Consider the following 72,089-nt stretch of genomic DNA (forward strand, 5'->3'; position numbering starts at 1 on the left):
GCTTTGGCGAAAGTGCTTGAAACATCCCAATAAAATAAAACAATTCAAAATTCAAATATTCAAGATGCTAACAACAAGATGTAGCTGCTTTTGCATTTTGAGGATAACGGTGTTGAATCACATCAATCAGGAATTCAAGACTGTGGATAGAATAATGCAATGATATCCCAGGTTGCCTGATGGCAATTGTCGGTAATGGTCAGACAGCAAAGGGAGACAAAAAGCAGGTTATTGAAGACAATGTTGAGATGAAATAAGTACAGTGAATGCATTGGTGCTTGTACACATGGTTTCATTTGTGTTTGTGTCCTCTGTAAAACATTGGAGCTCGATGGATGACATCAGCTTCATGCAAAGTCTCTGTTGATTTGTAGTTTGCATGCCAGTCATTTGAACTATGTCAAAGTCCCCAAAGCTACATGAAAAGTACAGACATTTTACAACAGATTTTCAGTTTTCCAGTTTAAAACGTAAGATTATCTCAAATCTTTTCTCATCAGATATTCTTTTGTGTTCCTCTCAGACTTTACCAGGATGATGTAACACTTTGGGAGAAATAGGCAAGACACCATTGCAGAACTAGAAATCAAAATGGCAAAACTCTCCATTGCAACGGAGTACCTGCCATGTGCACTGAGATAGGCTGGAATAAATGAGAGCCAGACGCTGAGGAAGGCGAGCATGCTGAAGGTGATGAACTTGGCCTCATTGAAGCTGTCTGGTAGTTTTCTGGCTAGGAAGGCCACTATGAAACAGATGGTGGACAGAAGTCCGAGATATCCCAGCATGCACCAGAAACCAATGGGAGACCCCTCGTTACATTCAACAATTATCTTTCCGGGCTCAGTGTGGATGTTATGTTCTGAGAAAGGTGGAGAGATGATCAGCCAAGATGTGCAAATAAGACACTGAATAAGCGTACACACTCCAATCACTTTATACGATATTTGAGGTCTGGTCCATCGCCTTAATTCACTGTTGGGTTTGGTGGCATTGAATGCAATAACCACCATTATGGTTTTGCCCAAGATGCAAGAGACACAAAGAGAAAAGTTTATGCCAAAGGCAGCCTGACGGAGAAGGCATTTCTCAGACGTTGGATAACCAATAAAAGCCAATGAGGAGAGGAAGCAGAGGGTGAGAGACAGAAGAAGGATGTAGCTGAGTGACCTGTTATTGGCCTTTACGATAGGGGTGTTCCTGTAATGGAAGAAGAGTCCCAGTATTACAACAGGGATTAGTGATAGACAAATAGTGGTTGCTGCCAAGGTAGCTCCCAGAGTGTCTTCATAGGCTAGGAACTCTTCAGTCTTTAGAATGCATTGGTCCTGTATAACATTGGACCAGTGATCTATAGGGCACTTGGAACATTCAATTGATCCTGAAAAATAAATAGCAAAATAAGTCAGACTAAAGCTTTGTTGAACAACACTAATTCTGTTAATTTAGCAAGAAATTAAGGCAGCTCATCCATTTACCAGTCTCGTTAGAAATCTCCCCTGGAGGGCAGGATATACACTGAAAGCAGCAGAGTGGCGCACCCTGCTTGGAAGCCTTCCTAAATCCATGTGAACAGCTGGGACTACACACAGATCTAGGAACCTAGGACCAAAAGTATACACATTCAGTTAGCATACCAACCATTGCTATGAATAAGGGCATGGCCATTTACATGTCAATATTGTATTTCTCACAATTAATCTCTTGAAGCAACTAGGAACTGCACGCAAAGGTCATGGGAAATACAGCCACCACTGATCAGTAATATGACTGCAGGAAACGGGGATAGGCTCAATACTACATTAAGCCAAACATTAGCTTCACAGAATTCAGACATTGGCAATGAAAGGGAAGAGAAGAGCAGCCATGTAAATCATAAGGAGTAAGCAGACAACACAATAGAACTGTGACTTCCAGAATGAAAACTTGCTGTCGCTATTCAAGGAGAAATTAAGGGGCAGCATGGGATTCATGCTCGTGCTGTCATACCTGTCCCGTATGAACCCACTGCAGGGCACTGGTGTTGATTTGGAGGCTCTTTCCAGAGGGTGTACTGAAATCATAGCGGCCCACCATCCTGTGCTGAATTTTGCCATCTGCTGCCAGCTGCCATTGCACAATGTCATACTGTGCCACGGGGTTGCCAGAACCATCAAAAAAAGCCGCTACTCCATCTTTACTCTGGAGCTGCACATTCTTCATGTAGTGGAGAAGCTGGAGAAGAGAAAGGTAGGGAATGGCTATACTGGTTATACTGGTGTATTTCTGAAATAGGAATAGAACATCTGGAATTAATGTAAGATTGATGAAGAACCAGTTTGTACTGGTGCTGAATACAATTTCCAGGCTCTCCAAACAGGGATGTAATTTGGAAGTAGCCACATTAAGATGTGAAGGCTGATATTACTCATTAGCACCCAGGAGAGTGGTATCAGACAGTTACAAGGCCAGGTATGTGCACTTGCACTGACAGTATAAGCATATGTTGTATTCCTCCTTTGATGTCACTCACACCACTCCCCTTGTCTACTTCCTCATGAGTCACAATTCCTTATTTTCATCATCACTACCCCTGGGGGCCTCCACCTCAATCTGTACCCCTACATCATTTCCCTTCTTACCTACACTGCTCTCTCTAATTAGGGCCGGACTGGGAACCAAAGGTGGCCCTGGAATGTTTTTCAAAGTGGCCCCATATTTTTCTGAATGAGCGTGCACAGCGCGTTAGCCCAACCCTTCTATGAGGGGATGTGAGTATCCCCCAAGAAAATTTTGACTAAAACTAGTCAGAATAAGTGCACTTGAAGCATGTTTTAAACATATATGTATTGAAAAGTAATGTTTTAAATAGGTTCATGATCTCTCAAAGTACATGATAGAGGGACCTGTGACGTTACACATTTTGCAGATGTAAAACACACATTCATCTGGCATTAAAGGTGCCCAGACAACATGCATCCCTAATCCATTTCATCCTATTCCCGTGCTGGAAAGGGCACATAGATAAAAGGCATTCTTAAATGAGCATTGGCAATGCCAACAGTGTTGGCTTTTGTGCAGGCATGGAAAAGGAATTTGTCAGGCACTGCTGTAGTTGTATTAACTGGAGTGCAGATTTTGTCTGTGCACCCATAATAAGTTGCAGTGTGGTGGACTGATTTTAAGGGATCCATGTGAGCAGCTGGCAGCCTTGTGAGGAGGGCATGTCCACCAACGATGTGCGAGACCACAAGAGCCTGTATTATGGACCAGATGTCCTGCAGCAGGAAGAAGGGATTGATATATGGAAAGGCTTAAGTCCAAATGATTGAAGGCAAAGGATTACCTGTTCTGCAAACAATTTACTCTGATGCTTCGCAGTTGCGGAGAAATCTGACAGCAATTCAAGTTAGAGAATGGATTTTGGGGAATGCACTCCTTTGCCTCCAATCATTTGGACTTAAGCCTTTCCATATATAAGCGTCAGAAGAAGAGCTAGGAAACACGTGTCAGGCTGCTCACCGTTTCGGAATAAATACAAAATTGGTATATAATTATTGCACAAATGTGGTGCAGTGTTACTGGGACCTTTACCTGCTAAATGTCAATTTCTGTGGTAGTATATAGGCAGTATACCCACATCCAGTTCACAACTTATTCACTCGTGCAAGCACTGTGGAAAACATTGACTTACTCTGCCTCCTGCTTTCTTCTAGAAATGAATGCACTCAAGGGCAGTAATAATCGTTTAGTGCACTGAGCTTCCCCAGCACTTGTTCAGACTAGTGCAGGAAAATACTATGCTTTTACATCCATTTCAATGACCCTTCTATTTGTGCACATTTGTGCCCTTCTCCCTTCCACACGTACACTCCCATCAAACTTAGGCCCCAATGCCCCCGTCATTTCACCCTTCCTCTCTCCCTTTCTCCAATTGTGTTCCCTCGCAGATTAGCCCCATCCCTCCCCGTCTCTGCACCTTGTTTGTGACTCACAACCTGGCCCAACTCCCGCAGTTCTTCACACCATGTGTACCCCCTTGCAACTTCGCCCCAGCTCTCTCCCCCATTCATCTCACCACATGTGCTCCCTCAAAACTTGGGCCCATGCCACCTTCTTCACGCCATGTGCGTACCTACACTACCTGTCCCTCTCCCCCGACCTAGCGCATCCCTTATTTGCGTTGCTCCCCACGCAACTGCCCCCCCTCCACTAGCAAATCCCTCTCTGCATTTCACCCCACACAACTTGTCCATGCTCCCTCGACCATGTGCATCCTTCTCAGCATTGTGCCCATGCAAGCAAGACCCTCTTCCCTCTTCTCCTTCTATTCAGGCTCTCTTGAGCCATGGCCAGTGTATTGTGCCCTGTTTGTGCACTGCATTCCACACTCATTCATAGGGTGAACATTGTATTATCATTCCACTGCATAGCTTGTGTTTTTTCTCTTACTTCCAGGTCTCCTTGAATTACCAGTGTTTGCGTATTTTGTTTGTAGTGTTACCATTGTATAGTTTACGTGCTGCATCATGTGCATTCTCTTTTTCCGCTCTAGGTCCCCTAGCACTAGCAGCTGTATATTCTGTATTGTACTTGCATTCTCACGCCCTTGAAATGCCATTGTAGTGTACATTTGTTGCTTGAACTGTTTATGCACTCATGCTAGGGCCCCACAAGGTTCCAGTGTTTTTGTTCTGTGGTGTACTTACTGTTGTGCCCTCTATTGTGTGTGACCCCATGTGCCTCCCTCCTGTGCGTCCCTAGTGTGTGTTCCCCTCCCCCTATTGCTTGGGCTGTCTCCATCTTCCCCTTAATCTCTGCTAGCACCCTCTGTGATGTTCTCTGTCTCCCCTATCTTCTCTACCTGCCATTCTATCGACTATCCTATCCCTCTGGTAGGAAGAAGCTCAAAAGAGACATCCTGGTCTCCAACCCAGGCCTCGCTATCGATTATATCTACACCAGTGCTTCCTCCAGACAGACCCTCAGCAACATTCTCTTTGTTGGTCCCTCTCCAGGCCAATGGACTCCACATATGGTTTCTGTTCACTCTCCTTTTTCCTCCTCTACCATTACTGGTGGTGCCCGGTGGGAGGACCTCGTAACCAACTTCCATTCCTCCAAGACCATCATTAATCTCTACTTAAATGGCACCGTCTAGTTCTAGGGCCCTCAGGCCAATCTCCACCTTTTCGTTAGACGCTTCCCATGTCTTATCAACTTCCTTCGTTCTCCTGCTACACATACCTACTCCTCTCTGGCTCCTCTGCCTCCTCCTTCCTCCGCCACCTCTCAGGCACCCTCCGCTGCTTATCTGGCTGTTCTGCCTTCTCTTTCCTCCGCCACCTATCAGGCACCCTCGTCTTCCTCTCTGCCATCCCCTCCTTCCTCCTCTGCCTATTCTTGGGCCCCTCTAACACTTCTGCAGGATGTATCTCATGCCTGTACCCCTCCACGAAAGTCTTACACAGGTGGCAATCTGCTCCATGTCGCTACTCTTCACTCTGCTGTCAAACACTCCTCGGACATCTGCTGTCTTGTGGAAGAGCTTGATTTGTATGTACTCTGTCTAACTGACACTTGGTTCACAGCCAGCTCTGAAACTAGTTTTGACACTCTACTCCCTGATGGCTACAAGATCCTCTCTGAACCCAGAACCAATGGTCCTGATCTTCCTGGAGTTGATCCCTGCTTCTGTCTAGACAGGCCTACTCCTCCTTTGAATGTCTGGTCTGCAGGCTCTCTATCTCTCCTGGCCTCTCTGTCACTGTGGTCACAATCTACAGGCCACCTGGCCAGGTTGCCCTCTTCCTTTCTGAGTGAGCTGATCTCTCCTCCTCCCTCCTAACCTTTACCTCTCAATGTCTTCTCCTCTGTGACCTCAACATCCACTTGGATGCTTCTAGCCCCTCCTCCAGGCTCTTTTGCACCTCTGTGACTATCTCTCTGTCTCTATTCTTCCCTCTGGTCCAACTCACTCTGCAAGGCATACCCTGGATGTTCTGATCTTATCAGACCTCACCCTCTCCAACCCTCTCACCACTCGTCTCTCCTGGACTGACCACGTTCTCCTCTCCTCTCAGCTATCACTCTCTTACCCTCACACTAAGCCAACCTCTGCACTGCCACCCACTTTCTCAGTTATCTGGTCCATGAAGGTTGTGTCAGTGGAGGCTTTTGCCACTACTTTCTCTCCTGTTCCTACACCTTTGGCTGACTCACACTCTGATACAGCCATTTCCATATTTCATCTCTCAATCTCTAACACTCTGGATGCCCTTGCCCCTGTCATGAGGATCCGTTTGGAGCCCACATCGAAGTTCAACTCTTGGTATGATTCCAGCCTAGCCACACTTAAGCACAAGTGTATGGAATCTGAGAGGAAGTGGAAGGCATCAGGCTCATCCTCTGACAAACTGGCCTGGCAGTGCAGACTCTCTGTCCAAACTAAGAAGAGAGCATACACCCAAGCCTGTTTCTCGGCAGACTCTAGCAACTCGGCCAAACTTTTCAAAGTCTGCAAGGAAAGGGCCAATGCTGCTGCAGTCTCCACCTCTCCTGTTCTTTCCCAGGTCCTTTTTACTGGTCTGACATCTCATTTCACCCACAAAACACAGGACATCATGCCCACTCTCTCCTCTTCCACTACCTTTTCTCCCTCTCCCTCTACCATTCGAGCCCTCCTCCAGCCGTATCTCCTCTTCCTTTCTCCTCCTTCTCCCTGTTCACTCCAGACAAGTTTTCTAGACAAGTCCGATCTTTGAAAGTCCCACCATAGCATGTGATCCCTGCTCCTCCAGAACCATCAAGGACCACCTTGACACCCTTGCTCCAACCTTTGCCGATTTCTGCAATCACTCTTTTGCCACTGGTACCTTCCCTTCCCCACTTAGCACTCCCTTGTGCAACCCCTCCTTAAGAAGCCCTCTACCGATCCATCCTTTCTGCAAACTACTGCCTGATCTCGATCACTCCTTTCCTAGGCAAACTCCAGGAAAAGCTGACCATCTCCTAGCTTAAACAACATACTGAATGTGTTGGATGTCTCCATGACCACTAGTCTGGATTCAGAGCAGCCAGAAGCATGAAAACTGCTCTCCTGAACACCCGTGAAGACTTACTCTCTAATCTAGACTCTAACCTTGATTCTGCCTGTGACAAGCTGGCCATCTCTGGTCAAGCGTATCCCGGTTGACCTCCTTTCTATCAGATCGACCCTCCCAGGTCAAACTTGGGTCTTTCCTCTCTTCTATCTCTCTCTCTACATGTGGTGTCCCCTGTAGGGATATATTCATGCATGACATATTTGTGCAAACAAAAGCACATGTGTACAGTTTCAAATGGAAGCAAAAGTAGGGGTTTCATTGGTTGGTATGTAAATACAGTTAGTTTGAAATGGGTGCTTGGGGCAGCTTTTTAGCAACAAGCCAGTAGCATTAATTTTTTAAAAACATTATTTTTAAAAGGATTTAGTAAAACGTTTTTCTTTTTAGCAACAAGCCAGCAAGCATTCATTTATGGAAAAGCATTTAGCCGAACCAGCAAAATGGGTTTAGTTTTAGAAACATTTAGCACAATGTGATGTCGTTTTAAAATGCAGAAAATGTGCATATGTACAGATGGGGTGATTTTCTCTGTGTGGAGCTGCATTGGAAATATACAATTAACTAATCCTATACTAATTTGTCCCACTAACCCATTAACTGTTCGTCTAACATATAATGCAGTTTGTTAAACACAGTGAGATTCATTCCATTTTAGTGTTTTTCCATTGCGAGGAGAAATATGTGCAACAGGAAGGTAAATGGAAACAATTGCCTTGCTTGACTGAAGTCTCCTTGGTCCTGCCAGGAAGGGAGATGTTGCAGGACATTCTTGTAATATGATTGGTAGGAATCAAGAGGTGGTAGTGTGAGGTCAGATAAGGTTCATATGAGTTTTACAGACAGCCAGAGTTTTTTTTAATCAGCTGAGCTGGGGAGTGAAGGCAGTTCTTCCAGAGACTCGAGTGCTGTCGGTGTCTTCTTTGACGGGGCTCTGGGAATGCAGTTTGGAAGATAGCTGGCAGGCAGTGCTGAGATGTGTTGGGCTATGGGCATGAGAGACTGGAATCCCAAAGGCAGTGTCCGTGGGGTGTGAGGTCGCGAAGATAAACCCTGTCAACAAGAGAAGCAGACAGAACATAGAGGCAGACTTCAAATACGTTTGTAAGTTATGTAATTGAGGAGTACGTGGGTGGCTGACATGTGATCAGATTAGCTAAGGGTGCTGAATTATAACACAAAATGCTTTATTTTTTATTCCTTTCCATGTGCAATTGTTTAAAAGAAATTAAAAAGAAATGAATCAGGATGTTTCATGTTGCCATGTACTTGTTCTCTGTTCTGTGTTTATTTTCTAGAAGAGGAGGTTATGCTTGCTTTTGGTAAGCATATGTGTAATTGTAATATTCTGGATTGTGTATAACAAAGACCAATATTATAACAAAAAGCAAAGTTGGTGCAATTGTATCAGTTTTATTTTATGTCTCCCATGATTACTATAGTAGGGGAAAAAGTCAGTGGGTAATCCTAGTGTCATATAACTGTGGTAAGAAATGTTGATACCTCATTTACCACATGGGAAAAGGTTAGTATATGAGTAAATGTATAAAAATAAGCAAGACAGAGGGTTATGTGTGTGTGGATGCACTTTTCTCTGCATGCTGTGAAGAGAAGGCGGTGCCCCAGAGCACATAGGTTGCTGAATGTAAATAAGTCAGTAACATGAGTTACATGCAATAAGTTGCATTCTGAATAAACTCACTGGGATCCCTAAAGGTGCTATGTCCACGGTGTACCTGCAGTCAGCCAAAAGTGGGTCACAATTGTAATGAGGGAAAGTTTGTTCAATGATGGGGCGATGGTATAAAAGACATGCTTAAAAATATAGCACAATAATAAGGTAATTCTAAAAATACCACCGAAAATAAGATATGACTAAAAATACTGCCAATATAAGCTAACACTATACTATCACCAAAATAGGGTAATACTGAGCTATCTCTAATCTTAAGGCCAGTTTACTGCCAATCTACCACCAAATTACTATGGTAAGAAAATACTGCCAAATCCAGAATTTGCCCCAAAAGACAAAACCTCCCACAGATATGATGTGTTGCCCTGTGGGAACAGACTGTAGAGCGACTACTGGGCGTGGCAAGTGTGTCCCACAACACCATACGTGGATTAAAAGGAACTCATTTTGTGAGATCAGTGTGACTATGAAAGTGGAATCTCAGGATGTCTCAAATTGATGCCACATTCCCAGAATTGGTGAAATACCTAGAGGCAAAATTATATGCATATGGAACATGGTCATCAAATGATGCCACAGAATGGCATGACCACATCTATGGGAAGTTCAGAAAGAACCACTGGACAGCATTTTTGAAGAGGGCAGCATAATTCAGGTCTGTCTTCTGGGGTTATTTAATGCTGCTGACATACATTCAGAGAGAGGCTGTTTGATACGTCTCTGTGCCAAAAAGTGGTTCATTTTAAATAGATCTCTGCGAGTGCAAGAAAATTATGCTAAGCTAATTAGCAGACTAAAAGTTGAATTAGATGGAGCTGGTGAACAGGACAAAAAGTTAAAAGCAGAACTGGAGGTATGTCAAAAAGACATTCAATCAAAATGCAATGAATTTTACAACCAATTGTCTCAAATAAGAAAACAGTTGGAGGACAGTGAACAAGAATTAAACACCTGAAATAGTTGGTAAACCACATTAGACAAGACAAAGAGGAAACTATTTTAGAGATGCAAGATTTACAAAGAGAGCATCTAGAGAACGAAGGTGAGCTCCAAGCTGTTGAACAAGAGATAGCTAAAATGTTTCAAGAAAGGGACAAGCGGGACAAAGAGTTTAATGAATTCCAAATACAGATGAGCGATATGCAGAATGTGATTAACAAAATGGGCAATGAAAACACTTACCTGTGTAAGGAGGCAGACCGAGTCCTTAAAAAGTGTAAAGATTTGGAACAGCAGATATGCGATTTCAGGTCTCAGAACAAGCGACAGGGCACCACATTCAATGGGATTGATGTTAATTCCATTTCTACACAGGGAAATAGTGCCTTTGGGGGGGTTTGACTCACCAATTGGGGGTTGCCACCAATCCCATACACCTGAGTCAAGGGTTGAACCACAAAGCAATGTAACTCCAAACATAGCGCTGAGTAGCCCTATCAAGATAATGAAGTCAATCAAGGCCTTAATTAAACCGTTAAAAAAAGGAGGGGAGTGCTGTATAGACCATCTAGAAGCAGTACATGATATATTTAAAGCCTTAAAAATACCTAAGGAACAATACAGACAATACTTTCACTTAACTCTGGATGGATTCTCCCACAGTGAGCATCATCAGAGGATTGAATGAACAGGAGAACATGTCACGGGCTGAATTTGAAAAAGAGGTTAAGCACCATTTCTTCTCGATTTCGGTCATTGCAAGATGCAAGAAAAGCTGCCTATACAATGATGGCTAGGCCAAATATGTCACCTTGCCAATTTCTCCAAGAACTAAAAAGAGCCTTCTCTCGCTTTGATGTGTCTTTTAATCCCAATTCCAATGAGTTTTAAAGTGCCTATTTCTATGGATTGCAGAAAGATATTATATCACAGTTAATTCGCAAGTTTGATCGTGAAAGTCCCTTGAATGGATTGTACACCAAAGTACTAAACTTTATGAGGTGCTCTAATGCCAGAGTGGAGAGGGAGATAAAATAAAAGAAACAAGATCAAAACCTAAGGAATCCTCAGCAACAGCAATGGAAATCAGATCTGCTAAAATGTCACTTGAGTCTGCTCAAACTTCAGGCAAAAATAATATGACACCCGAAAAGAGGGGTACTCCACAGAGGCTGCCAACCCCAGGCACCGATGTTTCAGTCATATGATCCAGGTAATAGAGAGAGTTACATTAGTCCTTGGAACCTGGGAGACAGACCCCAGGTAGGATACCGGCCCGATATGTCAGGCATGAACAACAATCAGAGAGAAAATCAAGAACAAAGAAGTAATAGTCCCTACCAGACATTGGGGACAGAGAGCAGATTTGACCCCAACACCATGGTATCTGGTAACCAGGACAGACCATGGCATGTGGATCGATTTATTGAAAATGGGAATCAGCATAGGGAACAGTACTCACAAAATGAGAGGCAGAATATGAACTATACTCCACGTCAATACAATCAATCACCACCACCAGGGGATCACAACCAAAGAATAAACAAACCCCGTTCCTCACCTCACATGAATCAAGAGTTCAGAAACAATTCAAATAGAAACCAATCTCCTGAGAGATATCAGAACAGATTTAACAAGGGGGAGAACAACCAATACCAGCCTCGGCCACAAAAGGAAGATTCTAGAGAAATGGACAGATTTCAATGTCTTGAAGCCCAAGTAAAAATGTTCTCTGAACAGATAGGGAAACTCTTTGCAGTTCAAAAACAGTCATAAAATGAGGGAGCGGAAGGTTGCAGAAGCAATCTGGAGACCCCTTATAATAAGTGACTAAATGCGAATGGCACTTGCAATAAACTAATTTTGTGTAACAGTCCTGAGCTGCTTGATGATTTAAACATGAAAATGCCTGGAAATGAACATGAGGCCAGAATTGCAACCACATCTAAAAAAGAAGTTTGGTTTAACCTAGCATTGAATCAAACTTTGGAAGTCTGTACAAATGAAAAAGGAAATGGAGAAAAACATGAAGTTCCACAGGAGCAAAGAGACAGCTTCAATAAAGACAACTTATGCATTGATAAAATAACAAATGGGGGAGTAGATGTTAATGTTAGAACACCCTCCCTAGACAATGAAGATGCCAATAACATGCAGACAGGAAAAATAAGTACTAAAAAAGAGGGTACGGTTCAGTCACCTGAAGAGTTTATTGAGCCACATATTTTTGAAGAAATCAAAAAGGCTGATATCATGCCAAATACCAATAAATGTTTAGAATTAGAAAACAACAACCTATCATGTGATGTTTATAAGTATGTTCCGTTGGAGAATGAAGATTGCCAAAGCGCACAGCACAGCAAGTCTTGATTCTATTAAAAACACTGAGGCAAGCATTATGCTTTCTTCTTTATTACTGCCAAACACAGCAATTCAAATATAAACTTTTTCCTTTTAATAAACTTTTCATTTTCTTTTCTTTTTTTTTTTTAAATGAACTTCTCTGAAAACATCTGAGTGTAAACAGTCCCAAACCGGTTCAACACTACAACTCACATGAGGCTTCCTGCTATCTGTAGTCCCTGCCTCAGTCTCGCCCTCCAATGAGAGCCCTCCAATTAGTATAAACCCCTCTTGACAACAGGTGCCTTCCTCTTCTTTTTTGATGATTTAAACTTCATGTGTCTTGATGTAGGTCCTAGTTTGTTGTGTACTTCGCTGCCTGTCTTTTTCTTCTCTGCTATACAGCCCTCCCTTGCCTTCATATTAGTCTCGAGAGTTTTTCTGCTCTTCCCCTTAAATAAAAGAGAGATGCTACATTAGGGAGGGGAATCTGTTTATCTCATCATATCCGCGCCTGGAAGAAATATGTTAGATATTCACATCTTTCATTATTTCTTGTAACATAATTCCCTCAGGGAGGGATAATGCTCACCTCTGTGTCTTTAATAGAATCAAGACTTCATGCGCTGTGCGCTTTGGCAATCTTCATTCTATGACAAGACCGGAGGCGAGCATTTTGATTGTTCAAAGCTCTGTACCACTGCCATGGCAATATTTTCCACGTGCTTAAAGTAGAAAGTTCTGAAAACTGAGTCACTAGACTAATCCGCTGCTTTTAGAATATCCTGCAGTGGAACTCCGGTTGCAAAAGCTCCTGAAGCCATAGATCCTCTTGCCGAGTGAGCTCCGAAAACAGAAATGTCTATGCCTGCTTCCAACATGACTTCCTTCACCCATCTAGCTATGGTTGCCGGGGCTACCGCTTTATAAGGTTTTCTGCACGCTATGAGCAACTGCTTTATGCTGTGTGGCCTCTCCGCTGCTGTCGTTGCTTTGTAAGATTTTCATGCATTTGGCCACGCAAAGCTTACTGTTGTTAGGAAAGTATGTATAAGATATGATCTTGGAATAAGTTTCGGTTCGCTGTGCAATGCTAAACGCTACGCCTTCAGGATAGAAAATCTTTCTATCGAACTCCAGCGCTTTTACGTCTGAAACCCTTCTACATGAAACTAAACAGAGGAGAGTATCAAGCTTCCCAGATAACTGCCTTTTTGACAACAGATAATTCCTTGGCCATTCTTGGAATAGGTGTAACACTCTGTTGACATCCCACAGTACTGAGTACCTAAGCTCTGGTGGTTTTGTCATCTTGACGCATTTGACCAGTCTAACAACCGCTGGATGTTCTCCTACTGGTTGCCCGTCCACTAACTTGTGCCCCGCTGAAATAGCTGATCTATATCCGCCAATTGTCCTGAAAGCTTTCCCGCTCGTAGATAGGTATGCGAGGAAATTCAATATGTGCTCTATAGGGGCTGAAAAGGGGGAAACACTCCTCCCCCTGCACCATCCTTCCCAGGTTTGCCAAGCGGAACTATAGCTCCGGATTGTAGATGGTGCCCACGATACTTTGATAAGCTCTGTAGCTTCCTCTGAAAGGCCCGACAAGCACCATCTGTGCCTGAAACTCTGCACGCTATCAGGCTGAGGTTGTTGTCCTGAATCAGAGGATGCGGGGTGCCCTTGGGATCCACTAGGAGATCTGCTCTGTGGGCAATCCTCTGAGGGAAATCCGTGGCAAGTTCCATCAAAACTGGAAACCACGCTTGCGACCTCCATTCCGGCGTCACTATGACTAGTTCCGCCTTGTCCCTGCGGACCTTTGCTAGAGCCCTCGCCACCATCACGAAGGGGGGAAAGGCGTAATGAATGCGGTCCTTACAATCTTGAAGGAAGGCATCCGTCCCGACAGCTCCCGGGTCCAGCCTCCAGCTGAAATATTTGGGGAGATGGGCGTTTAGTCTTGACGCAAATAGATCTGTATTGAACGGACCCCACTTCAGCTGTAACTTCTCGAAGACCGAAGTGTGTAACATCCAGTCGCTTGAGTCTGTCAGGTACCGAGAATTCCAATCCGCAACTGCATTCTTGGTCCCCGGAAGATATTCCGCCTTGACTGCTATCTCCTTCTGCAGACAATAGTGCCAAAAATCCATGGCTAGCTCTGCTAACATCTTGGACTTTGTGCCTCCTAACTTGTTGATATATCTCACCAATGATATATTGTCCATTCTGAGAAGGATAGAACATCTCGGTCTTTCTCTGGAAAAGCTTGAATCGCGAAGGAGCCCGCTAGGAGTGCCAGGCAATTTATATGTAAGGCTAGATCTTCTTGTGACCATTTTCCTCCTGTCTCTACCAGGCCGCACCTCGCTCCCCAGCCTGATCTGGTGGCGTCTGATTCTATAATCATCTCCGGTCTTTCCCCGAATATGGAGCCACCGTTCCAGGCCTCCATTTTGCTGAGCCACCATTGAATCTCTGATCTGCTCTCCTGGTCTAGATTGATTGACTGAATGATGATATCACCAACCTTTGCGTAGATACTTTATCTTGAGTCTTCGAAGAGCTCGATAATGAAGGGGACCTGTGAATATTGCCTGGATAGAGGCCGCAAGCACGCCAACTATCCTGGCTAGATTCCGAAGCGATATAACCGTCTTCTTCAGAGTCGACCTTAGATCTTTCTTTATCGCTCTGATCTTTGCCATAGGTAATTTTAAAGTGGCTTTCCTTGTGTCTATGTCATGATGCCTGCCCCCAGGCAGCTGGACAAAGCCAATCCGCCCCGGAAGCAGGCATCCAGACATTTCTTTAAACCTCAGAAGCCCCGGCTAGGGGCTATCTGGGTTCAGTCCTGGTGCCTTAGGCGCCAGGCTCATAGTTGGAATCAGTCCTGGCGCCTAAGGCGCCTGGCTCATAGTCATCACTTACCTCAGGCAGACCATGCTGCACATGCATCCAGGCCAACGTGAGACCTGGAAGGGACTATTTTTCCACAAGGATTACTTTTCACTCGGGTGTGGTTCTAGGGACTTCTTACCTCTGACTACTTTTGAAGCTATTTAAACCACGCCCGATCTACAACACACGCTTTGCGTTATTCTGCATTTAGCAGCGTAACGCTCACCGTGCCTGCAAACCTGCATCCAGTCCTCTGCCACACCCTTCTCGAACCCAGAGCTCCTAGGATAGAAAGGAAAATAGGAGAAGAGGTTAGATTACGGATTTAATCTATTCCTTACCTGATTTCGGATCTTGCATCACTCCGAGCCTGAAGGAACATTCTTTCGGCACGCATCGTATTCCAGCTGCAGTGCCGCTCCATTTTCACCAGCCCACAGCATCTCCGACTCGGCGCTGCCTCCGTCATTTTCTTCGGTGATTTTCAACATCTGGGGAAAAGACAAGAAAATAGCAAGGTGAGCCTAAAGAGACTAAAAAGACAATGGGGGTCATTCCGAGGTTGGAGGTAAGGGATTACCGGCGCCTGTAAGGGCACCGATGGCGGTAATCCCTTACCTCCGTATTCCGAGTTCCCTTTGCGGGTCCCTCTTTACCTCCTGCTTTTAGCAGGAGTAAATTACAGGACCCGCAAAGTGACCTTGGAGTAAATTACGGCACCGTAATTTACGGTGCCGTAATTACCTCCTTCCCCATTCCCATTGAGCCCTATGGGGGCAGAAATGGGGATGGGGAAGGGCTATGGTGAATGGGGAATTACCGGTCCATCCAACCTTGGAATGGACCGGAAATTACTCCATTCACCATGCCGGTATTCCATGGAGTAAATAGCTCCATGGTTGCCAACCATGGAGCTATTTACTCCATGGTGTAGTCCTAACTCGGAATGAGGGCCAATCACTTTTATTACGGGACTCACCTGATTATCACCGGAGGCTTTATCCTTCAATAAGCCGCATCTTCTAATGCCGCATCTAGGAAAGAAGGAAAAGACAATGAGCTAAACTCACGCAACTTTACAGGATACTTTGGGTGATACAGACTCTTACCTGAACGCCGCCAGCAACCTCCAGACAGGATTTGTCACTGCAAATCAACAGGGGAGTGCAAGAGTGAACATAGGACATTTTGAACTCTTTAATCTTGGCAAACTCCGGAGTCAATAATCGTCCAGAACTCCAGCACCTAAAACCAGTGAAGCAACTGGTATCTACGCGCCCCTGCATGCCACGCAGGATGGAGAGCTCACCAATCAAAAACATAAGGTGAGGACACTGATTCGGAATATCGGAGGTGGCAAGTGGGGAGAGCGGGAGCAGTGGAGGGGGTCTGCATTCATACCCACGGGGCTAAATCCCTTTCTCCATCTACAGGAGAATACTTCTATGAGTCAAGCTTACAAGACTAAGGGGGGCCATCCAGACGGTCATCTTTGCCCTACGTTTCATGTTGGTGGAGGCCGCAGCTGTCCGGGTTCGATCTACGCCCCTGTGGGAACCAGGTGAGCGTAACAGAATGCGAAGCCTACCTACAAATCCCCACCCGGGCATTATGGAAACCTCAACTAGCCCAACTGTTAGGGGAACTTAGGGCAGAGGTGCACTCTGCACGCCAAGAGACTAATGCCCTCAGGAGAGAACTTATTTTGTCAAAGGAACGCACTGATGATCTTGCTAGAAAACTGCTGCAAAGCCAAGCCGGCCAAACACCACTACCTGAACTCGGAGGGAATCCAGCTCCTGTCTCTTCGAGCAATCCTGTGCAAGTGGTTCTACCAGGGAGCATTCCTTTACCTCCACCTGAACGTTTTGCTGGGGACCCAAAAAGATTTGCCGTGTTCATGAATCAATGTCGCTTGCACTTTCTATGCAGACCAGGAGCTTTCCCAAATGACCAAGCCAAAGTAGCCTTTGTACTATCGTACCTTAGTGGCAGCACAGCAGATTGGTCAATCCCGCTGGTCAACCAGGATGACCCTCTTCTTCGGGATTTTCAAGGGTTTCAATTGAGCATGGAAAAACTATTTGCCAGACATCTGCAGGGTCAGGCCCTGGATAACGAACTTTTATCCCTATGACAAGTCACTCAGGATCTGCTAACCTATATTGCAACCTTCAACAGGTTAGTGGTGGAAACCGGCTGGCCAGAGGAGAAAAGAATTACTTTATTTCATCGTGGGCTTCGGGGTGAACTCAAAGATGTTTTAGCCCAAGTGGTGAACCCACTTCAGGATTGCACAGAATATATAAATTTAGTAGTCCAGTTAGACCACTGACTTCAGAATCGAAAGGCTGATCGAGCTAAATTCGAGAATCGAGTACTGGTCGAACCACATGTTACCTCCAAAGGAACTGAAACATCAGAACCCATGCAGATCTGGGGAGGTTAAGGGACACCTAACGCAAAAAGAGAGAGAAAGAAGACGACAGATGCAATTGTGCCTTTATTGTGGGGTTTCAGGACATTTTCTAAGGGATTGACCTATTAAACCATCCAAGAAAGTAGCCGGAGTAGCTGTTAGAAATCAAACAGAGCCTGAATCGGGAAACGACCACGCCCGACAAGTGTAGAGGTCTGCTTGCCGAGCTTGAAGAAGGTGATAGGTCGCCTACCCCTACCTCAGGACCCTGAGTCGAACAAGATTATGTCCAAGGAAACCTCATATAGTTTTGAGATTATAAAAACCAACCCTCATTCACATATGTAAGTTATTTTACAGTTTTCAATTTATTATTCTCAGAATTAATATAAAAAACATTAGTCTAAAAAACAACACCTAAAGCAATATAAAAACAAACTGTGCTAATCACTTACAATCTGGCTAATGAAAGTGCACCAGACCTTTCAAAAAGGTCAAAACCATAGTGGAAGATAACGGGAAACACAGTATATCCTACTGTTGAAGTGTGTATGTGTACTTGCAAGGGAGAGTCAACATATATTGTGGTCTCCCAACTGCTGATGTATACCTCAAAGGTATATAACCGTCAGCTTTTGTCTTTGTACTGAAAAAGGAAGGTGACCTTAGAACATGTATAGACTACCGTGCATTAAATCAGATTACTGTGAAGAACCGATACCCATTGCCTTTGATCCCCGAGTTACTAGACCAGGTAAAGGATGCTTGCATTTACACTAAATTAGATCTCAGAGGGGCGTATCATTTGGTACGTGTAAAGAAGGGCGACGAATTGAAGACTGCCTTTTGCACCAAATACGGATTGTTCGAATATAAGGTGATGCCCTTCGGGTTGTGCAATGCACCAGCAGCCTTCCAGTATTTTATGAACGATGTCCTTACTGAACTCATCGATGTTTGCGTAGTCGTTTACATTGACAATATTCTAGTGTACTCTTCCTCAGAATTAGATCATGTTGAGCACGTTTGAGCAGTCCTTCAGAAACTACATCAGCACAAGCTATTTGCAAAATTGGAAAAATGCATTTTTCATACCACAGAAGTCGAATTCCTAGGATTTATCTTGACTCCAAAAGGAGTCCGAATGGACTCTCGAAAAGTGGATGCAATCCTCAAATGGCCATCACCCAATTCAGTTAAAGGAGTACAAAGCATGCTCGGATTTGCTAATTTCTACCGCAGATTTATTCCAGATTTCTCACAGGTCGTACACCCCATCACAGCACTTTTGCGAAAAAACAAACGCTTCTTGTGGACCGAAGAGGCTGAAAGAGCCTTCCGAGAGTTGAAGTCGAAATTCACATCAGCACCTGTCTTGAAGCATCCACGTCCTGAACTCCCATACATAGTCAAAACAGATGCGTCCAGTTTAGCCATGGGAGCTGTCCTGTCCCAGCAGGATCCCGAAACCGGTCAACTTCATCCTGTAGCCTTTTGGTCCAGAAAGTTTTCGCCCCCGAATTAAACTATGCGGTTACCGATAAAGAATTGTTAGCCATCAAATCCGCCTTCAAAGCTTGGAGACATTACCTTCTCTGTGCTAGGCACAACCATCACAGTAATCACTGATCACAGGAACCTGCAGTATTTAAAAACAGCCAAGGCCCAATCATCCCGTCAACTCCGATGGGCGCTATTCTTCGCCAAATTTGATTTTATGATTACTTATCAACCTGGTTGCAAGAATGGTAAGGCAGATGCCTTATCCCGAATAGGAATGGGAGAAGCATTTTCGAACCCAGAACCAGTACCCATAATTCCAGGACAAAGAATCCTCGGTCGTGACTACTTTACAGACTTTGGAAGATATTAATTTAAAGATCCAACAACTTTTCGATCCAACAGCCCTGCAGGACTGGGTAAAAAAGGGCCCAGATTATTCAGTCATTAATGAGTTACCTCACTATCAAGGGAGTCTGTTTTTATCACACAAGGAACTGCAAGAACTGGTAATCTCCAATTACCATGATGCTTTGATGGAAGGACACCCAGGTATTGCCAAGACTGAAGCTAAAATTAAAAGACAATTCTGGTGGCCCACCTAGCGAAAGGACGTAAAGTCTTTTGTGTCGTCTTGTGGGATCTGCGCCCAAAACAAAAGTCAGAAGAAGAAACCAGCCGGTCTTTTACAGCCTTTGGATGTTCCGTCCACACCCCGCCCACACCTTGGCACACTTTGTCCCTAGACTTTATTACAGATCTACCTCCATGTAATGGGTTTAACACCATTCTAGTAGTTGTTGACCTTTTTTCCAAGATGTCTCACTTTATTTCTTTAAAGGGATTACCTTCTGCTTCAATTTTGGCCAAGGAATTCCTCGAAAACATCGTTCGAATACATGTATTTCCTTCTGTATTGGTTACAGATCGAGGTAGTCAATTCATTTCGCAATTCTGGAAAAAATTTTGTCAACTAGCGCAAATCGATGTGAGATTATCTACTAGTCACCATCCCCAAACCGATGGTCAGACGGAAAGGACCAACCAGACTCTGAAACAATACCTACGTTGCATGATACATCAGACCGAGGGCAATTGGAAGAATATATTATGGATTGCCGAATACGCTTACAATAACTCAGTACATTCAGGAACCGGACAGAGCCCCTTTTATACCATTTGTGGTCATCATCCTCGAACCTCAGAACTTGATTCACCCCAGCACTTGGAAATGCCAGCAGTGACCCATCTGCACTCTACTATTACTCAAGCATTTAAGGAAGCAACTGAACATTTGAAAAAAGCAAAGGAGAAATACAAGAAGAATGCCGATCAGCATAGGAGTGACGCTCCCCATTACCAGATTGGAGATCAAGTTTGGCTGGCTACCAGACACATACCTCTAAAAGGGACTCAAACTTTTAATCCTAGATATTTGGGGCCTTATACCATTAAAAACATTATCAACCCGGTAGCAGTTAAATTAGAATTGCCCTCTAGTATGCGGATCCATCCCGTCTTCCATGTTTCACTTCTAAAACCAGTTCAACCCGGAACAAGATTAGCCAAACCACCTGACCGCATCCTAATAGATGGAGAACCTGAATTCGAGGTAAAAGATATCCTGGACTCTAAGATAGTTAAATCTAAACTTTTCTATTTAATCGATTGGAAAGGTTACGGACCACAGGAAAGGTCATGGGAGCCCAGTGACCACGTCCATGCATGTCGGAACTTCCCAGACAAACCAGGGCCCAGAGGAAGAACAACATTTGTGGGGACTTGGGGGAGAGTGCTGTCATGATGCCTGCCCCCGGGCAGCTGGACCAAGCCCATCCTGGCTAGGGGCTATCTGGGTTCAATCCTGGTGCCTTAGGCGGCAGGCTCATAGTTGGAATCAGTCCTGGCGCCTAAGGCGCAAGGCTCATAGTCATCACTTACCTCAGGCAGACCATGCTGCACATGCATCCAGGCCAACGTGAGACGTGGAAGGGACTATTTTTCCACAAGGACTACTTTTCACTCGGGTGTGGTTCTAGGGACTTCTTACCTGGGACTACTTTTGAAGCTATTTAAACCACGCCCATCTGCAAGACACGCTTTGCGTTATTCTGCATTTAGCAGCATAACGCTCACTGTGCCTGCAAACCTGCATTCAGTCTTCTGCCACTCCCCTTCTCGAACACGGCGCTCCTAGGAGAGAAAGGAAAATAGGAGAAGAGGTTAGATTACGGATTTAATCTATTCCTTACCTGATTTCGAATCTTGCATCACTCCGAGCCTGAAGGAACATTCTTTCGGCACGCGTCATATTCCAGCTGCAGCGCCGCTCCATTTTCACCAGCCCACAGCATCTCCGACTCAGCGCTGCCTCTTTCATTTTCTTCGGCGATTTTCAACATCTGGGGAAAAGACAAGATAATAGCAAGGTGAGCCTAAAGAGTCTAAAAGGACAATGAGCTAAACTCACGCAACTTTACAGGATAGTTTGGGTGATACAGACTCTTACCTGAACACCGCCAGCAACCTATAGACAGGATTTGTCGCCGCAAATCAACAGGGGAGTGCAAGAGTGAACATTGGACATTTTGAACTCTTTAATCTTGGCAAACTCCGGAGTCAATAATCGTCCAGAACTCCAGCACCTAAAACCAGTGAAGCAACTGGTATCTACGCGCCCCTGCATGCCACGCAGGATGGAGAGCTCACCAATCAAAAACATAAGGTGAGGACACTGATTGGGAATATCGGAGGTGGCAAGTGGGGAGAGCGGGAGAAGGGGAGTGGGTCTGCATTCACACCCACAGGGCTAAATCCCTTTCTCCATCTACAGGAGAATACTTCTACGAGTCAAGCTTACAAGACTAAGGGGGTCCGTCCAGACGGTCATCTTTGCCCTACGCTTCACGTTGGTGGAGGCCGCAGCTGTCCAGGTTCGTTCTACGCCCCTGTGGGAACCAGGTGAGCGTAACAGTCTATTATAAAGCCCTGAAATGCTATTCTTTTGTAAGGTGAAAGCTCTGACTTATCGTAATTTACTAAGAAACCTAGCCCTGTTATGAGAGATATTGCCCACTGCACCTGCTGATGCAGCCTTTGCTTGTCCTTGGCCCTGAACATTATGTCGTCCAGGTAGATTATCATTCGTAGTCCTTCGTCTCTCGGCACTGCTGCGAGGGGTCTCATCAGTTTGGTGAAAACCCAGGGGGCTGAGGCGAGGCCGAACGGAAGAGTCTTGAACTGCCATGTCTGCTCCTTCCATATAAATTGCAGGAAGTACCAATACTGTGGCGCTATGGGGACAGTCAGATACGCATCCTTCAGATTTAACCGAATTAGCCAATCGTCCTTTCTGAGCAGGTTGGCTAATAGATGGATTCCATCCATCTTGAAATGTTTGCAGACTAGCCAGCTGTTTAATTCCTTCAATATTGATTACCGGACGCACTTTTTCTTTTCTGCGCACTAAACACATATTGCTTAAGAAACCTAGTAAGTGGGGCTGCGCTCTTTCTATCGCATGCTTCTCTGCTAGCGCTTGGATCTCTGTGTCTAGTAGCTGCGCCTCCTCTTCTGAGCAGATAATGCGTGACGGGGGACTCTTCTGTATGGGTAAACTCATGAAGTCTAGATGATAGCCCTGCGCTGTCTGGATAATCCAGGCATCTGACGAAAGCTTTTGCCAACTGTGAATAAACAGCCTTGTCCTTCCCCCTACTGGAGGGTATTTCGTGCAGCGCTCTCTCACCTGGGTTGTTATTCTGGTGTCTGTAATAGCCTCTTCCTCTCCTTCCTCTGAAGCTTCTACCTCGATTGGGGAAGAATGCTTCCTGCTGACGTGTCTCCCAATACTGGGCTCTTTGTCCTTGGGGCCTTCTATTCGCGTTGCAACGGCCAGTCGAACGGCCTCGGAATCGACCAGCCCCGGCAAAAACTCGCCCGAGGAATACTTTCTTGATTGAAGCCTGTGCTTTCTCTAAAGCTGCGTAGTATCCCACAAACCTACTCATCTCTTTGACAAAGGTGTCACCAAAGAGAAGTCCTTGTGCACTCTCTCCCGCTTCATAGGAAGCTAGATCACCTAGTTTCGCATCTATTTTAATCAGGATAGTCTTTCTTCTTTCTGCCGATAAGGCTGAGTTGGCGTTACCCAGCATACAGATGGCGCATTGCGCCCAGTTCGCTAAGATATCGGGATCTACTTGCTCACCCGTGTCCTTGGATCTTTCAGCCAGGTCCATAATCTTCGCGATGGGGCCGGATAGGTCGAGCACTTTGTCCTGGCAGGACCACGAATTGCGATCTATACCTTTCCTAAGATCTTTACTAGCCTTGGAGACGAAAGAGAGCATTTTGAGATCTAGCTCTGGGGTTTCCGATGCTTTGCCGTTAAGCTCCGGCCTAGGGCACTCAGCTCTGAGTCGAAATCTCGTTTCTTTCTCTAGGGGTTTCATGATTTTTTAGGCCATGTATATCACCACTCTAGGTGACGGGGTCCATTTGGTGGATCTCAGATGCCGGATCCTGTCTGGCTCGAATATATCTGAGATATCGTCTACGGGGGTACCTTCCACTATGCTGGATTGGGGGGTACATGTTGATTTGGAATGGTCTGGTATCTCACCCCGGCTTTGAGTCTTGTCCTCTTCCTCCTCCTGACCATATTCTTCCGAGGACAAGATAGTATCCCCTGTATTTTCTTCCCCTGGGGTAGGGGGGGAGGCTTGGCATAGCTGATCTGGCTATAAATGCATTCTTTAGTCTGTGGAATGCATCAGCTGCCTCCAGGGGCTGTTCTCTAGTCCCCTTAATAGAGCCCGGGGGGGTAGAAGAGTGCTTTCTCTTCCGGGCCACCTTACACCCCCTATTAGAGTCATCCAGAGGCCTTGTGGAGGTCCCCTCGCCAGGATCTTCGACTAAGCCAGCATTACTGCCCAGAATATTCTCGAGAGCTGCCAATCTCTCCTGAATGGGCTGAACCCCCTGAGCTACTGCTCTGGCCAGGGAGTCCCCCAGAACTTTTTTAAAACTGAGGGATAAATCCCTCTCTTCTTCCTGCAGCTCCTCTTCCTGCTCCTAATATTCCTCACAATATTCCTGGCTCCTGTCAGAAGCCATCTGTGAAGTCTATGAGTAACAGACACACGGATATGGGATGAAATGTTCGTGCCTTTCAGGTTGCGAACTGCCTGAGAGAGTTCTGAAATGTGCACCTCTGGAGCGCTTCTCTCTTTTCTCTTTTTTTAAAACATTTTTTAATTGTGAATGCCTCTTGGAAAAGGAGCGCAAATTCAGCGTGTAAAATTCGCTGGAGATTAGAGCTGCGCGACCGTTAAGAAAACAAGAAATAGAAACGGTCTCTCTGAAACGAAATGCGCATGCGCGCACATGCGTTAATCTTGTCACTCGCGACGCCACAGCCATGTTCCGCTGCTGCTAAAGATAGATAGATAGCGGAGGCGAAACGGGCCCTAACGCTTGCGATCACACTCACGGGCCGCTTCCCCTCCGTATGCGATAGTTGGAACTGCTATTAAACGCGCGAGAGTTCAAATTTAAATAAACAGGCTGACTGAAATATATTACACCACACGTGCTGTTAAACGCGGGGCGCTGTGAAAGCTTCAATATAACGCTGCGCTTGTGATAGACCACTACTCCTTAAAAAGGGAATGCAATACTATCAAACGAAACGCTGCCCATAAAACAACAGAAAGGTTTACTTAGCTCGTGTCCAGCAGCAAAAAAGAAGAGGAAGGCACCTGTTGTCAAGAGGGGTTTATACTAATTGGAGGGCTCTCATTGGGGGGCGAGACTGAAGCAGGGACTACAGATAGCAGAAAGCCTCATGGGAGTTGTAGTGTTGCACCGGTTTGGGACTGTTTACACTCAGATGTTTCCAAAGAAGTTCATTTAAAAAAAAAAAAAAGTTTATTAAAAGGAAAAAGTTTATATTTGAATTGCTGTGTTTGCCAGTAATAAAAAAGAAAGCATAATGCTTGCCTCCGGTCTTGTCATAGAATTGCAGTGTGAACGCTGATGATCCCCAGACAGAGGGGCAAACAGTGGCCACACTACAAATGACCTTTGAACATGGAGAGAGGGCAAGGTTTCTCAAAAACGAAATGGAAAAAAGGAGGGATAAATGTCTTTTCATTTACCAATGTGCTTAGCCAAGAGTGAGAAGGGCCTGAGAAAATTGAGTCCTGAAATCAGTAAAAATTCGCACTTTCTGTGTGTATTGAAGGAAGTTGAGGACAGATATTCTGCTCTCATCACTGTGGAAGAGAGGTGCCAAACATTTGCAATGATTGGCACAGGTGCACAGGCCAATATTATGTCCAAAGAATTGATAAACAAGTATTAATGAAGGAGATCCCCACGGAATCAGATCAAAGTGAGACAAAATGATTGCCCAGTACATAACTTTAACGGTGAGGAGGTACCTATTGAAGGTGTCACTGAAGTTGAAATAAAGATGGGAAAACACAGAGTGAGACAGGAAGTATTGATCACATCTATCATGAAATACCATTCTTGATGGGAACAGAATGCCTGAAAAGATTGTCACCTCTCATTGATGGGGTAAATGGGGTTCTGTGGTCTTTAACCAAAAAAAAACCTTAAGGCCTAAGAAAATAAAGTCACAAAACAACAGTGTAAATGAATGTCATGCTGTTGCTAAATCAAATGATGCAGTGGAAGTGTATCTCCAGAATAGCCGTGTGCCTAGTGTCTCTGTTATTTTAATGTGTCAGGACAAAATGCAAAGTGAAAAAGAAAAATAATCTGTGCAGATTTGTTTTGATCCTAGGAAAAAATGGCAGGCTGAAATAGATGAACACACATAGCGCTTCTATTTAAAAGAAGACAAGTGCAAACAAAACACCATCGCTAAAGCAGACACATAAAAACAATACACAACCCTTGCTGAAATACATATGGAAGATGAGCAGCCATGGGTTCATATTGGTGTAAATTGCCACACTGAAGCGATAAAAGCTACTTTGGCACTAGAACAGGAAAGGAGTGTTATTAATGAGAAATAAGTTCAGAGAATAATGGAAAGGGAGGAGATCCCAAAGTTTAGAATTAAAAACCAATACATCTCTAGATTGGACAATCCAGATTTTGAAAATTGAATTGCAGGAAGGTGCATGCTAAAGATTACTGTTGGACAAAAAAACATCTTCCACACTGTGTGGATAGTGAGTGGCACACAAAATGATTTGTACCAGGGCAATGACATAATACACAGAGTGTGTATGGTGTTAGATTTCCTTAATCAAAAAGTATGGTACCTGTAAGGTGAGCCTGTCCCTGAATTTGAAGATAAAAGACAGGCTTATCATTGTGCACAGTTGGTTCCATATGCAATTGAACTACAGGTGAAGAAGGATATTACCATTTCTGCATTGACCATACAAGTTGCTGTAACACTAACATGTACAAATTGACAGCAAATGAAGGATTCTGATGCATTTGTGTGCTTAAATGAATCTATGAAGCAGCACGGGTCGAACTGTGATGCACCACATTGGTAGATATTGGGGATGAGCCCGTCAAAATAATGGTGGATAAGAAAACATGATCATTTAGAAGAGAATTCCATGCTAGGAATGGCAATACAAAAATCACATTATGCTGCAGATTTCAACAATATGGTTATTGGGAATATCCCTGATGGGTATGTAGATGCACAGGGTGTGTTTCCAGAGTCCCTGGATTCTCAACCCAAAGGGATGTTCAAAATTCAGTGTGTATACCCTTATGATTCCAATGAGACAGTGTGCTGTCACCAAGAGAAATGCATATTATTTGATTTAAATGAAAATGAAACAGCAAATCAGAACATTGAAATGGAGGCTGATGTGCCAAAATATTTAAAATTGGCAACTCTGCAGAGAGATACAGCCACACAATTAGAAGCCAATTCTGTTAGCAGATGCCTGTGATAGCGAAGAGGATAAGAATGAACTGAGAAAAAATATTTATGGAATTTAAGGGTGTTTTTGCCAAAGACGCATATGATTGCGGCATAACTGATTTACATGTTGCCACATTACCAGAAGGGTGTAGTAGAAATCCAGTATTTGTGCACTGGTATTGATTGCCACTGGCATGCTTGGAGTCATTGGCAGAGATAAATAAAAATGTAGAGTCTCGGGGAATTATCAGGCCCATTCATAGTACCTCCGACACTTCCATTTTGGGTGTATTAAAGCCATATGGTCAATGGCATCTGTGTGCAGACCTGAGGGAATTAAATAAAAGAGCGCCGGTATCAAGATGGCCGCAGCCATTCATTGATCAAGGCCTTGCTCAGGTGCATGTGTCAAAGGTGTTTACCACGTTAGATCTTACATCTGGGTACTGGTGTGTGCCATTGGCAGAAGATATTCAGAATTTGTTTGCATTTTGTAATACGCTTGATCCAGAACACCATTTCGGTATGTCAATAGTGGGAGCGAATTTGGCATATTTTTGAGAAAAGCTATGCCAGATGCGCCAGAAAGAGGGACCATAGTTTATGTAGATGATGTACTGATAGAAATGGAAACTCTGAGAAGTCATTTTGAAGAAAATAGACATGTACTTGGCCAATTGCAGAAAGCGGGTGCCAAAGTATCTTTACATAAAGCCCAATGGTGCAAGAAAAAAGTGAATTTCTTAGGCCATGAAGTAACTGAACATGGGTTAAATCCACAAAAGAAAAAGGTGGAGGCCATACAGAAAGTGAAAAATCCTAAAAACATGAAAGGTTTAAAAAGTCTATTAGGAATGACAGGATATAACAGGAAATGTATTGAAAATTATGCTGAAATCACTCAACCACTGACCAAACTATTGAAGCTGAATGCACAATGGAAATGGGAAAAGGAGCAGTCTGAGGCAGTTGCTAAATTGAAGGCATGTCTCATAAAGGCACCATGCTTGGCTTGTCCCATAAAGAATAAAGATTTCTTTGTAGAAATAGGATTCACTGAGCAGTGTATGTCAGCAGTGTTATCTCAAAAACATGATTTGAACCACTAAATTCAGTGAATGTGAAAAGGCCCTTGTGACCACTGTATGGGCAGTGCAACATTTGTGTCCCATTGTTCAAGGGGAAAAGGTGCTCATTGAAACAAATCATCAACCATTGCAGTTTTTACAAAGTAATAGGATTAGATCCAGCAATCGAGCGCACTCCAGAATTACTTCCTGGACATTGGCATTGCAGATTTTCCCTGTAGAAGTGAGATATGTCCAGAATAAAAAGAGTCCAATTACTCATGGGTTAGCAGATCTACATGACGGTGCAGCTGAGTGTGTTTCAGATGAGGTAGAGGTGGAGTCGAGTCTAGTTTGCAGGAGTTTGAACAATCACCACACAAAGATTTTGATGAAGATACATGCAAGGACTTGCCAATTGTGTATGTCGACGGGTGTGCTTTTCACATTGAAAATGACAGCAATAAACAGCTGGTGTCAGGCATAGGAAATGTCTGGTTGAGATGTGAGGACATTCCTAGTATAGGAATTAAAATTGGGGCCAGAGTAGCCAGATAGCAGAGTTAGCTGCTATTTATAAAGCAATTATTACCGCAGTTGATAACAAATTCAGTGAAATTGTTCTGGTGACCGATTCTGATTATGCACGAAAGCCAGATAGCAGAGTTAGCTGCTATTTATAAAGCAATTATTAGCGCAGTTGATAACAAATTCAGTGAAATTGTTCTGGTGACCGATTCTGATTATGCACGAAATAGCTTTGTAGAATATGTGCCTGGCTGGAAAGCAAGAGGCATGTTAACATATAACAAAAATCCCCTTAAACATGGGAAAATTATTCAAGCTATAGACAAATTAGTGTCAGAGAATGGTTTAACAATATACTGGAGAACAATTTGTGGACATTTGAAAACACCAGGAGGGGATAAGGAGGGAAATGATAGAGCAGATTAATTGGCCAACATTGGGGCTGTTATGGGAGAATTGTTGTCCATTGAACACTTAATTGGTGAAATACAAGTAGATGCAGTTACACACTCTGGATCTCCAAAAGAAGTTGAACAAATGGTAGTACAATGGAATTATGATACGCCAGATCAGGATCTGATTAAGGCACAAAAAGAAGACCCAGTGTTAGGGGTTTATTATAATCATTTGATAGACCCCAAACAACATCCCTTAACTGAAAATGATTGTACAGGAAAAGAAGAGTTAAGAGTGTTATTAAAGAACAAAAAACAAATTAAACTGCAGGATTGTCTGATGATCAGGGAATCTGTAACAGGGCAGATACAGTGGGTGGCACCTCTTTCATTCAGAGGGCTAATGTTGCACCATTCACATGATGCGATAACTGCAGGACACAGAGGTTCTCAAAAAACTTTGTAAATACTAAAAGATTATGCTTACTGGCCACACATGTCCAAGATGTGAAATTATATACCAGGTGGTGTCTGGTATGTGCAAAATGTAAACATGCTTCACCAATGCATAGAGCTCCATTAATGAAAAGAGGTTTTACCCTTCCATGGTCGGCTTTACTAATCGACTATGTAGGGCCTATAAAGAGATCAGGTAGGGTAAGCTGATATTTATTGACGGTGGTATGTTTAATGTCGAAATGGGTGGAATGCATTCCTGCACCAGATTGTAGTACACAAACAGCAGCTACATTGCTGGTAAATCACATATTTTCAAGATTTGGGTTACCCCAAAGAATAGAGTCAGACAGAGGAAGTCATTTCACAAGTACCTTGATGAGCAAGATGTGGCAGATATTGGGGGTAAAAAGGAAATTGCATATCGCATATCAGCCAGCCTCTTCGGAGAATGTAGAGAGAAGCAATAGATCTGTCGTGGAGATACCAAAGAAGTTTGTGGCAGAGGCAGGTTCCAGTTGGGATTTACGTTTACCTTTAGTGTTAATGACCATTAGGTTGACTCCTGCTAAAGCAACAGGTATCAGTCCTCATGAGGTGTTGACAGGAAGAAAAATACTACTGCCACAACATTTATTGTACAGGACACGTGTGATTGCATCTACAGTTCACAAGTATGTGGAAGAATTGAGGAAGCATTTACAACATGCATTTGCATTTGCAAAGCAAAATTTGGAAAGAATTGCTGAAAGCGCCAAAGTCCTATAAGATAAAAAGACATATGTGAGAGAATATAAAATAGGTGATCGGGTATACAAGTTCCATTTTGGTAAAAATAAGCATAAACATTCAAAATTCCTTGCAGCATGGCAAGGATCATTTGAGATAGTAGATAAGATATCCCCCGTAGTGCATAAAATATTAAAGACAGAGGGTGAAATGGTGAAAGAGCAGTTTGTCCATGTTAACCAGATTAATCCCTGTCATCCAAAGCTAAAATCAGGAGACTTGAGCAGATAGAGATGGGTTAAGTGTACTGGTTGCATAAAAAAATAATAATAAGTTGTCTTAAAGAATGGAGAGCACAGTATGTTTTATGTTAGCGGATGCATTGAAGGGCAGTTTCATGATGCATGTAACCTAATGCAAAGGTGGTGTATGTTTCACTCCATGAGAAACCAGAGATATAGTTTAGTGTAGAAGTAAATATAAATGAAAATTTCACATTTGGAAAAAAGAAAATGTGGTACTATGCATTCATGGAAGGTGCTAAATCAGGTTAACTTACTCTGGTACAGTGTGGTAAAGTTATTCTGCATGAACATTTTTGTGCTATATAATAATGTGAGGTGTAAATATTGTTTTTTTTCTAATGTGTGTTTAATTGCAGGTATCCAAAAGTGATAAGTTATGAGAGCTTGAAACACATTTTTATTTTTGGCTGAGTGGTGAAAGGGATGGAAATGTATTTTGTGCTATGTACTTAATCTGTTCTTTTCTATTCAATTTAGATGTGAATAATTAATTGTCCTGACAGGGACCAGAGACTGCTGAAGCAGAGACCGCTGGACCAGAGACCTCAGGACCAAGGATTTAGGAAAGCCTCCGGACCGAAGAATGGAGGTGAAGACAAAGTATAAAGAAGAAAAGGCAATAATTATCAAGTTTGAGACATGGATATTTGCTGCGATACTTATGGTGGGTGTGGTTGGAATTGAAGGTGCAGGCACACAAGTGATTGTTGAACCTGGACCGGCATCTGGAATTGCAGTGGAGGAGTCACCTGGATTTATTCTGGGAAATAGAAGATTCATTTATCAAAATATGTATATCACCATAAACCCTGAGAGTTTAGTTGAAAAATGTATTAATAAAACTGTGATTGCATCTGACCAAACTAAAGAATAGTTGAAGCTACAGAAGGTCGATGCTAGGCAAGCGATCAAAGACAAACCATGCAGCTGGAGAAAACTTTTGTAAATTCATCTGATATAAAGAAAAGAAGGGGTAAAAGGGGAGTGTTATTACTTGTAGCATCCATGGTAATGACTATTATTGGGGCTGTAGTGGGCACTACAATGTCTACAGCCAATGCAATCTCAGTGGGGACATTAAGTGCTAAAACACAGCAGTTGACCCATGACCTGGACATAATCCAAAGGACCTTAGATGGAATTAGAGGCGGACTGGATGAGCAGATACAATTTATAAATGAGAGTGCTGTTCTATTAAATGAAGAGACTGATATTATGCAGCACAGCACAAATGTTGTGGTCAAACATTACTGGGTGTTAAGTGACATTATAAACATAGTTAATCCTCTTGGTAGGCAGTTGATGCAATATTTGGGAGAAGTGCAAACTGCAATTTCACAACACATTTTTGGGCATATACCATTGTATTTTGTATCATCTGATATTATTAACCAAATGATAGCAAGGATTACTCAAAGAGAGATTATTGATCTTAAAACCCAGATTGAAGACCTAAAAGATAAGGGCAAACTACTTTTACTAGATCTATCTGTGACGTTTGACCTTGTAAATCACCAAATACTTTGTTGACGCCTCAAACTAATTGCCCACTTCTCTGACAAAGCAACAGCCTGGATGAGTTCATTTCTGGATAACAGATTCATGAGGGTTTTCTCTTGCTCTGCGGTCGCAAATCCTTCACCAGTCACCTGTGGGGTACCACAAGGATTGTGTGTCTCCCCTACTTTGTACAACATGTTTACGAAGCCACTATTCAATATCTTGGCCTATCTGGGTGTCACCCACACTAATTATGCAGACGACACCCAGATACTTATCCCCATCACAGGCGATCATACAACGGACTATCTTGCTTTTAACTCCATCTACCAAGTCATCCAAGCCTGGATGGGGCACATGAACTTTGTCTGAATGACGAAAAGACAGAGCTTCTCATCCTATCCTCTCACCAAAGACTCAACAAATTAGACCGTTGGTTTAAATCCTTCATCATTGATGGTAACAGCATCAAGGTTTCAAAGGACAATAAAACGGTAGGCATCTATATTGACTCCACCGTATCTCTGGCCAGACAAACTAATGCAGTCTCCTCTGCTGCAGCATACACATGTAAGCTCATCACAGCCTGCCGTCCATTTTTATCACCAGCCAACTGTACTACACTAGCTAGGACTCTGGTGATGTCAAAAATCGATTATTGTAATGCCGTTTATCTTGGCAACTACCTTTGCAATATCAATAAGCTACAGATCATCCAAAACAATGCCATTAGAGCTGCATTAAATGTCCCCAGGAACTAACACATCTCTGACACCAGACAAAGCATCCGATGACTCTCAGTAACACAAAGAATTTCTCTAAAAACACTTGCTCTAACTCATAAATGCCTCACCGACCAAGCTGCCAGCTATTTGGCCAATAGATTCTCTATCCACACCTCCAACAGACCCCTCAGAAGAGCCCAGACCAACTGCCTATCCATACCCCACTTCAACCTTCAGAGATCTGGCGGGATCAGTTTCCCAGTCATGGCTTCGAAACTTTGGAACTCGCTCCCCAACCCACTAAGAGCTAAACCATCCTTCCAGGCTTTCAAAAGCAAGGCCAAAGCCTGGTTGTCTGCCCAAGACCTACCCCTGACTCAGACCACTCGTTAGCTACCTCTTATGCTCTGGCCTACAGCTCATTCTTGTGTAAATATGTAATTAACTGTCCTGCACTATCTGCTTATGTACATAATTTTGTAAATTATTTTGTTTGCTTATACTTTGTTGTAACCTAAGTGATGCGCCCGGATGCCTTTGGCCTGGTGTGCTATATAAATAAATAAAATACAAATACAAATAGAGGTAATGCCGGTTAAAATTGCATTTGAAATGTGGAGCGCAATGCCCCTATATGTGAATCTGGAGAGATTGTCGATTAGGTTTTTGTTATGTGTTCCATATATTACTCCTGAACTCATATACCAGACAAAAACTGGTACACAATGTGGGATTTTGGCAAAAAGATAAATATCTTATGATAAAAACCCAAGACGTGGTGGCATTTCAGTCTTGGGAACCTAATTTTTACTTGATCTCGAATTTGGACACATGTATAAGGTTTAAAAAACAGAATTATATGTGTCTAGGTAAACCATTTGCTCCCGATGCTACAGATGCTATTTGTGGATTGAAACCTGACCCAGGTGAATCAGGAGGATGTGAAGTGGTCATTAGCAATTTGAGTAGTGAGGAACTACCACAAGCTAATATAGTTAAAAATAGGTGGTTGGTCAGTACTTCTTTGAAGAATTACACGATTACACATTTGAATCATGGAACATTTGTCATCAAGCAACTACAGTACAATGTATTTTATATATATATATATGTTCCATAGGACACAATTGTCTCCATTGGGGGTTTAACTTTGTTCCATGTTGCTAATTACATATGGGAAAGCCAAGTGGAGAATATTGAGTTTTTTCAAAGAGATTTGATTCCAATTGACCCAGATGTGGAATTTTTGTTGAGCCACAAGGAAAAGCATACCATTTGAGGAAAAATAATGTGGGTAGCTTGGGTGTAACAGAGTTAGATACCTTTAATTGGGGAACCTGGGTGGAGCGCAGTATGGTGTGTTTGGCAGTTTTGGTGATGGTGATGGGAGGATGGCTGATTATGTTATCCATAAAGATGAGGATGTTGGCAACAATGGGGAAGGAGAGATGTCCCGGGACACATACATTTTAGGGTTTCATATGTGTTTCCTCCAATTATGGGTTTATGAGCCAAAATTGTCGTAAAAAGGAGGGTATGTAGGAATATATTCATACATGACATATTTGTGCAAACAAAAGCACGTGTACAGATTCAAATGGAAGCAAAAGTGGGGTTTCATTGGTTAGTATGTAAATACAGTTAGTTTGAAATGGGTTCTAGGGGCAGCTTTTTAGGAACAAGCCAGTAAGCATTATTTTTGAAAAAAGCATTATTTTTAAAAGGGTTTAGTAAAACGTTTTTCTTTTTTAGCAACAAGCCATCAAGCATTCATTTTTGGAAAAGCATTTGGCCAAACCAGCAAAATGGGCTTAGTTTCAGAAACATTTAGCACAATGTGCTGTCATTTTAAAATGCAGAAAAAGTGCATATGTACAGATTGGGGGATTTTCTCTGTGTGGAACTGCATAGGAAATATATAATTAACTACTCCTATACTAATTTGTCCCACTAACCTATTAACTGCTCCTCTAACATATCATGCAGTTTGTCAAACACAGTGAGATTTATTCCATGTGAGTGTTTTTCCATGGAGAGGAGAAATATGTGTGACAGGAAGGTAAATGGAAATAATTGCCTTGCTTGACGGAAGTCTCCATTGTCCTGATAGTCAGGGAGTTGTTGCAGGACATTCTTGTAATATTATTGGTAGGAATCAAGAGGTGGTAGTGTGAGGTCAGAGAAGGCTGATCTGAGTTTGATAGAGAGCCAGAGTGTTTCTAATATCGACCTACAATCAACGTCTCCTCCAATCCGCACTTCCATCCTGTGTTTTCTGTACCTAACCACAAGGCACATTCAACTTACTAGCAAGTTATCTGTTTAATGTATAAGTGGTTGGTTTACACCTTAGGACATCTGTAAACATGTTGCATTGAATTTTCTTTTCAAAATAACAATGTGTCTGTTCACCACAATGATCATCATGTATTGTCATGTATATATAAATACTTAAATATTTTGCAAAAAAAGAAAAAGCACCAACTTACTAATAATAAAAAGCTGGCATTTCTGCATGAGTAAGAGATATGTGTTTATCGGTAGCAAAAGTGTTGTTTCTAACAATGGTTACCCCAGTTGCATGGGCACCCATAATGGTCTAAAAATCAGTTTGCACCTTAATTATATTACATTCCTTTGATTCACAGAGGGTAGGACAACCCCCTAGTTGTATCCATTGTCCTGATAGTCAGGGAGTTGTTGCAGGACATTCTTGTAATATTATTGGTAGGAATCAAGAGGTGGTAGTGTGAGGTCAGAGAAGGCTGATCTGAGTTTGACAGAGAGCCAGTATTTTTTTAATAAACTGAGCTGGGGAGATAAATCAGTTCTTCCAGAGACTCAAGTGCTGTCAGTGTCTTCTTGGACATGGCTCCGGGAATCCAGTTTTGAAGATAGCCGGCCAGCAGTGTAGAGAGGTGTAATCCCAAAGGCGGTGTCCGTGTGGTGTGAGGTTGCGAAGATAAACCCTGGCAACAAGAGAAGCAGACAGAACATAGAGGGAGACTACAAATACATTTTTTAAGTTATGTAATTGAGGACTACGTGGGCGGCTGACATGTGATCAGATTAGCTCAGGGTGCTGAATTATAACACAAATGCTTTATTTTTATTCCTTTCCATGTGCAATTGTTTAAAGAAATGAAAAAGAAATGAATCAGGATTTTTTCGTGTTGCCATGTTCTTACTTGTACTCTGTTCTGTATTTATTTTCTAGAAGAGGAGGTTATGCTCGATTTTGGTAAGCATAGGGGTAATTGCAATTTTCTGGATTGTGTATAACAAGCACGAATATTATGACAAAAAGCAAAGCTGGTGCATTAGTTTTATTTGATGTCTCCCATGAATACTATAGCAGGGGAAAAATCAGTGGGTAATCCTAGTGTCATATAACTGCGGTAGAGCATGTTGCTACCTTATTTACCACATGGGCAAGGTTAGGATAAGGATAAGAGTAAATATATACAAATAAGCAAGACTAAAGGTTATGTGTGTGTGTGTGGATGCGCTTTTCTCTGCATGCTATGAAGAGAAGGCGGTGCCCCAGAGCACATAGGTTACTGAATGTAAATAAGTCAGTAACACAAGTTACATGCAATAAGTTGCATTCTGAATAAACTCACTGGGTACCCTAAAGGTGCTAGGTCCACTGAGTATCTATAGTCATCCAAAAGTGGGCCACAATTGTAATGAGGCAAAGTTTGTTCTATGATGGGACAATGGTATAAAAGACATGTTCACCACTATACCACAAAAATAAGGTAATTCTAAAAATATCACCAAAAATAAGATACCACTAAAATTACTGCCAATATAAGCTAACACTATAGTATCACGAAAATAGGGTAATACTGAACTATCTCTAATGGTAAGGCCAGTTTACTGCCAATCTACTGCCAAATTACTATGGTACAAAAATATCACCAAATCCAGAACCTGCCCCAACATACAAAACATCCTACACCCCCTGGGGTCTAACCTCTCTGCCTGGCTCTTTAACCACTGCCTGGCACCTCTGGCCACTATCTCTACCTTCTGTTCTAACGTTCAGTGTTTTGTGGTAGACAACCAGCTCCCCTTCAAGCTCCCTTCAGCCTCCTCTTCTCCTTCTCTCATACCTGGCTCTCTGTCCATGATTCAAGAATAGTGTGCTTTCAACGATCTCTGCCTTAACACCAGTAAGACTGAGAACCTCTTCATTTGGACAAATGCTGCCGCCATCTCTTTCTCACTCTGGCCACCCACCATGGGCCCTCTACCTGCACCTTCCTGTGAGGCTAAGAACATTGGAGTCATATTTGACTCCACCCCATCCTTCTCTCCTCACATCTCTGACATCTCTAAGAAGTCACACTATCAGCTTCTCCTCCTGCGAGGTCTTCTTCCTGTTCTCACTTTCCCCCAGAAGCTCACTGTCTCCAGAGTCCAGGTCCTCTCAAGGCTGGACTATTGCAACAGCCTCTTTCTAAATATGCCTGCCTCTACTCTTCTCCCTCTATAACTAATACAGAACAGGACTGTGAGACTTGTCCTTGGCCTCGAGCCCAGGGAAGGTATCTCTCCAGCCCTGAAATCTCTCCACTGGCTCCCTGTGGATGCAAAGACCAAGTTCAAGACCCTCATCATCATCTACATGGCTTTCTAGGGCCGGAGACCACTTTAAAGCCAACTTTCTCTTCCTAAGCATCTTCCTTCTCGAGAACTCTGCTCATCCACCTCCAACTCTCTGTGGATCAGACGCTTATGAGTGGGCAGTGAGTGGGGGTAGATCTCTGTCCTTTGCTGGGGCCTCAATCTGGAACAGCCTCCCTGCCTCTCTCAAACTTGAACAGGACCGCATAAGGTTCAAGAAGCAACTCAAGACCTTCCTTTTTGCTTCTGCTTTCTCTCGCCCTCTCCTTTGCAGATGTCCCTGTCTGCTGCACCTACCGGTTACCTGGCCACCCACTAAACCCATGGGACCTGGCTCCTGCACGACCAGTTGCCCATGCACTGCCTCTAGAGCTCCCAACCACTTAGGGACTGTATCTGCAACCATATGGTCCCCTGACTCTCTGCACTTCTGAGCCACCTCCCTGGCAGCTCTTTTGAATTCCTTTGCACTCTCCTCTCCCCCGCACTTGTGCGATCTCAATGGCACAAGGCCTAGAAAGATCGCTGTTTTGTACTTTTTTGTCTATCCCTTCCTTGTCTTGTTGTGCCTAGAAACACTTGTGTACAGGCGCATTATATGTGACTTATCATATCATATCAAACGAAATGGTCACTTTAATGCCTAGAAATTCTACTCCTCTCCCTGGATTATACACAAGCCAGGAAATAGGGCACCTGAATGTGAAGGTCTACGATGCTCATCTTCAGCTGCCATTTGTAAAGAGTCAATTTTCACAATGAAAGCATTCAGATTCAACCCTACAGTGTGTGCAAATAGACACCTTTGAATCTGTATTCTTATGTGTGTGTCTTTTGGGTTGTCCTGAACAGTGCTTCTCACTACTATGGTCCTGAGCAAAACTACATTAGTCTGATGACTCCATTCCATTCCTTTCTGCTATGTCCGATTTGTAGTAGAAGGATTTACTTACCTTTGATTAACCTGTGTGTCACTGCCTTAATTCTGTATTGCACTATTATTTTCTTCAGGCAAGTGCATGCCAAATGTATGTGCTTGGTGTGTGTATTTGCATATGCCCCCTAGGTATTTCTCCTATAGAGTAGATGCAGCATAGTGTACAATGTATGCTATGAAATAATTAATAATTAGTGCAGGGAATGGGGCTGAACAAGACGGAGCGGGGCTCCACCAAAACATTTCTTGCGAGAGCACCGCTTTGTCCCACAGACCGAGGGGCCAGCAGATGACTCACCCAGGGACCAGCACATAACTCTAGCACATGACTGTCAGATGATTCGGCACCCACTGCCTAGTCTTCTGAAAGCAGTCTGCTCATTACATTGTACGTACAAGTAACCCATTTTTCTACAGCGTTCAGAATACAAAGCACTGCATGCAGAAACTGCCAAATCGTTGCATACACTGTTGCTGCTGTCCAAACAGCATGTATGTCCTGCAATTTACAGACATCTCTTTATTAGGGTGAATACTGTGACCAATCTAAACAGAAGAGTTAATTATTCACTTAAAAGGGGGTTTTACTGAATCACAATAAGACATGTTTAACATTCATAATTGTGGACAGTATGATGTTCCCATAATGCTCTTTGTTTTTATGCAAATTGCTAGGGTTGGGTTCTATGAAGGGGCACTGTGTTATGTAACCTGGCTGAGGGCCCCTCCTTCCCACAGCCCCGCCCCTCCAAAAAGGAGACAGTTCCCCTAATATTATTTTTCCATTTCCAGCACTGTGAATAATTCAATATATTCTATGATGTCTAGCATTGAAACAGATGGAAACTAAAACTTCCACAATGCACTGGCCTGTGACATGAAAATACAAGACTGAGCATCAATGTGTGTGTCTTTGATCTCGATATGTAGGCGCTAATGATCCTAAAAGTGAAAACATTGAGGCACACTCTGTCTATGTTCATCTCTATGTTTAGATATGTCTCTTTTGCATTGAACACGCACATTTCTAATCACCAGTTCTTACTTGCCAAGGTTTGAAATCTGAAATGTTGGCACAGGTTCCATGGTGAAAGGGGCCGCTAGTTGCCCTGCATAAATTCAGATCGTGCAATGCCAACGCAATGGCATAAACTGCCCTGTAGACATTGTAGGTGACTCTTGGGCTGGTAACATCATTGTCGAAGCCGTTGACATGGTCCATCCTCTCATCCCCTCTGCAAGGTGTCCCTTGGTTGTTCCATGACCCTTGCAGAATTTCTGGATCTTGCCACGTGCAAGTGAATGCTGCTTCCCAGAAATCCTTAAAGAATATGTTATCAGAAAAATTTGAAGGACGTACACTGTTAAGGTATTCATTAAAGCCTGGCATCTTCCCACTGTGGATAGCAAAACCAATAGTGCCAGAGAGGATGGGCACATACTTATCCACAGATAGCAGAGCTGACATTGACCAGGCTTCACTAGCAATGAAGACCTTTCCAGTGATATTCCATTTCACCATCTCATCAAACAGAGGTATCAAGTGTGAATCGAGAGACAAGATGGCAATGGCATTGGCTGTTGAGTTGCCAATCACTTGAACGATACGCTTTGCATTGCGGTCTGCTCGACTGAGGATAATGTTTTCTGAGAAGGCTACACAAGCCCCAGCTTTGTGGAGCTCTGCCTTCAATATCTGAAGTCCATTTTGGCCATAATCATTGTCTGCAGCTAGTAGGCCAATCCAGGTCCAATCAAAGTGCATCATCAATTGAGCCAGCCCACAAAACTGAAAATCATCACTGGGAATAGTACGGAAGAAAGACGGGAACTGGTTCCGGTCACTCAGGAGTGGAAGGGTTGAAAAATAACTGATCTGAAAAAAATAGAAACTTTGACAATGGGCTCAATACATAAGAAAGATCATCAAGCACATCAGGGTTACTATGGTTACTATCATACATTTCTTCTTAGTGTGTCAAATTCAATTTTAGATGTGAGGTAGGGCAGCTATTCTGAAGATTACATTTTTTTGCATGGTCAACTACAAGAGACTATAGAGTACTGATATATGCGAACTGAGTTGGTCGGTGCAGTAAAAAAGCAATGGAAACATTATTAAAGTTACTTATACCAAGCCAACAAATCCAGATATTGGAGGTAAAGTAGAGGAAAAGTCTTGAGCATTTGACCCGATCATCTCCTTCACTCTACCTCCAGAACATGCAAAAAATATTGCTGGCATTTGCTTCTGTCTCCATCCATATTCAGAAGGTATAATTGCTAATAATCAAGGCTCTTAAATAGCAAGCTCATACTCCATTCGACATCTCTACTGGTATGATGATGATTACGTCTTATCTGGTGGCGTCTTCTGCTTTTGGATGTATTTCAATAACTTAAGCTGACAGTTTTTGTCAGGACATGCATAATTAAACACATTAAAGCTCATTTTCATTGGGAGTAACGTAACGTGACATCTTTTATGCATGTTTATGTCACAACCCATTTTCATTCATTTGGTGGAGAGGTGGTTTGGGTATGTTTTACCCAGAAAATGTTCATAGCAGCAAACTGACCAGAAATTAATTTGCACAGGTCCCAATATAAATGACCATGCATTCTTTTTTTGTCTTCTTTTCTGTCCCCCGCCTACAATTTTAAGGAATCAGAGGACATCCCTGCACCCCCAAAATTGCAAAATATCAAACATGGGAAAGGGGGACACCTCCGCAACCCCCATTCCCCATTCTTGCAATATATGCAACCAAATTGCCCCAGACATCTGTGATGTCCTGGGTGTTAGTCTTAGCATTGCACCGTGGTGGCGTGAGTTATGGTTGATTAGCTTACCATAACTGGTGGATTTCTGAGTTTTTTCGGTTTTACTTGTAACCATAACCTTCCTTTGACAACATTTTTTCATTGAATTTCATAGGTTTTTATTAGTGCAACTTAACCATAAAATCCCTTTAACAAAGATTTTTCATTGAATTTCATGGGTTTATACCAGTGCATGCTATTTTCCTACAACTTACTAATATCACACTTACCCCAATATAGCAACGTTTGTGTCCAATTTACATCGTTTCACCTTAAAACAATGTCATTTCCAACCTTCTAGCATCATTTTTAACACTTTTATACTTTGTCCACTGTTTTTGATTCCGTCGACTTCCACGAACATCTGACATCATTGTCAAACCTCCGGACAGTGCCGCATGGCCATGTGCTTGTGCGCGGCATGATGACGTGTCCATGAACGTGTTTGCACTTCGCATTCGGGTCCTTGCTTCGAGGACCATTTGGAACTGCATTTTCTTATTGATCTAGGAATTTTCAAGCTCAAAATGTACCCTTGCACAGCTCCTACACCTATTATTACTCATTATCCATTAACAATCTAGTACAAAGCACATACTTGGAAGAATAGTAGCAAAACTGCTATTCTTCTTAAAAATGGCATCCTCCCCAAGAGCCACCACCACCACCAGCTAGAGGACCCACACAACAAAAAAAGGGCAGTATTTCCAAAGACAATGAAGAGGACCAAGAAGATGAGGTAGATGAAGTGCCTACCTCTAGCACCCAGAGAGAATCATGGGTGTGCCAGTTCATTACTACTGTTGCGAATGTACCAAAGGCTAAAGCTACAAATGTGAAATGCACTGAGTGCAACTTTGTACGCACTCACGGACACCTGGACATTACCCCTACGGGACCGCCTTGATGCGCCATCACAACCAATCCAACTATTGCAATTCTCTCAGAAAGATTGTTCCTTTCTTAGCAAGTATTAGGCTGTCTTCCTCCACATCATCTTCCTCAACCAATACTGTAACCACACAGCCTACTTCTGTGGGACACAAAATCCCACCAACTACCTTGCAAGCAATAAAGCAATAAAAGAGTCTATTGATCCATATCTTTGAGACAACAGTCCTCTGTATATACTGCAACACACCACTATGCAGGGGGAAGAAATGTTGACTTCCGTTTGAAGCTGTAATCGAGGAGCATGAGAAACACTGCCTACTACCTTAGAAGTAACACACGTGCATCATCTTCCCCTGTCCACCTTGTTGCATCCATTCTTTTTTAAAACAACAAAAATAAAAGTTCCTGTTGGGACCACATTTCACGGTTAAAAAATAGAACTAAAAAAAAAGTCTTATAGAATCCATCTACTTTACATTTCTCAGTAAAGTACATAGACTCAAAACGTTTGTCCATGATTTGCATTAGCGTTTTGTGTTATGCTAATGGGATTAATGTGTCGTTCATCCCCAGTTCCAGGGAGGGAACAGGGCATAACGGCCCGGCAGCCCAAGTTATTGGCCCAAGCGAAGTATGTTTGTTTGCGCCCTGATGCCTGCAGGCTTCGGCGCTTATAAATGAATAAATAAATAACGAGGGTTCCAAACCATATCCTCCATTGCAGCCCCTTGTACGCTCACCTGATTCTCGCAGAGGCTCCGGTCTTGACTGGGCGACTACCGTATCTTCAAAGGTGATGTGTAGCACCCGGTTGGCTCTTTGGGCTGGACCTCTGTGCACTGTATGCCTGACTTCAAGAGTAAGATGTCTGCAGACAGAAAATATGGGATTAATGAACTGGGGTTATTGGGGTGTCCCTATCTCTTCCCTTTTTTGCTCTCCTGTAGACCCCCAAAGGTTAACGCTCTCACCTTAGGTAAGTGAATGCCGAGCTCTCCATCTGCCTTGGGGCAGGGTGCTGTAACCAGTTTCTTCACTGGATCGGTAGCACAGGCCTCTTGACTTCAGAGGACTGCTGTCCGTCGTTTACTGCACGAACGGTAAGTTTCGAGTAATTCTATTGTCTTTAAAGTCTTTAGCAATGATGTCTCTTGTTTTGCAGGTTCCGGCGATGGCGGATGACGGGCTGAAGTGAGTTGAAGATGGAGTCCGTATGATGAATAGAAGCACTTGGAAGCACGTAAGTAAGCGCTTGTTGCCTGCTTCACGATGCGCTCTAACTGTCTTTTATTTTGCAGGTACGAGTTCGGAGCGGCTGCAGGGTGCCGGAATACCCACTGGGGTTGATGTGGAAAGGAGTAATGGCACGTGAGTATCAAAGTTCCCCAATGTCTTTAAACGCACCTTGTTTTGTCTTTCAGATGCAGGATGCAGCGCCGAAGGCCTCCGGAGCGTGCGAAGAGTCGGTAAGCTTTTGTCTTTCAGATGCCGGAATGCAGTGTGAAGACCTCCGGAGCGCACGAAGAGTAGGTAAGCCTTTGTCTTTCAGATGCCGGAATGCTAACCTGTTCTTTCTTGTCTTTATAGGTGTTGCTGAAGACTGGATTCAGGATGGTAAGCCTTTTTCCTTAGGCCCAGGATCCGATGCAGAAGACACGATGAGCGTTCTGCTGCAGAGGATGCAGAATAACGCAAAGCAAGATTCATCCACCGGGTGTGGTTTAAATAGCCTCCTGTAGTGCTTAGGTGTCTCCTTCCACAGCCACGCCTAGGTAAGAAAAGAGTTCCTGCTTTCCAGAAGAGTTCCAGTGTTCTGAATCTAGGGAGTGGCTCCTGCCCCACCCAACAGGAAAAGTAGTTCCAAACAGAAGAGGATCAGAGGCTCAGCTGGCAGGCAAGTAAGCAGCATGGTCTGCTGCAGGTAAGTCCACCCAAGCATCATGAGCCCGGCGCTTCCAGCGCTGGGACTGGGCACATTTATGAGCCTGGTGCCACTGGCGCCAGGACTGGGTCCAAAAGGTCCCAATTGGGACTGGTTGGCCCTCGGAACCTGGGTTATGGATCTGCTTCCAAGGGAGTTGGGAAAACCCTGACCTTTTGGAAGCAGAGATCATGACAGTACCTCCCCTCAAGGCCCCTCCCAAACCGGGCTTCTCCGGGGGTTTTGGCTTGTCAGGAAATGTTCGGTGAAATCTTTTGATTAGGCGAGGAGCGTGGACATATTCAGCAGGTTCCCAGGATCTCTCTTGGGGGCCGTAGCCTTTCCAGTCAATTAGGTAAAATAGTTTAGATTTGGAGATCTTGGAGTCCAGAATGCTTTTGACTTCAAACTCGAGTTCTCCATCAACTAGGATGGGTTTCGGAGATTTAGTTAGTCGGGTTTGAGGTTGCACGGGTTTTAATAGAGAGACGTGGAAGACCGGATGTATCTTCATGTGAGGGGGCAAGTCCAACTTGACCGCTACTGGGTTTATTATGGTAGTGATGGAATAGGGACCAAGGTATCTTGGGTTGAATGTGCGTGGCCCTTTTAGAGGTAGATATTTGGTGGATAACCAGACTTGGTCCCCTACTTGATATTGAGGGGCTTCCTTCCGATGTTGATCTGCTCCTTTCTTGTATTGTTCTTTAGCCCTTTGAAGGTGAGAAACAGCTTCCTTAAAGGCTTGGGTGATTGTAGAATGCAGGTAGTCTACTGCTGGTGTTTCAAGATCTTGGAGGGGATCCAACTCCGAGGTTCGAGGGTGACTGCCGTACAAAAGAAAAAACGGTGTTTTCCCAGTTCCCGAATGGACAGAGTTATTGTAGGCATATTCGGCTATCCAAAGGATGTCTTTCCAAGTTTTTTCAGTTTGTTGCAGCATGCAGCGTAAATACTGTTCCAGAGTTTGATTGGTCCTCTCGGTTTGTCCGTCGGTCTGAGGGTGGTGACTGGTCGATAGTCTCACATCAATTTGAGCCGACCGACAGCAACTTCGCCAAAAATGAGAAATAAATTGACTACCTCGATCCGAAATTAGAACCGAAGGAAAACCGTGTAGTCGGACGATGTTTTTGAGAAATTCTCGGGCCAGAGTTGCTGCTGTTGGCAAGCCTTTGAGCGGAATGAAATGTGCCATCTTGGAGAATAAGTCCACGATTACTAGAATCGTATTGTATCCGGAGCATGGAGGTAGATCGGTGATGAAGTCCATAGAAAGCGTATGCCAAGGGCGAGGTGGGATGTCAATAGGGCGTAAGAGGCCTGCTGGTCTTTCCTTTTGACTCTTGTTTTGGGCGCATACTCCACAAGACATTATAAAGTCTCTAATATCTTTTTTCCAAGACAGCCACCAGAAGTAGCGCTTGATCTTTTCTGAGGTCTTGGCCATACCGGGATGACCTTCCATTAAAGAATCGTGATAACAGGAGATTACCTTTTTCTGTAAATCTGTGCTGGGTAGGTATAATCATTCTTGGAAATACAATAAGTTGTCCTTTACTGCAAAGTCCTTTCCCTGCAGATGCCAATTTTGTATGTCTGCTGGAGTTACAAGTTGCCTGGCTTTATCCTTAACTTCCTCTATGGATTCTGTGGCGATTACACCCAGAATTCTTTGTTCGGGAATGATTGGTACAGGTTTAGGGTTGATCAAGTGTTCTTCCACTCCCATCCGAGAAAGGGCATCAGCTTTACCGTTCTTTGTACCAGGTCGATAGGTAATTATGAAGTCAAACTCGGCAAAGAATAATGCCCAACGGAGTTGTCTAGAGGATTGGGCTTTTGCGGTTTTCAAATATTGCAGGTTTCGGTGATCCGTAATCACAGTAACGGTATGTCGGGCCCCCAGCAGATAATGCCGCCAAGCCTTAAAGGCAGACTTGATAGCCAGAAGTTCCTTGTCAGTAATCGTGTAATTGATTTCAGGAGGCGAGAATTTGCGGGACCAAAATGCCATGGGATGCAACTGATTGGTTACCGGGTCCTTTTGTGATAGAACTGCCCCCATGGCAAGGCTTGAAGCATCAGTTTCCACGATGTAGGGGAGTTCGGGGCGAGGGTGTTTTAAGATTGGTGCAGAGATAAATTTAGTCTTCAAATCCTGGAAAGCTTGTTCCGCCTCGGTAGACCATTCAAAACGTTTGTTTTTCTTTAACAAGGCAGTGATGGGCTGGACTATTCGAGAGAATTCGGGGATAAACCTGCGGTAAAAGTTAGCGAAGCCTAACATGCTTTGCACACCTTTTACGGAGGATGGTGATGGCCATTTGAGAACTGCATCGACCTTCTTTGAATCCATACGTACTCCGCCAGGTGATAATATGAATCCCAAGAATTCAACTTCAGTCACGTTGAAAACACATTTTTCCAACTTAGCGAAAAGTTTGTGTTGACGCAATCTTTCGAGGACCATTTTCACGTGTTTGCGATGTTCAGATTCCGATGAAGAATAAACGAGGATGTCGTCAATGTAAACAACAACACACACATCTATGAGCTCTCTGAGGACATCGTTCATAAAATATTGAAAGGCGGCCGGGGCATTGCAAAGTCCGAAGGGCATGACCTGATATTCAAATAGCCCATACTTGGTGCGGAAGGCCGTCTTCCATTCATCGCCCTCTTTTACTCGTACCAAGTGGTAAGCTCCTCTAAGATCCAGCTTTGTATATATGCATGCTTTTCTGACTTGGTCCAGGAGTTCAGGGATCAAAGGTAACGGATATCTATTCTTAACGGTGATCTGGTTCAGGGAGCGATAATCGATACAAGTTCTAAGGTCTCCTTCCTTTTTTGGAACAAAGAACAAAGCTGAAGAAGCAGGGGACTTGGAAGGACGAATAAACCCATTCGCCAGGTATTGGTCCAGGTATTGTCGAAGGTGAAGGTTCTCAGGCTCGGTGAGGGCATAAATTCTACTACAAGGAGGAGTAGATCCAGGTATCAGGTCTATCTGGCAGTCATAAGACCTATGAGGAGGTAGAGTGTTAGCCTGATCCTTCCGGAAAACATCTTGGTATTCAAGGTATTCGGGAGGTAACTGGGGAGTCTCTGAAGAAATTGCTGCCAGTGCAACACCAGGTGGAGGGTGACAAGTAGAGACACATTCTGGAAACTGGACCGTTCTTGCTCGCCAATCGATCAGAGGATTGTGTTTCTCTAACCAAGGTATTCCTAGAATAATCTGAAACTGAGGGGCCTTGATCACATCGAACACGATCTTCTCATGGTGTCCATCTTGACTTACTAGCGTCACCTCTTGAGTGGTATGCGTTACTGGCCCGGAGGCTATCTCCGTACCATCCACTGTAGTAATGACGTCCTTTACAGCCTTGGGACAAAGAGTTAGATTCATCCTCAAAACCATTTCATGATCCACATAATTGCCGATGGCACCGCTGTCGACGTAAGCTTCAATTGCATGTAATCGATCCGGATTATCAGGGCTAATGAGGACCATAGGTATCACGAAATGCGAGGTCACGGAACTGGTTTTCACGCTCGGCAAGAGGACATCTATTCTTGTCGGGCGAGGTCGTTTCCCTGCTCAGAGTTTGTAACTTTGGTAACTGCAGCTCCTACTGCCTTCTTGGCAGGTTTCACCGGACAGTCTCAAAGAAAGTGCCCTGAGTTTCCGCAATATAGGCATAATTGCAACTGTTTTCTCCTTTCCCGCTCCTTTTGTGTTAGAGGACCTTTCAGACCCCCGATTTGCATGGGTTCCCCGGAGTCTACTCCTTTGGAAGGAGTTGGCGGTTTGGAAAATACTCGAGCATCAAACTTGGAACGGTCGGCCTTCCTGTTCTGCAGTCTATGATCTATTTGAACGACCAAGTTTATATAATCCGAACAGTCTTGTGGGGGATTCACTACTTGGGCTAAAACGTCTTTGAGCTCTCCACGTAGACCTCTGTAAAACAGCGTAATCCTTTTGTCCTCAGGCCATTGAGTTTCCACTATTAGTCTATTGAAAGATGCAATATAAGCCAAAAGGTCTTGATTACCCTGTCGCAACGAAAGAAGGTCATTGTCCAAGGCCTGCCCCTGTGAATGTCTTGCGAACAGTTTTTCCATACTAAGCTGAAAGGCTTGAAAATCATGGAGAACCGGATCATCTTGATTAACTAGAGGGATCGACCAGTCTGCCGCATTGCCACTAAGGTACGAAAGTACAAAAGCTACTTTAGCTTGATCAGTTGGAAAGGCTGCTGGCCGGCATAAGAAGTGCAACCGGCACTGATTGATAAATACTGCAAACCTCTTTGGGTCACCAGAAAATCGTTCGGGCGGAGCCAGAGGTACATTCCCAGGTAGGTTGATCTGCACTGGATTCATAGAGGATGTTGAAGGAAGATTTGCCCCTGATGCGGGTAACGGGGTTTGTCCGGCTTGTGACTGTAGCAATTGTCTAGCAAGACCGTCTGTTCTCTCCTTGGAAATAATTAGTTCCCTTCTTAGAGCATTCGTTTCCTGACGAGCTGCATGCACTTCTGCCCTTAGTTCCCCAAGTAACCGGGCTAGATGGTCAGTATCCGAGGTTTCCATAGCGCCTGGGCGAGAGTTTTGCGGTAGGCTTTGCGTTCTGTAACGCTCACCTGATTCTCGCAGAGGCGCCGGTCTTGACTGGGCGACTACCGTATCTTCAAAGGTGATGTGTAGCACCCGGTTGGCTCTTTGGGCTGGACCTCTGTGCACTGTATGCCTGACTTCAAGAGTAAGATGTCTGCAGACAGAAAATATGGGATTAATGAACTGGGGTTATTGGGGTGTCCCTATCTCTTCCCTTTTTTGCTCTCCTGTAGACCCCCAAAGGTTAACGCTCTCACCTTAGGTAAGTGAATGCCGAGCTCTCCATCTGCCTCGGGGCAGGGTGCTGTAACCAGTTTCTTCACTGGATCGGTAGCGCAGGCCTCTTGACTTCAGAGGACTGCTGTCCGTCGTTTACTGCACGAACGGTAAGTTTCGAGTAATTCTATTGTCTTTAAAGTCTTTAGCAATGATGTCTCTTGTTTTGCAGGTTCCGGCGATGGCGGATGACGGGCTGAAGTGAGTTGAAGATGGAGTCCGTATGATGAATAGAAGCGCTTGGAAGCACATAAGTAAGCGCTTGTTGCCTGCTTCACGATGCGCTCTAACTGTCTTTTATTTTGCAGGTACGAGTTCGGAGCGGCTGCAGGGTGCCGGAATACCCACTGGGGTTGATGTGGAAAGGAGTAATGGCACGTGAGTATCAAAGTTCCCCAATGTCTTTAAACGCACCTTGTTTTGTCTTTCAGATGCAGGATGCAGCGCCGAAGGCCTCCGGAGCGTGCTAAGAGTCGGTAAGCTTTTGTCTTTCAGATGCCGGAATGCAGTGTGAAGACCTCCGGAGCGCACGAAGAGTAGGTAAGCCTTTGTCTTTCAGATGCCGGAATGCTAACCTGTTCTTTCTTGTCTTTATAGGTGTTGCTGAAGACTGGATTCAGGATGGTAAGCCTTTTTCCTTAGGCCCAGGATCCGATGCAGAAGACACGATGAGCGTTCTGCTGCAGAGGATGCAGAATAACGCAAAGCAAGATTCATCCACCGGGTGTGGTTTAAATAGCCTCCTGTAGTGCTTAGGTGTCTCCTTCCACAGCCACGCCTAGGTAAGAAAAGAGTTCCTGCTTTCCAGAAGAGTTCCAGTGTTCTGAATCTAGGGAGTGGCTCCTGCCCCACCCAACAGGAAAAGTAGTTCCAAACAGAAGAGGATCAGAGGCTCAGCTGGCAGGCAAGTAAGCAGCATGGTCTGCTGCAGGTAAGTCCACCCAAGCATCATGAGCCCGGCGCTTCCAGCGCTGGGACTGGGCACATTTATGAGCCTGGTGCCACTGGCGCCAGGACTGGGTCCAAAAGGTCCCAATTGGGACTGGTTGGCCCTCGGAACCTGGGTTATGGATCTGCTTCCAAGGGAGTTGGGAAAACCCTGACCTTTTGGAAGCAGAGATCATGACACCCCTGCAATGGGGGATAAAGGCCATTAGCACCCCTGGTCCCCAAAGCAGGAACCCGGGGTGCTAATAAATAGATTTTTCTTCCTACAGAAGGACACCTGCAGCAGCCCGCTGTAGGAAGGAAAATCCTTTTCCAAGATGGCCACTATTGAAAGAGAAGGCGGGGCTCTGTACAGAGCCCCTCTTCCCTTTCCATGGCAGCCTGCAGCAGGCGAAGTCAGAACTCTATGACCATATTACCGCAAGCACATTTCTTTTCCCTTTCATACCTATCCTACTTTCGAATAACTTTACCACATAGCCGGTCCCAGGTGGACATGGCCACTTTAACACAATCTTTTTGTCTGTCACGGTCATGGCCAGTAGCCAGATTGTCCGGGTCATCACCTTATAACATGACCCAGACAATCTGGCCACTGCTCATGGCCACAGGCTATACCTCAGTCACTAAAGGTAGCTGTGGCTGGCTGGCACTTCTGTCAGCTTGCCTGGCTTAATGGTGGGTGCATCTCCAGTTGCTGCTGCAGCCGCAGCTGGATAATGTGTACTGCCAACGTTGTGGTGGGACCAGGGCGCCCCGGCAGAGCCCCCACTGAATCCTGCTGAGGCCTGGCCCGGCTGGCCCCAAACCCACTTAAAGCCCTGCTAGGCAATAAGCATCTATATGTCCACTAGAGGCTGCCTCGAAGAAATGTGCAACTTTCCCTTCTGCCTTACTTGAAATATTTTTACTCTGTACATACATAAAAGCAGCATGATTCTTTGAACTTCGAAAAGTACAATTTCCCTGTTATCCAATGGTTCTTTGTATGGGAATCTAGATGGCCCCAAATATTAAAGGGGACATCGGGAAAGATATTGACTATTATGGTGTTTGTTGTTTTCTTTACTGGATCATGTTTATCCAATTTGAGGTGCTCTCCTTTTAAGATAGCTCAAGACCATCAGATATGCAATACAGGATGGAGTGTTCATTGTAATCTTAGCTGAGTTGTTGTATTCTAGATATTCCTCTGGGTGTCATCGGAACATGATGGAGAAGGGAACTGTCTAGTGGAGTGATGTTATCACATTAGAAATCATTAAAATGAGGCTATAAAGAAGCATGTGGGCCATTACAACATTTAGCATTTAGCAACAATGGGCAAATGTCAGTTAAATACCCTCTGCATATTATACATTGAATACAGTCTGCTAAGATGGAAGAAGACCAGCTGCTATGAATCAGTGACAGATATACCCTTATTCTTAGAAGACACAGAAATGTACAAAGCTGTTGTGTTTTGAATGCTACAGTGTGGTCCATGCAGGGTGGGTTCCCCAGTGTCATTGTACATGGAAGACCAATACATTTTGACCATCTAGTGCAGCCATTCTAGGTGGGTTCAATGTAGCCAACTATTATTAACACTATTATAGCTAAGACGTGGAGGTGAGCAGTAGACCAGTGGTTGTCCACCTTTGGTAGGCAAAGGCTGCATTGTTTCCTATTGTGATAAAACAAGGAATTAATATACAATTACAATTGAATCATTGTTTGAAATACATTGACAATCATTGACATCAATTGTGAGAACATGTTTTTATTTTTTTATTGTTTAATCAAAATAAGATTTTTACAATATTGTAAAATCATTCTTGCATGCACATGCAGATCGTGTGCTTGTAAAGTCCATTTTTGTCTTGGGTGATTCTGCTTCTGTTGATTGTTCATTATTAGTTAGTTGTGAATGACTGCTTAACCTAGTCACAGATCAGCAGTAAGCAACTTGCTGTCAATGTGTTCTAAAATTTTCGCTGTCGCGATTTGCCAAACTGTGTGTTGCCTCCAATGAGTCTGTGCCACCATGTCTCTTCTTCTTGTAGGATATCAAGTCCAACCATGGTGGACAAATAGCATTGCCTGATTTCTTTGGTTGCTGGACACACCATCAAAAGATGTCCTATTGTTTCAGTTGGTGGGGGTGTGGCGTTATGGCAAAATCGGCACTGCGACGATTGACTGAGACCTCTAATATGGAGAATTTCATTAGTTTTGAAGAGATTCAGATGAGCGCGTAGGATTAAGTTACAATCTTTTTTGTTTGGAAATTGCTTTATTAGCTGCTGTGGCTCATTTCGTTGTGTTGTGTTGCTTGGAAGATGTGAGATGAGTTGTAATTTAGCTGCCATGTCATTAGTCTTAGCCCAATCCGCGTCTTTGAATTTACGTAAAACTCTACAGGGATTTGAAATTAATTCATCTTAATCTGACGCGATTGTCTGGAGCACAGTTTGATTTTCTTTTTGCCATTTGATCAGCATCTCAGATTTTTGCCCATCCATCTCGAGTTTAATCATGCAGAATATTGCATTGCTGTTTTCCATTCTGCATTTTCTGAAAAGCATTCTGGTGTTGCAACTCACTGTGCATTCTAATGACTGGAGACTTAGTTCACGTCTGATTGCTACTCCTGATGTTGAATTCAGGAGTTTAAGCACCTGTCGCCAGAACGAGGCTTCAGGTTTGGTCCATATTTGCTTGGGAATGGTTGGCATAGCTTCGGTGCCATATGTGACGGCGGGTACAACTTTCATTCTATAAAAATTGATGATTGGCAACATGGAACATTTCCCAAATTTATTGTCTATGACCTTTGCTTGGGCCGCTAATTTGTTGATTTTTGTCTGCAGCTCATGTTGCATGGTCTTTTCATGCTGCGAGCTGTCTAGGTGAACTCCCAGATATTTAAACGATTTGACAATCTCAATTTTTTTTTGGCCCAAGTACCATTTGAAGTCTGTGTTTTTCCTTTCGTGTTTTTGGAGGATCATGATTTTGGTTTTGTCTCTATTTATTTCAAGGTGATTGTTGTTTGCATATTGTAGAAGGCCGTTTAGTTGGTGTTGTAGCCCTATTTGTGTTTGGTCAAACAACGTGAGTTTGTCTGCGTAGAGCAAACATCCTATTATGGTGTTAAAAATCTTCGGAGGAAAGGTTCTTGTAGACGCCTCAATTGATTGGATATCTCCAATGTAGGCCAGAAAAAGTGCTGATGCCAACGGGCAGCCTTGCTTTACCCTGCGTGTACTTGGAATTTCAGCTGACAACTTGCCCTCACGGCTCAAGCGTACTCTCAACGTGGTGTTATGGTGAAGTGCTTGTATTGGGGCTAGAATGTCTTCCGGACAGTTCCAGGTTTTTAGTTTATCCCACAACCGAGATCTTTCAACACGGTCGAATGCTTGAGTAAAGTCGATAAACGCTGTGAACTGGATTGATTCCTTTGTAAGGCTTTGCCTTTTAAAATGTTGAAGGCGAAGATGTTACAGGTATAATTCCAGAATAATGCTGTTAGGTCCATCACTAATAAATCCAAACGTGAACACATCACCAAGGACAGAAAAGATCTTCATTGGTTGGCTGTAAAGGAACGGATCAAGTTTAAATCACTGATCCTAACCCACCGATGCCTATATGGCACGGCACCTGCATACCTTAAGAATAAATTCAGCTGGTACGAGCCGAGCCGTAGCTTGAGATCTGCAAAACAAGGATTGATCAATCCCAGCCCTCCAGGTAAAGCCACTGGTCTCGGCCGAGCCTTTCCGAACCTGGCGACTTTCCACTGGAACAAACTGCCTTGCAGCCTCAGATTGGAAAACAACCTCCAACGCTTTAGGAAACAATTGAAGACCTTTCTCTTCATATAATTAGACAACCTCCACACCGCTTCTAGTTGCCATCGTTCTGCTTCCTCCCTCTCTATGCTCTCTATGTGTTGTCCCGTTCTTCTTCGTCCTTGTGTCCTTGTCGCGCCCTGATGCTTGCGAGCTTCGGCGCGTTACAAATAAATAAATAAATAAATAAATAAATAAATAAATAGGTAGTCCCTGCATTTTTTTTTAAGCCAGCTTGCAAATCATCATTGCATCGGGCAGTTCTGGCCCATAGTTGGAATTTTTCAATAGAAGAGTAGCGTAAATCTTGCCCATGACATTCAGTATGGCTTTTGGGTGAAAATTCGATGGATCCTCAACATCGCCTTTCTTATAGATTGGTATGATTATTGCCTTGGTCCATGTTGCTGGTATGGATCTCGTGTCTGCGCAGCGCTGAAAGATGATGCTCAGGAAGTCAGCCCACTCATTTGGATGCGTCTTTAATTCGAAGTTTGTCAGACCATCCGGCCCTGGTGCTCTTGAGTTTTTTAGTTTTTTGATGATGTCCAAAATATCGTTTCTGTTTTCGAGGTCGACCCACTTCTCAACCTCTTGGTGTTGGTCATTGGTTATGTCCCCAGTGACTGATTTGAACACCATTTCAAAGTGCTTTTCCCAGGTTACTTGATTGATATTGTTCAGGATTTGCTTTTCCAAGGGATTATCTGTTGTTCTCACCAATGACCAGAATTCTCTGCTGTTGTTTGTAACTAGTGCTTTTCTGATTTGCTCAGCGTCTGCCTGGTACAGTTTATGCCTGTAAAATCTCACCCAAGTTTTGTAAGCCACTTTTAGGCCTTTGATGTTTACCTGTGCAGCTGGCGTGGCGGGTTGTTTTTTTGCTATGAGCAGAGCTCTTCTGTAAATACGTCTTTTGTCCACAAGCTCCACATTGTAGGAGTGTTTTATATTTTGTCTTGCAGTGTTTAAGACTTTTTTCACTTGCATGTGTGGTATTAGCAAGGGCTGATATTCAATTGGTTTGTTTCTGATTGTGCCTTTGCTTTGTATTTTGACGTTAATTCGTTGATAGCCTCGGCACTTAGTTTTAGCCTGGTGCCTTGGGCATTAGGCTCAAATAGGAGATTAGTTTGGTTACGTTTCTTAGTTGGTAACTGCCATGTTGTCTCTAGCAGGTTATGATCACTGGCTGAAGTGCACCGTACATTAAATGACTTTGTAATGTGTAGCAGTGGCTGAGAGACAAAGATGTAGTCAATTGCTGTTGCAGAGTTTCCTCGCTGCCAGGATGGCTTGCTGATTATTTGCGGGAACGCATTGCTCAGATTGTGGAGTCCGCGAGAGGTGGTAAAGTTGAGACATGTTTTGCCTCGTAGTTCTGCGGCAGAATTTGGATTGGATGCTGAGTTCTTTTGTTGGGGTTTACAAACTGCATTTAAGTCACCGCATAAGATAATGTTAGTTGTTGGATCTTGTGACATTGCTGCGTCGATCGTTTGTTCACACAGTGCGCTGAAATTATTTGTGGTTATTGCTGCCGGATTCCAATAGGTGTTTATTATTACAACTTTGTTAAGCGAGACTTTGGAGTTGCTTTCAGTCTTGCAGACGAGTTCGATTGCCAGAATTGATTGGTTTGCAATTATTGTTTTTTTGATGGTGGCACCGCATCCATTACGACATGTCATCATTAGTCCTGAGGTTGGCCGGCCTGTGGTACCTCTGGATGTTGGAGCTAAGATGACCTGATAGCCATTTAAAGTTGGAACGTGTTGCAACCATGTTTCTTGGAGGCAAATTATGTCATATTTTTCAAGTTTTAGCCCCCCTGGTTGAGTAAGATGTGCATGTCCTCGCGTATTCCATGAGCAGAGCATAATTTCTTGTAGACACTCCTCTGCCTGTGGTGTTGACAATGCCTCTGTGCTCTTGGATGGCTATTTGTTGCGTCGCATTGTGAGGGCTTTGGGTAACCAGGCCCATATTCCTTGTTTGTCCATTTGCAGTGATTTTGTCTTTTGATGCAGGGCAGCATGAACTGCTGTTCAATGGTTCTTTTCGTGTTGTTCTCACTTTTTTTAGCTGCTGTTGTTCTTTCTCTTTTTTTTGATTAATCGCGGAGCTTGTCCTTATACAGGTTTTCATTTGGTGGACTTCTCTGGTGTGGACTGATTCATCTTGCGTGTTTGAGTCCTCAACAGAGTTGTGTTGATTTTCTTTACCATGTTCCTTTTTCTGTTTTTTTGCGGACTTATTCTTGTTATACATGTTGTTGTCGAACTCAAGTTTCTTGTCTCTATCTGTATCTTCTTGGTTTTTATTGTGTATTTGCATGTCCGCTTGTTTCTCACGTTTCGTTACATCTTCCACGTTAAAGCCGCATTTTTTAATGTTGTGTTCTTGCCTCTGGATTTGTTTGTGAACACCTGCTGATTTGAAATGGAGTATTGCTTCTGCTCCATGTCGGTTGTTCCAGGGATCGACAATACTTATGTCTTCCGATTTTAGGCCTCTTAAACTACCAATTTGGTGTAGTATGTATAGTACGGTTCTTCTGTTTAGAACAAGCTCATCTTTGTTGTTAGATCTTTGTGTCATTTTGATTGAGCATTTGAAGTCTTTCCTTTTTTGGCTAGGGTAGGTGTATTCCTCAGAAGTCGGTCTGGTTTGGAAGTTATTATCTAATTTTGTATGCTGTTTGCTTGATCTTCGTCCTATATTTTGTTGCTGGTTGAGTTCTTCGGGCTGGGGCTGTGTTGATAACCTGGCGCCGTGTCTGTGTTGTGATTCATAATGATGTTTTTCTTTTGAATCATGATATTGCTTATTAAGTGTGGGTGTATGGTTTTGCGATCTCGACCTCACTCTTGTTTGTTGTACCTTTCTTCTTTCTTCATTAGAGTGTTTATGTCTTGCATCTGTGTTATTGCTGACATTTTGTCTCTCCTCTTTTTTTGAAGATCTCTCTCGCAATTGATTATTGTTTCGCACTTGTGAGTTTCTGTGTTCTCTCATCTGCATTTTATTGAGTAAGCGAATTTGTTTGTCTTCAAATGTTTTGAAGACTCGTTCTTTGTGCTCTTTGGCAGTGTTGTTATCTTTGTTTGTTCTTTTAGGTGATGCTTCGAATACTGAACAATGATTTTCCGGTTTTGTTTGCGTGGATAACAGTGGAGTAGATGGATGGTTTGAATCTTCGTATGGATGTACGATTAAATTCATTAGTGTCTCATCTGGGTCAGAATTGTCTACTGAAATTATGGCTTCCGAGGGACTGTTAGTGAATTTGGTGTCTGCTAATGCGGCGGCACCCATCTCCTCCTGCAAATCCTTTTCTGAAAACACTGACGTTGCAACATGCCGCTTGCTGGCAGTCGCAGTGGCTGATTCGAGTTGTCTGTTGCTTGTCGATCTCTGATGTTTAGCGTTGGTGGCCAATATGTTGGTTGGTTCGTCAGGTTTTTCTTTCGAATTGTGTGACTCGAATATTGCATATGAATTTTCTGGAACTTCATTATTGGTTTTATTGGTTGTGGTCGGTTTGTTCAGTACCAGGACCACTTTTTCGACCTCTTTTTTTTTTTGCTCAGCAGTAACTAGGTGTGAGCTAGTTATTTTGTTGTTTGAGTCTTTGCGTTGGGTCGGGGTTTCTTGAGGATCTAACGACTTGTTGTTGTTTGGACTTTTACGTTGAGTCGGTAGTTTTGACTGCTCTGACTGATTGTTGTCAAACGTTAAGTCGATTAGTGTTTTCGTTTGAGTGCTTGAATTCTTTGTGTTGCAGCCATTAGTGTTTTTTATTTCAAGTAATGTGTAGATTGTGGATTTAACTTTATTCATTAATTCACTCGTCAATTGCTTGATCACCTCCTTATTAATGTAATGTCTTCTTTGGCTGTTATGTATCCATCAAGGTGTAGAACTTTAGTCAGGATCATGGCTTGAGTGACCTGTTGGTCCTTGACTGTGTCATTCATCGCCTCATACAATTTACAGAAGGGATTGAGTGCGATTGTTATGGCAGACATTATACTTAACAAGTCGTTTTTTCTTGAGGATGAGTCTTGATTGAAGCCTGGCGTCTATGGCATAGAACCTCTTCCAGGGGTCTGAACATGATCACTTTGTCTTCTTCACGGAGTTTGTGGCACGAAGGCTACTCTGGGGAGTTTGAACGGTGAAGTAGTGCCTGCCGATCGCAGGGAGTGTTTCCTTGTGTCATGTTGGATGCACTGTGCGTCCTGTTCTGCTGCAGCAGGTTCCTTGTTTGATGATTCTGCGATTATGCGAGTTGCGTTAGTCGGTTTCTCTATTTCTTTCAGGCTTGATAGATTTGACTCAATGTTAATGTCTATCTCCTGTAACGGACTTGGGTCGTGTTGATTGGGCGTCGGAGTGCTAGAATGTGGTACACTCTGGCCAGTTGTGATTTCCTGCGCAGATTCTGAATTTGTGTTTTGCTTTTTAGCTACAGGCCTGGGAGACGCCTCCTTAGCTGGCACATGTTGCTCTCTATTTGTTTCTCTCGCACTTTCGAGGGATGTGTCGTCTCTGCCGTCTTTTGGTGCATTGGATTGACTCTGAAGTGGGGAACTGGTAAGTGATGCTCTTTGTTTGTGAGCCATTGTATCCTTTTTTGGTACATTTTGCTTGGCCGTTGTTTCTGCAGGATCTTCTTTCAACTGGAGATCTGAAAGTTCTTCTGACTCTTGTGTTATCCCCAGTGAGTGGTTTAATTTGCATTGCTTAGCGACAGGCAATGGTTCTCTCACAGCAGCCAACATTTCAGCATCAGGCAGTTCACTGTATCTTTTAGTTTTTGTAAATATTTGTGATTCAAAAAAGTCTGTAAAGTATCGCATCGTGCATGATTTCTTTCCTGCTGTTAAGCTTGAATTTTTACTGGGGCTTTCTTTATTGAATTTCTGGGTGTAATTGTTGGATATCCGTGAATGTGCTGTTCTTTTTTGTTTTCTTTTATTTTTTGTAGTTATTTGACTTCTTGCGCCCAGTGCCGATTTTTCACTGTCTTCTCGTGATCTTTTTTTTCTATTTTTTAAAGCCGATAGTGAGTCGACTACTTGGCCCAGACTGGGCTGCGAGTTGTCTTGCTGTGATGCTGTATCTGCAACGTGTGTGCTGGGTGCTGGGCCTGTCTCCATCAACGTGCATCTGAGCAGTCACCAGCTGAACAGCTTCTTGTGATGTAGCTGTGCAGGTTTTCGAGACGTCGTTGTTGTCATTGACCATGTGCGTCACATGTTCTCTGGTCCCGCATCCTAGCCCCTCCTCACATCTGAGCTCCTGCACTGCCACCTGCTGATCCGTGTCACTGCCGGACACGGCGCATGGGGGCTCCGTTACAGCCACAACACATCCGCGCGTAGCACTGATCGCCCGGCTGCCAGCAAGAAAGGCTTCAGCATCCACTGTGGAGCCGTCGCTGCCCTGTGTCGCCTTCCTTCCAGGAGAACGCAGCAGGAACAGTGGTGCAGCGCCAGGTATGGAAGCCGGGCCCCCTTGTGGCACAGCGCCGGTCGCCAGCACTGGAGGCGTGTCTCCTGCCTCACGCGGCATGTCTTCCTCTTCGACATCGGGTGAGTCAGGGACTTCAGCTGGAAAAGTGGGGGGGCTATGGGCACCTGTGGAGGTTGTTTCTTTGTTTGCCCCTAAGCATCTACTGATGTTAGGACAGCCGTTAGTAAGTTGTGTGGCGCCCTTTCTTTGTGTTGAGGAACTATGTCCTAGTCCTCCACAGCCCTTCTTTGAGCTACATAGACTACGGCTGTTTTCCTCACCACACTCGCATGCATTGATCACCGGTTTGGCTGTTTTTGATTTTAAAGTCATTTTGCTTTGTTGCTTGTGTTTATCTCAAAGGCTGTTAAATGGAGGAGTGTGTAAAAAGAGATAAATGCAGTTTTGTGTCTTACCGTGGATCAGTGGCACGTAGCCGGTGTCAGTCAGTTGTGACAAACAAGCCGACTGGATGGCTTATTTTCTTTAGGCCCCTCGGCCTCCTGCCGGACCACGACAGACCACTTGCTTCTCCACTTCCTCTCCGCGCGCGCCCCGCGCTGAAAATGAAATGATGTTTTATGCAGGAAGCTGGTTGTTGCCACAGGGGTTGCTCCTCCTCCAACAGTCTCCACAGTAGACAGACTCAGGAGTCAGTGTAGAAGCCCACGACAGACCACTTGCTTCTCCACTTCCTCTCCACGCGCGCTCCGCGCTGAAAATGAAATGATGTTTTATGCAGGAAGCTGGTTGTTGCCACAGGGGTTGCTCCTCCTCCAACAGCCTCCACAGTAGAGAGACTCAGGAGTCAGTGTAGAAGCCCTCGACAGACCACTTGCTTCTCCACTTCCTCTCTGCGCGCGCACTGTGCTGAAATTGATGTTTTATGCAGGAATCTGGTTGTTGCCGCAGGGGTTGCTCCTCCTCCAACAGTCTCCACAGTAGACAGACTCAGGAGTCAGTGTAGAAGCCCACGACAGACCACTTGCTTCTGCACTTCCTCTCCTGTTCTATGTGAGAACATTTAAATCATGAAATAAAAAAATAAAACAAGCCTAAACAATTGACATGAGGGATGATACAAGCAAATGGGCACTGTTCACTGGGCACTGAGTGGGAGGGGGTTAGCGGGTAGACAGCAATAAATAATTAGAGGAAAAACACTAAATTATAAACTGGGTTTTGAGAAAAGAGGGCGCACACAGAGGTGGAGTAAGTGTAATGAGAACCGCAAGCACAGGTTAGTGTTGCATTCATAAATGCATGATTTTACTGCTTAAGTCTGTCAAGGTTTAAGGAGTTTATAGGTTACATTGTGCATTTAGCCCTATGCCACAGTGAATTAACATCGTTCATGTACCGCCTACCTTTTCATTCCAACCGCCTTACTTTTTTTTACATGTTCTGCTTGTTGCCCCCAAGTTAGCAAAATGAATGCTTAAATATATAAAGACATGTCACCAAACACACTCACAGCCTGCTCCATACAACTCTTAACACTTGAAATCATTGACATATCTGTGCAGCTCCATTAAGTAGCTCAACAAGATGACAAGGCACTAACTTCTGGGCACTTTCAATGAAATGTTATATGAATTTGAAGAGCAATCCAGCAGTCAACATTATCTAGAAGACATTCAAACAAATTGTGGACTGAAGACTACATAAGGAAAACATAGGGCCTCTTTACGAGTTTGGAGGCAGCCATGGTGCTATTAGCGCCATGGCTGCCTCCAAACTCTTGTCCGGGTCCGGGTTCGTTCAATGGGGACTTACCGGGTCATTCCACATAGCCCCCATAGGGCTCAATGGGAATGGGGAGGGAGCTAATAACAGGCCCGTTAATAACAGGCCCGTTATTAGCTCCCTGGTCCCCTTGCAGGACCCACAAAGGACGTCTGGTCTGACCAAATGTTCTGAGTGGGTGCCGCAAGGGAACCTCATAATAGGGCGGAAATGGTTTACCGGCACCGGTACCATTACCAGCACCGTTAAACCCATTCCACCCACCTCGTAATGAGACACATAGTCTGTCCAGTGGACCATGCTTTCTCGGCCAAATGCCAAGCAGTGAAAGAAAGTAATTGATGAATCACAATTAAGACCACATTGATCCAATCCTCAGAGAACATATAACCTACTGCCTCCTAAAGCACATAGAGGAATTTGGCTAATCTAATCAATTACGACCCTAAGGTTTGTGGGAGTCCAAGTGTGGAATTCTGTATTTTATCCTTGATTTAGGTGGTCATAGGCAGAGCTCATGGTAGCAAATTTGCGAAATAAAAAATCAAGCTAGGATTCTGTTTAAACTGGAATAGTGTTAACACGCGGGCATAGAGACAGTCCATGTGCTTGGTAGAGGATTGAAGTTTGAAGAGACACAGTATGAGTTTGGTGTTTCAAATGACTAAAGTGGCTAATTCCAATTCTACAAGGTACTTTTGGACATTGCATGAACAGGAGTTTGTTAAACGTATCATTGACATTAGACCCTCTGGTAAATCAATAACTAATCTAAAATATCCACTCTTTTTTATGGGCTGTCCCAAGATATTAAGCGTAAAGCTCATAGTGGAAGTAGACAAGGGGAGAGTTTTACAAATGTACACTCAATCCTCTTTGATATCTACTTCATATCTGCCCTTACCTGAGGCGATCTGTACAGGCCGAGCACATGTGCCATTGGGACGGAGCATGAGGAACTGGCATCTCCCACAATTCCAGCAAGCAGGACCTTATTCTGGCAGCGGTAGTTCAGAATTTGCTTTTCTTTTCCTGTTAGCATCCATAGGGTTCCCTCGAGGGCCAACTGCAATTCCCTGCAGGAGTCACGGATATAGAAGCCAAGTGTAATGTTAGGTAGGAGGTTGGAGTTCTCATTGATCTCCTGAATGGCAAACTCCATGGCCTGGAGCCACTGGTAATTCTGAAAGACAAACCTAGCATAGAAAATTAATAAATGGTCAATAATTCATAGCGTGTCTTATTCCTTTTTTACCAACTCAATCTTTATAATGTGTGCCTTATCAATATGGTGCAATGGTGTCGTTTTCCCAATTTAGTTCTCTTTTCTTTAACATCATTAACTCATTGTGACTCACTATTTTATCACACTCATCAACAGCTCCCTGACATGAGGCTCTGACACAAATACACTAATCGTACATTAATTACCCCATTACTGAAATAATCTTATCTTGAAACATAAATAATGGTAATAGTTTAAGTCCACAGTATTAGGACCTTTCCACTCTAATGTATCCGCCCCTCCATATGGTAATACATGTCTTGATGTAAATCAATCCAAATGCATGACTGCTGCCTGGGTACTCTTTTGAGTGTTTTTCCCTTTTGGTGCCTGCAACCCTGCTGACAATGATTATCCCTATCAGAGAAGGAGACAAATAGCATTGTGCACCAGGGTGATGATTCCTGGTAACTGCAATTCCCAATGGATCAAAAGGCAGCTCCTGCGGTACGGCCATTATTGTTTGCTAGTGTTAGGACCACTGCAAGTAGCATTGCCTGTTTATAGCCTGTGATCCTGCCCTTTGTTAATGCAACCAGGGTTAGGATAAAAATTACTGTGGAGTCTGGTTGTTCCTGGGATTCACAGTCCCTCAGGATTCCTACAACAACGGTGCACTACTTTACTGGGTGAGGGATATATCTCATGTGGGCGTAAATGATGTACAGTGTCCTTTGCTCAGGGATATGTTGCAATCATCAGTTTGTGGGTAAACATTAATTCTCAAAAGCATGCGTGTCAATCCGTTTGAATAAGGAAGACTCCATTTGAGCAACAACGTTATCATATATAATTTAAGCATTTAGGTTTTTCAGTTTTTATGTTTTCCTAATAGTGTTGGCGTTTTTCTAGTGTTTAAAAGAAATGCAAATAGGTGTTCTTACATGCTTATTCATTTTCACCCATGAGAAACTGCAAACATTGGCATTTCCTCATGTTTTAACAACAACATATAATTGCTCATTATGTTATGTTATTGGTTTTGTTAAGCTCACTCTTACTCATATTATGAGAAATAGTTTCTGCACAAATAGTCAGGGTTTTTGAGTCTTCCTCAAACACAAATGATTATCGAGTTCTCTAAGAACCTTGGTGTAAGGCGCTTTATAATTCAATAAATCAATCAATCAATCAATCAATACTGACGTAAATAGTTCTAAAGCACTGGATCCAAATAAGAAAATGATTGTCTTACCATACACACTTCTTTTAAAAGAATACCACTGCCAATGTTCTATATCTCAAGGACCTCTTGTGAAGTGTTATCCTACATTACACAACATGTGGATCCTAAGTAATTCATGAACGATACAAAAAATCTTGAATTTAATGTCTTTCTATATTGGTAAGCAAATCATATGGATCAAAGTATTGGCTTCTGTATTTGGCAGACTTGATTTTTTTTCTGCATCAGGAATTCTGAGGCTTTGAGGTTTATGCCATATGCATAATTCAGCTGGGCTAACAAAAAGTCAATCATTTTCTGAATATGACAAGAATGGCGTCAAATATAGGAAAATTTACTGGTGTTAAATTGTATGAACTATTGTGTCTTGGTCACTTTAATCACATGGTATTCCAATGCAAGTCTTGAGTCTAATTCATCACTTATTTACTATAGGTTCAGGTCTGGATAGGCCAATACGAGTGTGCCCATAACAAGAGAATCAATAGGTAAGGAATGCCTGCTACACTGCTCTGTTTTCTCTGTTTTCCTGGAATAAAGCTTTAGAAGGTTTTTATTCATCCATAGATTTAGAGCTGCCGGGGATTAAGAGGTTTACAATTAGTAGAAACTTGTACAAAGCTATGAGTGCCTTGTGCGTAAATAAGCAATTCCAGTACATATGAATTAATGCTAGATATAGAAAATGGAGGAATCCATGCATATTCGGCTCTCACTGAGAGAAACACTGCCATCAAATTCAACACAATATATGTTACACTTGCTACTTACAATCAGTGACTGATTGAGTTTTACTTCCAGGTCTAAATCCTGCCTCAAGTGACTACGAGTAGTCTGGGCATACCAAGAATATTTGAAGCTGGTCCTTCACCTCAATTTTCAATATCTTTTTAAGGATAAAGCAAACTGCAGATGCGATGGAAATGACATGTTTGTGTAGCATCCCATCCAGTTTATTTCATAAGAGGGCTCACCACTTCTGGCCTTATGGTGTTTAGGACTGCACCTGATTTAATGAAGTTATTAATGGTAACTTTTAAATGTCTGGCAGATTATGGTAAGGCAGTACAGGGAAAAGTGCCTTATAATGTTTAGTTGGGAGTGGAGGTAAAGGATTTTCTGGAATAGTGTGTAGAACCCAGAGGCACACCTGTGTAAGATGATTTGTGATCAGGTCAAAATGAAAGTAAGGGTTTTAGGAGTAAGTTTGAGGTGCGGGGGGAGATAAACTCAACCTTGGCATCTAGGTTGGAACAAATATGGAAAAATAGTGGTTGTTCCCAAAAGATTTGGGAACTCCCGTCCCCTGCACACTGTCAAATATCTGTAAATGTAGTTAATTATAGTAGACAATTCATGTGGTAAATAACCATTTTCATAGACCAAGGTTTTTTTTAAAAAACAAAAATACAAGTTTTTTATTGTACAAAGTACACGGTGAGGCCCAACACGTTTCGTGTTTTCCACTCACCTTCAGGGGCAATAGCACAATTTTTCAATTTTTCTATAGAAGCAAAAAAAATAGATCATATTTTAGCGAATTATTTAAATTCATCTAATGTTTATACAATTTAAAGATTCAAAATATTAACAATGAAACCTCATTGTGGTTCCAGTAATAAAAACCTGATAAGTGATATTGGAATATCAAATACTAAATGCAAAGGATTCCATAGACCAAACATTGTAGTAGTCCCTTGGGACAAGAAAAAGGCATCAGATGGTTTACAACTAAAATAACACATAATCCTCATTTGAGACAAGTCATGGATCACGTAAAAGAGGTAAGTCAATTGTATTTCAAGTAATGTACCTGTACCTAGTTAATTAAGTCGTGGGGTATCATGTATTCAAAGGTGGCATAGTATATTAGAAAATGCATGGAATATGCAAATGGAGCTTATCATCTAAGGTAGAGTACACGTGAAGAGGTAGGGAAAAGAGGTAGACACAAGAGTGCATGCTTTAAATGGATTGTCCAAATGTCCTTCTTTAAGTTGGAGTCTCTCTATAGTAAGAGAAATGTAAAATTTACAAAAAAGTAACATTTTACAAAAGACAGTCTGAAAACTCAATTAAGTGGATGAGGCAACTTACATGTCGCCCAAGACCTGTGTTGCTACATTTTTCAGTTGTCAAGATGTTCGTCTTCGATAAGGGATAATTATAGGCTATTCCAAGATAGCTGCTTCAGGCGGCAAACAGCTAAAATAGAAAGAGAATAATGGGTATATCGCTAAAGTGACCTAAAGAATAGAGGTCAATCAAATCGTTCCGAAGAGATTGATAAACTTACTTGGAATAAGGTAAGATGAGGCGTAGAGTCTTCACGGTGGGTTGCATCTGCCAGGTTGGAGATGTGACTGCACGTGGAGGCTCCCCTTTTATACTGATCCTTGTGTGCTGTAACGGTGACTATGCGCAGTAAAGTCACCAGAGTGCGCATGTGTGTTATTATGTAGACGTCATGTTGTTGATGAAAAAGGATGCTCATGCGCGGTGTGCGTCGAACGAGTGACGTCACACTCGCGCATGCGTAAGTTTAAGAGATAGCGGTTGCAAGCGCTCAATAGATGGTAAATAAGGTGTATTGGTGTAGTGGCGTGTAATGCCATATTATTGACAAAGAATAAGTTCACTGTTGGACAGTGGGGGACCAGATAAAAAGGTTGAAAAATAGACCCTGGTGAACCATGGTCGTGACCATGATCAGCCTGATTCATCGTTCTAAACAGAGAGGGGTATAGATATGGAAGAGTCAAAAGTCCTCAATTTGATTTAAAATTCATGCAAAAAGTGCATATCTATACACAGGATATGTAGGGTGCTGTCGGGAGAGATAGCGGTCAGTGTGAATTGTTTAAATCAGCCAAATGCCTGAATAATTGGACATGTAATGGATAGTGCGTACATAATATTAATTTCTTATATCAAAATTGAATGCACATTGACATCAATCAAACAATGCTCAGTATAGTGGGCAGTGTATACTGGAGGCAATGAAACTCATAATTTGCTCCAGATAAAGGTGTGTATTTTTCTATCTGAAATATACAGTCAGATATATCATTTGAAGGGAGATCTTTGCCAGGTTGGGAATGTACCAAAAAAGGTACTGAGGTCTGCAGCTGTATCTTTACAGATAGTTGCTCTGTTGCTCTGTTGCTCTGTTGCTCAGAGATTGGATTATCACCTTGGATCGATGTGGTGGTCTAAAGTCCAGAGAAACACTGCCCACTGAGTGGGGGAGAGTTAATGAGCTACCTAAATTTATGATTAAATTCCTGTCGCCAAAATACCATGACCTACTTCTCAGGTGTCGTCTGAACATCTTACACACAAGAGAGATTTTGTTTAAGAGGAAAATGGCTGGGTTAAAAATGCAAATTGCCGGTATTGCAAGCGTAACCGGCATGTGGAAACCCCGGAGCATCTAGTAATGAACTGTGAAGCTCTGACTGAGATTCGAGCACTATTTCTAGATGAGCTCACAAGAGGGGAATGGTGGAAGTGGATGTTAATTAATGACCAGCCTAGGTTGGTTATTGCTGTGATGAAAATGCTTGATGTTGTGTTATCCAATCAGGGGGGAATAGTGAAGGTGGGTGGGGCTTAACGGAATTGTGGTTGGTTTATGCTGATTTTAACTGTTAATTTGTCTGTCCTGACATATTGGGCCTCATCACGAGTTGGGCGGTAACGCCGGCGGTATTGCCGCCGGCGGTATTAGTCCTACCGCCAACACCCCGGCGCTATTAGCACCGGATAACGGGTTTGGCAGTAATGGAATTCCCCATTCCCCAATGAGCCCATTCGGGAATTCCCCATTCCCCATTGGGCTCAATGGGGAATTTTCGCGCTATTACCGCCAACGGATTTCCCACCGGCGGCAATAGCGCAAATTTTCAGGGGATTTTCCCCCAGCTTAGAGCTGGGGAGAAATCCGGTGAAGCCCTGATTTGGCTGACCCTTAAATCCGGCTGTAATAGCGTGAATTAGAGGAATGGATCTTGTTGTAGTTTGTAGGTGTTATTTGGAATTGAAATGTTAAAGGTTTATTTTACGTTCATGATTATTTTATACATATTTGACTTCTAACCAATAAAACATTATATAAAAAAAGAAAGTAGTGATATTAGAGTTGAAAGATGTGGTGATGGATTTGCAGATCTCCTTGCTCGGTGTGATCATTTCAGCAACTTTTGGTGGGGTTGACTACTGGGCATTTGCTGTTGAGGGTCTTTTGAATGATCTGTCTTTGCTGTGTTCATCTGTTCCTTGCAATAAGACATATGTTTGCATTATTTGTTGGGTCTGATGAAGCTAGAAAGGGGTGCCTGGTTGATTCTAGCTTTCCTTTATTTATTTGCAACTTTTAAACGTGGGGAAACCAAGAGAACCTTTTGATTTATCACAAATTCATTACATTTTTCTTTGACCCATAGTTATTTTAAAAGTGTAACATCATTCTCTAATAGGTCTAAATGTTCCTCACATTGTTCACAGAGTGCAACACTGTTTTGCTTTTAAATGCGGTATAAAGGTGGGCGCACATTTTCAAAATAGTTAGTGGTTTCAAACTATTTTAAGCATTTTTCCAGTTCAATTATGAGTATATTATCTGGGGGTGATGGTTAATATAATATATAATAAGTTAGCATAATAGTCTGTCCAACTCCACAGGATTTGTTCATCCACTATAATCATGTTGGACGGGGTAAAAATCAAATCAATCAGGATAATTTTTTCAGGAATTTTCCCACAACTCACTGGAGCAGGATATTTAGTAGTTTTTGTTCTGCAGGATTTCATTTATATTCAACACAAATGCTAAGATCTACTTCTGGCTTGGGGTAAGAATATTTCATCATCAAATCAAATACAAAATTGTAGAGAGCTTTGCAGTGACTTTAAAGTAAAAGAAAGTGGATTGAGTTTTAGGAGGAGTAAATGCATTGAAAAGTAGGTCAATTTCACCTCCTCACCCATTAGTCCTATTGGTGTAAAGAATACAATGACTATCAGAGATCACATCATTATAGGGAATTTCAGAATACTATGAACATGAAGTTTCTCTAACGAAAAAAGGGTTTATGTGTTTTGGTCGAACGCCAATGTATCAAATTATTTGTATTGCATTTCATTAAATTACCGGAGTGGGATTAGCTGGAAGACCGATCCTTTAACCTTTCATAATGTCGGAGAGCAGTCAGAGCAGTCAGGGCAGTCCTCCATCTTGCAGCCGGCAGACCACGGACTGCAGACTGCCACTTAATGACCCATTTTGCGGCCGTTAGTGTTAATGATATTTAATAGGGGAGTAGTGGGATAACCGAAAGTCCCACCACACATTTTTCAATAACAATAATTGGTCAAATAAATCAGATAAACCAGAATTCGATGTAGCCATCACCTTTTGATTTTGCTTTTGTCAACTCCCCACTGATGACACCCAATAAGACCAAAGCATATCTACGGATGCTTGTGGTCTCGTACAGAAGGGATGTGACTGAGCAGTGTGTGCTGAACTTCCTCTTTTTGGGTGGGGCAACGCATGATTTGCATGCAGCCTTTCCCCATCTGTAATGGCTTGGTATGCTGAAAAACAATGGTCTAGAAAGTTGCCCAGAGCTGTGCCAGTGGTTGTGATTAATGCAAAACCTTCTAGCCATCAACTTTTGTTATTGTTTTAAGTTTTAATTACATTAATTGATGCATGTAATTCCTTCTCTAAAGGGGTAATTTGTTAACCAGTCCCCCTTTAATGCAATTCCATGCCAAAAGCATAGTGCTTTATGCCCTGCTGCATCAGTAGCCTGATCCTGAAGACCCGCTTTGCTTGTGGTGCAGTGCAGATTCAAAGATCTCAAGGTGCCCACTTGACTGCTGTTGCAGGGATGTTATGTGGAAAGCAGGGGACAATTGTAAAACAAAAATTATGTGACCTTTTTGAAATGCTAAGATGTCAGCTTTGCACTTTTGGGACTCGGGCATTTCAGCTTCAGTTTTTTCACATAGATCCAGCTTGATATAGGAGTCTGACATAGTTCCACCAATCAGCTACTGTGACCTGCCCAAAAAATGTAACTAAAATGATGTATGGTAATTCTGTCATTTCTGCCCAAAAAGTCCAGCCACAGTGGGCAGCATCGAGAACTCATTTCATACAGTACAGTTCCACTGGGCTGCCTGAACCGTGTCTCCCAGCTGACTGGGTCCAATAAATCTGCATTACTTGGTGTATACTCCTTTTTTGGATTACTTTTGACTGAGGGCCCCTGGTACAGTAATTTCTAAGAATAAACTATGCGTGGGTTTATGGCATGGCGATACTTATGACCATTGCAAATTGATATTGCATATGTGTCAGCTCCTGTGGACCAATCCTATTGCGGGAGTGATTGTGCATTTGGGTCATATAGACCGATATTGCCACACGGCAGGACAGAAACCAGAGCACCCGGCCTCTCTTTAATTCTCTTGTGATGGCCGGTAACCTCCTTCCCTGGAGACAGCTGAACAGCTGGCAGCTGTCAAGGGATCAGGCATCAAAGGGGCACACCCCATTCAGGAGGAGTACCCTCACACCAGAGTGCTGCACATTCAAGGGTCTTTGTTGTTCAGTCAGAGGAAAGGGGGTGGGAGTACGATAGGCAGCAATGCCCTGGGCAGTGGAAGAAGCATTCCACCACTTTGTCGCTTGTTGTCTCTCTTTCCCTTTCCTGTCTCCCGTAACTCCTCTGGAACAAAGCTCTCTGGGTACAAAATCAATAGGGCAAAGTGCACAAGTCACCTCTCTAGCAAGTAGCAGGAAGTGGTCTTCTAAAGCAAGCTAGCTTTAGACCAATCACCTGGAGACTTAAAAGCCCTTAAAAGAGGGGGTCTTACACCCCTTCAACAGAACACCTTCCGTTCCTCGAGGATCCTTTAAGGCCAAAGAGATGTTCTGAAAACTCTCAACTGGATATCTTTCGGGACAGTTGCACTGGTCCGCCATAGCTGAAGGAAGAACCACCCAAAACAGTTGAAAGGTCTGTCCCCGAACCACTCCAGGGAACATATGGAGTAACCGGTGCTGTGGATAAGGACCATCAATCTGCAACCGATCTTTAGTTCCAGAAGAGAAGACCCTGAACTAGGACTGTCCTCTATCAAAGAACCACCACCTAATTTTTGCACTTCGACACCCCCTCGAGCACCACTTCACGACTGATGCCTGTCTGGCCAGCTTTGAAGCGTTCTTGGGACTAACCCGACCTGCAACACTAGAACCATTGCTGTTCGACCACATGGAAGACAGGCATTGACCTCGCTTGCTGCCTGGGCCTCCACAATGCTACATGCTAGAGTGAGCATGATTAGCTTGCATTGTTGTTTGAATACGGGTCTGTGACACTGAACTGCCCCCATGGTCCACTTGCACCCTAGAGAATGGTTAGTTCACAATTGTCCCTGTCTTCACCAAGATATCTTTTATTTGTAGTACCTTATCTACCACCCTTGGAACTATACCTTATCCAGTCTGTCATGTCTCTTCTTCTCTTTTCTTTGGGGTGGGTTTAAGCATAGTAATCTCTTTCGTTCATCTTGCATGTGTATTATTAAAGTGTTTACATTTTTTATAGAACCTTGATTGGACATTGCCTTATTTTTGGACTGTGATAATGTGTTGGTTGGGTCACTACTGATTCACCTGGACAACCCTCTTTTGGTAAAGCCTAACCTCATACCCATGTTAACACAGAAGAGGAAGGAGGTATGTCTCTTTGTTTTACTTCTATGATTATGTTGTGTTTTGGTTTGTAAAAGTGTCAAGGCTGAGCAAACCATTTTGTCCCTACTCACCCTAGTACTCCTCCAAGGCAGAATCTACTTTGTCACAATACCCAAAGCCCTTTTCATACTGGGACTTGCAGCTTGAGCTATTCTACTTCGGCCGAAAATAAGGAACTATAGATTGCAGCATGCAGAGTACTCAAAACCAAGTACTGTTCAGGACGGGTTCACATATGATCTGCCTGCAATCCTAGCTGTCATAGCTTAGTTACAAGTGAGACCAATAAGATTTTGGAAAAATGACCGGTGGTGAGTTATCAGTTTTTATAGGTTCTCATGGAAATCTGGAAAAATCATTATAATTTCAATGATGTAACAGTTTATTTAGAGATGACAACAAACCCCCACAAGCCATTGCAAACTAACGATGCACAACAGTATAAAACGCAACACACTACTGGAACAAATGTTATGTTACAAGGCAGATTGGATTTCTCTTTTCTATTTAAAATTAAAACATAATAGCAGACCTTTTCTGGAAAAAGACTAATTTATATGTCAACCCTACTTTTGGGTAGAAATTGAATTACCCTCATCCAATTATACGCAACTTTTTTTTTATTGATCTTCTTTTTGTATTCATTATCTTTTACTCTACCACTGCAGAGAAAAAATACACTTTTTGCAAACAACAAAACCAAAATCCAGATGGTCTTAACGCCTCTACAAAATGATCCCACAAACAACCTGAAAAGGCAGTTAACACAGGACATATAATGCTTCTTTGACTTAGTCCCCCCTCATAAAATGGTAATATTTTAACCACAACATTTTAGCGCTCTAGTCTTTTAATCAAATGTTGTCCTGTTTCTCTCTCTGACAAAGCAGACAGGAAACATGTGATGTGGGAGGCACAGCGGTAAGAGTTAAGTTGCATCAGGAGAATACAGAAGTGTGCCAATCCTATCTGCTGTGTGCATGGCCTTCATAGAGCATCAACCTCTTTTGACACGGCGCTGCATGATACGTGCCTATAAATAGAATTTGTGATAAAGGCGAACCCACCCTGGCCACTGCAGAGATATGGTCCTCAAAATCAATGGTGCCAGTGAGTGCCAGCCTGCTTCTGTGCAGCCCCACACAGGTTCACTCCAATAAAGCT

At 43.3% G+C, this 72,089-nt stretch overlaps 1 protein-coding gene across 1 annotated transcript; it reads right to left on the reverse strand.

Moving 5' to 3' along the window:
- Positions 1-476: 476 nt before the first annotated feature.
- Positions 477-52,568, reverse strand: LOC138467196 (extracellular calcium-sensing receptor-like). The gene is made up of 8 exons (XM_069607257.1): positions 52,161-52,568; positions 39,130-39,960; positions 21,158-21,285; positions 21,020-21,076; positions 15,944-15,998; positions 1,990-2,265; positions 1,479-1,602; positions 477-1,381 (listed from the first exon to the last, which is right to left on the reverse strand). Exons 1-8 carry the CDS (start codon positions 52,566-52,568, stop codon positions 477-479), a joined length of 2,784 nt encoding a protein of 927 aa, XP_069463358.1.
- Positions 52,569-72,089: the final 19,521 nt, after the last annotated feature.

This window comes from Ambystoma mexicanum, chromosome 1p (genome assembly GCF_040938575.1).
Source record: "Ambystoma mexicanum isolate Mex_15411 chromosome 1p, UKY_AmexF1_1, whole genome shotgun sequence".
NCBI lineage: Eukaryota > Metazoa > Chordata > Amphibia > Caudata > Ambystomatidae > Ambystoma > Ambystoma mexicanum.

Bases quoted from the DNA above. Each gene is read 5' to 3' on its own strand.
- LOC138467196 (XM_069607257.1), bottom strand. From the start codon at position 52,568: ATGATCCTCCAAAAACACGAAAGGAAAAACACAGACTTCAAATGGTAC. The intron at 39,961-52,160 runs GTGAGTTGCAAC...TATTTTTTTCAG, and splicing joins TCCAGTCATTAGAATGCACA to ATCAGTTATTTTTCAACCCT. The intron at 15,999-21,019 runs GTGAGCGTTATG...CTTCTTTCCTAG, and splicing joins AATGCAGGTTTGCAGGCACA to ATGCGGCATTAGAAGATGCG.